At 38.2% G+C, this 72089-nt stretch overlaps 3 protein-coding genes across 4 annotated transcripts in view; 2 read left to right on the top strand and 1 right to left on the bottom strand.

The window, feature by feature from the left end:
- Window positions 1-4813, top strand: part of LOC121414522 (tubulin alpha-1A chain-like) — an 11811-nt gene extending 6998 nt beyond the window's left edge. Inside the window, exons 1-4 of one of the 2 annotated variants that reach the window (XM_041607729.1) lie at window positions 1-127; window positions 832-1054; window positions 1657-1805; window positions 2252-4813. The exon at window positions 1-127 is cut by the window's left edge and continues 84 nt beyond it. In XM_041607729.1, the coding sequence (XP_041463663.1) occupies window positions 86-127; window positions 832-1054; window positions 1657-1805; window positions 2252-3229 (1392 nt within the window). In that variant the 5' untranslated portion in view covers window positions 1-85 and the 3' untranslated portion in view covers window positions 3230-4813. The remainder of the gene's footprint in view (window positions 128-831; window positions 1055-1656; window positions 1806-2251) is intronic. The other variant, XM_041607730.1, reaches the window with a different exon arrangement.
- A 2557-nt stretch (window positions 4814-7370) lies between these two features.
- LOC121413157 (zinc finger protein 271-like) lies at window positions 7371-17162 on the top strand. The gene is made up of 5 exons (XM_041605919.1): window positions 7371-7742; window positions 9415-9471; window positions 10068-10151; window positions 13066-13164; window positions 14489-17162. The coding sequence occupies exons 1-5, from the start codon at window positions 7727-7729 to the stop codon at window positions 16750-16752; spliced, it is 2520 nt and encodes an 839-aa protein (XP_041461853.1). The 5' UTR covers window positions 7371-7726; the 3' UTR covers window positions 16753-17162.
- A 10396-nt stretch (window positions 17163-27558) lies between these two features.
- Window positions 27559-50160, bottom strand: LOC121414521 (sodium/myo-inositol cotransporter-like). Its single transcript, XM_041607728.1, has 15 exons — window positions 50071-50160; window positions 49009-49080; window positions 48398-48502; window positions 45998-46057; window positions 44203-44307; window positions 41565-41670; window positions 40282-40362; window positions 36753-36970; window positions 36347-36482; window positions 35280-35387; window positions 34260-34425; window positions 30167-30338; window positions 29084-29296; window positions 28635-28773; window positions 27559-28032 (listed from the first exon to the last, which is right to left on the bottom strand). The coding sequence occupies exons 1-15, from the start codon at window positions 50143-50145 to the stop codon at window positions 27785-27787; spliced, it is 2004 nt and encodes a 667-aa protein (XP_041463662.1). The 5' UTR covers window positions 50146-50160; the 3' UTR covers window positions 27559-27784.
- Between the last annotated feature and the right edge of the window lie 21929 nt (window positions 50161-72089).

Genomic DNA, 72089 nt, shown 5'->3' with positions numbered 1-72089 from the left:
AATTCTTAAGAGGATATTAGGATTTTTATGTCTGGCGGCCGATATTGAATATATGTATTATTGAGGAAACGTTGTTTTTTGTGCCATGGAGAAAATTACGAAACTTTACACAAAGCAGGCTCCACAGGTAAATGTATTACTATCATGCTCATCGCCTTTTTTCATTTTGGTCCAACCGTCTACTGTCTTTTCTTGCAACAAGTGAACGACTTCGCTCTCGACAACAACCAATTCCCGTTTGTGACCGTCAATTTTTCATGAATGCTATTTTATGAAGAGCGCCCCCATATGTAGTGAAATTTGCATAAATCTGTCAAACTTCCCGTTGTCCAGAGGGGAGAGGGAGAGAGAGAGAGAGAGAGAGAGAGGGGGGGGGGAAACAAAGGGGGGAGCATTAGCACTTTAGACTTCGTTGCAACTTTCGCAGCTCTAATGAAAACACGCCCATGTCTTTTTAAGTTTACAACATTTGTGTTGCTGACGACACTTCGATTATCCTAGCGTTATATGTCACAGAGCTGAAAATGGGAAACTTAAAAAAAAACTAAGACGATTTGGTTTAGTTAATTTCAAGAAAAAATTATCCGTACAGATTGCATGGTGTCCCTGAAACCATGGAAAACAATTGATATCATGCTGTATGCACCAAAAAGCTACCGGGTCGATCTTGCTAAAGAAAACGGCGATTATAAAAAAAAATGGATCATATTGACGTTGTCTGTACTTCTGGTGACGAGGATGCTGTAATGATAATCATTGGGTAATTATTTTAGGGAATTTAGTCGATTAACCATTTTTTTAACTTTCATTTCCTAATTTTGTTTACCACAGCGTGAATGTATCTCCATCCATGTTGGCCAAGCCGGAGTCCAGATGGGCAACTCCTGCTGGGAGTTGTACTGCCTTGAGCACGGCATCGAGCCCGATGGCATGATGCCTTCAGACACCTCTGTCGGCAAGGAGAATGATGCCTTCAACACTTTCTTCAGCGAGACTGGCTCCGGGAAGCACGTACCCCGTGCCGTCTTCGTGGATCTCGAACCGTCTGTCGTAGGTAAGATTCGTTACCACTTACATTATTTTACAAGCACTTGCTGCAGACACGGTGACATGGTATTTCAATGGGGGAGGGGTGCCAAGAGTCAAGACGATCTATCGTGACGTCATTTTTCAAGATGGAGTTAGATGACCTTGGCTAACTTTTCATTATCTTCTCCTTTAATACCTCCTTCTTTTCTTTCTTTCTAAGTTTCTACCATTTCTCTTCCTTTTTCTTGTACTACCAACAAAATAATATGGGCCAGAAAGTCGCCCACTCCGTTTAGCATCGCTCCCGACTTGGAGTCTAAGAAGTAAGCTGAGGGAGTATGGGGAAGGACGAAACGATTTTAAGGGCATGAAGAGTGGAACAATGAAATGCGAACAAGGGTATAACCATTCCCCTTTCATCCCACAATATGTCTGATAACATGACGAGAAAGTCAAGGATTAAGACTTCTATACGAAAGGAATAAATGCCTATAAAATACTTATAAGTAAGATACCAAAGAGAGGTGATAACCAATGAGGAGGCGGAAAATAACTTTGTGTTAAATCGCCGACATACATACATCTAAAAGAGTGAGATGGCTCATGTTCTACCTACTTTCATTTCAGACGAGGTTCGAACCGGTACCTACCGTCAGCTCTTCCACCCTGAGCAGCTGATCACCGGCAAGGAGGATGCTGCCAACAACTACGCCCGTGGTCATTACACCATTGGTCGGGAACACATCGACAATGTCATGGACAGAATTAGGCGATTGGTGAGTCATTTGTTTAAGATCAATAATATTTATCTCTGTTGCTAGCACGTAAGAGGCAAATTGACAGGATTGATAATAATTTGGTATTGAATGGTTTATGGCTATATCACTCCATTTGGTGTACGGCCATTGCACCCCAACACGTTGGCGTACACAGTTGCATTTCTTTTAGGTTAATAAAGGCTTAGATAAATGCAATATGATACAAATTCAATCAATATTAATTTCAATAAAATTTCTTGATATGGATATGTGTGGACCTGATTTAAAACTGGTCTCTTTATAGAAAACACATCCGGCAGGCTATCAAATTCTACCAGACTAACTCTAAAATCATAGTAAAGATAATGAGTTCTTGAAAAACGCATGTTTAGTGTATCGATAGTCTCGGAAATGTGTCACACGGGAAAAGTAATTATCATCTCCTTGTTACTTTCTCATTACAGGCTGACAATTGCAGTGGTCTTCAGGGCTTCCTGATCTTTCACAGCTTCGGAGGCGGAACTGGATCCGGGCTAAACGCTCTCCTTATGGAGCGTCTCTCTGTCGACTTTGGCAAGAAGTCCAAGTTGGAGTTTGCCATTTACCCGGCACCTCAAGTTTCTACTGCTGTTGTCGAGCCCTACAACTCAATCCTCACTACCCACACCACCCTCGAGCATTCCGACTGTGCCTTCATGGTCGACAACGAGGCGATCTACGATATCTGCAGACGCAACCTCGACATCGAGCGGCCGTCGTACCAGAATCTCAATCGCCTGATCGGCCAGATTGTGTCTTCCATCACCGCTTCTCTGCGTTTCGATGGCGCCCTCAACGTCGACCTGACGGAGTTCCAGACTAACTTGGTGCCCTACCCCCGTATCCATTTCCCCCTTGTTACCTACGCCCCAGTCATCTCTGCTGAGAAGGCTTTCCATGAGCAGCTCAGTGTTTCTGAGATCACCACTTCCTGCTTCGAGCCTCAGAACCAGATGGTGAAGTGTGACCCTCGACACGGCAAGTACATGGCCTGCTGTCTCCTGTACCGTGGTGACGTCGTCCCCAAGGATGTCAACGCCGCCATCGCTACCATCAAAACTAAGCGTACCATCCAGTTCGTCGACTGGTGCCCAACTGGCTTCAAGGTCGGTATCAACTACCAGCCACCCACCGTCGTCCCCGGTGGTGACCTTGCCAAGGTGCAGCGTGCCGTCTGCATGTTGAGCAACACCACCGCCATCGCCGAGGCTTGGGGTCGTTTGAATCACAAGTTCGATCTGATGTACGCCAAGCGTGCTTTTGTCCATTGGTACGTCGGAGAGGGTATGGAGGAAGGAGAGTTCGCCGAGGCTCGCGAAGATTTGGCTGCTCTCGAGAAGGACTACGAAGAAGTCGGTATCGACTCTCTCGAAGGAGGAGAAGATGAAGAGGAAGACTATTAGATATCCAGACGGTCGGGACTATGTTTCCTGAAATTTATTATAAAAAAGCAATAAAAATAAATACAAATTTGATATCAACCAATCAAATGCTATTATTTCATCAGCCTTTAATAGCTATCTTATCAAATATCAGGTTTTACAATTTTGTGAAACAAGACCCGATTGAAGTTCCATATTTCATTACTACTGCCTCGTCATGACATTCTCTCAACAAAATACTTTAAACTTTCTATTACCTGTCAATATACGTACACCAGAATTTATTCTTGGGAAAGGGGGGAGGTATGATTGTTGAAATGTATGGATCAAAATGAAAGAGAGGGAGAAAAGCGGCCGAGCTGATAATGGATGCAAGGGGGGGGGGGTAAATCAAATTAAATTAAAGACATTATGCGTACTTTGGGTAAATAATATGTTTGTGAACTCACCACAAAGACTTCTATTCCCAAATGATATCTTAAGCAATTTTAAGAAAAATCAGGAGATATTTTTGTTTTCTATATGAATATTGTTATGATAAATGAGTCCAAATATTTGATATTTCTGTGATTATGTTCTACTTAAATTATATGATCATACTATCTTTCTATCGATGATGATTGTGTGATGTATAATCCTCTTGCTATGTTTCTTGCCAATGTCTTTCTTTGAGATTCTCTGGTTTAATTTGCTCTTTGCAAGCCTCGACTCTTAACACACCAAAAACGTCAACCTGCGCTTCAGGGTCCCGTTTTACAATGAGTTACAATTGATCCGATCAATCGTAACTCTATCGAAATCCATCAGTGTCGTAAATTTTCTTTTTCTACACTTAATTTGAACAATGTACTTTGTGAAGAACAAGATGCCGGGCAAGAAACACACTGAATTTTATAGGAAACAATGGATGTATGAATATACATCATATCTAGAAAACATTTTGTATTTTTAGATGTCGAAGTTGCTGGCTTTCCGTCGTTGTGGTTGATAGGATCAATCGTATCTCTATGTAAGACGGGGCTCTGGTGTCCACAACACACAGCTTCGCAATCATCGTAGAAGAATATCTTTACGAGTGATTTCATTGACTACAATGAATAATCAATTGTTACAATCAAGCGTACGTTTAATTGCTAATGTTTGTGTTACGTGACCCCGCTATCACATTCACACCCCAACGAAGCCGATTCCAAACTAGTTTGTCTTTAAAAATAACGTTAAATCTTTGATCGGTTTGACGTCTGTATGGTTTGTGTGACTGCCACAGAAGAGCTGTGAACTCCTATGGAGTCTTACACCCTCTCTTGAAAATGGTGAATTTGGTGAATGTGAATCCACCGAAAACAATTGTCAAAATCATTGTTTAGAATGTCCCAACATTTGGGCTGATTTTTTTTTCAATTTCATTTTTATGTCGGATATACATTCCCCAATATATTTTGACCATTTCAAGAGTAATTTCTTTGCCATGTCATGAGTTAGGCTGCTTCATAGAGTGAAAAACCGAGACTCAATGAGGCTTATTTCGAATATATTCTATTGATTTATTGTTGCCATGTCTGTGTCAATGTCTGAATATCAAATAAAGTTGAGAAAAGAACTGTATTTCGAAGTGCATTAGTTTTTATTGCAAGTTTTCTGTAGGTGCCGACTCATCGATTGTGAAAATAAAAACGATTTACGACTGAAATCGACTGTGGATTAGGAGGTGCCGTGGCCGAGTGGTCATAAATAAATAAAAAAGTGGTCATAAATAAAACCCTGGTTTAATGTTGTGGTTTAAATGTGGAGAGCACTGGCGTAAATCCGTGTTGATGGGTGGGGGGATGACTGAAATACTTTTTTGGCTTTTTTTGCAATCATGTTTTTAGATATGCAAGGTATTGTCATTGATATGTCCACAGTGGCGTGCCGTGGGTCACCAGCAAAATTTTTAAATCACTGAGTGAGCGCGCGAAGCGCGCTCAGTTGCCAGTTATACTGACCTAATAGAGACATTTTAAGGACAATGTCATTAAACGGATATGTATCTCACTGATCAAATAATGCGAGCGCGAAGCGGGAGCTGAATTTTTTTTATATTCACACCTAAAAAGGGACATTATAATCAAATTTGTGTAATCATGATAGGTACCTGTCTCGCTAAACAATGCGAGCGCGAAGCGCGAGCTGAAATTTTTGTATATTTTGACCCCAAACAGCGAGATTTTAAGGAATATATTTTAGGAATCCATTAAGAGTATGCATTTCTCACCGTAAGCATCTAATGCGAGTTCCATGCGCTTGCTGATTTTATTAGAATTACATCTGAACACATGAAACATTTTTGTAGTCATTGCAATCATGATTATCATATGCATCTCACTAATCAAATATTGCGAGCGCGAAGCGCGAGCTGAAAATTTAGATAATTCAGACCTGAAGTGGGGCATTCTAAGGTTTCTTGGTAGGAATTAACTAGGACCAGACGTATTTCATTAACCAAATGATGCGAGCGCGAAGCGCGAGCTGAAAATTTTTGATATTCAGATCAGAAGGGACATTTTAAGGACTGATTTTAGGAATTCATGAAGAGCAGACATATTTCACCAATCCACTAATGCGAACGTTATCATGGACAGGAAATGTTTCATACATACGAAGACCTTAACATGGGGCTTCACTTTTTGATTCATGTAAAAGAAGCATACGCCACTACATAAAACAATGATAATTCAAGTGCTAGGAAATATATTTGGTTTATATTGACTTAAAAAGGGGATGTTTTAGTACAACAGGTTTATATATCTCTTTAAACAGACAATGCGAGCACCAGAACATTGAAGACGTAGGCCCTGGGCAAATTATGTTTCATAAAGTTATGATAAAAATGTTTCTTATGTAATGTAACATAACAGAATAAAAACATAAAATTATATAACATTATAATGAATAATATTTTCTTATGATGTGGAAGAGGTTCATCGTGGTGAAGGATTGAGTAGAAGAAATAACCAGTTAACCATTATAATGAATAATATTTTCTTATGATGTGGAAGAGGTTCATCGTGGTGAAGGATTGAGTAGAAGAAATAACCAGTTGTCTCACGACTACGTTTGCTACATCGTGAGACAACTGGTTATTTCTTCTACTCAATATTTTCTTATTTCCCACTACGTTTCTCTTCCTTTCTCCCTATTTTCTCCTTTTCCCCCTTTTCCCCGTCGTTTGTTTGGGGGGGGGATGTGCCCCACGCCCCCCCGTAGTTACCCCACTGTATGTCCATATGGCAAATACCCCTCCAATATATTATCTTTTTTTCCCCATGATGGTTAAATGGTTTTATTAGAGATTACATTAAAAATTGTTTCACCTTCCATCTTAATCCCTTCCCAAAGACCCCAACATTGATGAATTGGAAGAAACGGGGTTTCTTTTCAATGTTATAATAAGGACATAAATATTTCGTTTGGAAATGGTGAACTGGCTCTCTATTTGCATTTTATGATTCAATAATATTGTTTTATTTGTTAAGCGGGATTTTAGGAAGAATTTTCACCAATAAAACAATTATCTTGTGATTTTTTTTCATTTCTTTCGTAAAAAGTGGGGGGATGTTTGTACAGGCCATCCCCCCTCCTCGAAAACTGGGGGGATATATCCCCCATCCCCCCCCCCCGGGATTTACGCCAGTGGTGGAGAGCCAATTGGGGCACGTATCCCTATTCAGTAAACATTCAATTTAATAACTCAATATATGACACCCAAATTTCTCATAATTGTCTGGGAATGATAACTGTATTTTTCTTCGTTATGAATACAAAATGAAACAAAATAGTTAGCATAAGTAATAAACAATATATTTTCTTTTGGAATTTCTGGATTCCCCATAATAAGCTTAGACCGTGGTCTAAGTTAAAACTGACTTCGGAATACGGGCCACTGTGGTACACACGGGGTACTCACTGTGGGGCATTGTGTACTTTACAGTAGGTCTCTTCGGTCCTAAGTCTAAGAGGTTGTCCTGATGTAGGCATACGATCTAGAGAAACGTAATGCTAGGACTATGATTTTTTCATGAAGAATTTCCACAATTTTTGGATTAAAAAAAAGATCTAATATCACAGTGTGACGTTATAGAGAGAGCCCCCGGAGAGAGCCTTGTATCTGCTTATCATGCCAAACTTTGTCATACGAAAGTGGAGATGTTTATCAATCCTTCATGTGTATGTTCTTCCGGAGTCACGTCACCGGATCGGCCATGCATATCTCGGATATCCACGCTCTTAGCTATGACCCCCGACCCCGACCCGTCTTGCAGGAAAACACCATTCATTCATCAATAAAAAAATCTCTAATATAGCGGGGAGTTGTTTGTTCGTGTATCATAATGATTATATATAACGGTATTTAATTCTTCTGCTGTCGATGGTCTTCATCGGAACTCACTGGCAAAAACACTGCAGTTTTCGAAGAAGAGATCGTGCAAGACTGCAGAGCAGTGCAAGCCTTTCTCTGTGCGAGTCTGCCCAGTCAAAATGACTACGGAACAAGGTGAGTGAGTCGCCCGGACTTCCCCCGGCCGCGCCCAAGGACAAGGCTGGTGCGCGGAGCGCAGCACGTCACATCACAGAGGCCTCCAAAAATAATGCCTGCGCATATATTAATGGGGGACCTAGACCCTAGTAACGTTAAAGCTACGCACTTTGTTTTCAAACGATAAAAGCTACGCCAATTTCAATATTTGAACAAATTACAAATTATCTTTTACCAATGGCAATGCAATGTGTGGCAAATATTCTAAAGATCATTAGCCTAACCAGAAGAAAATAACGCAAAACTCACGTAATAATTAATAAGAAAATCCTGCAGTGTTTTCCGAACCCCTCTTTGCCGCCCTATATAGAAGGGGTCTTAAAGATACGCACTCGATTTATCAAGCAAAAAAATAGTATTTCCTGTGCCTCAACTTCTAAAATATGTTAACACAGTAGAGGCGCACTGCCAATATGGGAGACTCTCTCCAAGCAATAGGGGAGACAATCTCCCACATTGGAGACTTGCTTTGCAAAAGGACAAAAGAAACAACACCAACAAAAGCATGATTTTCCCACCCAAAATTTTGTCTCACTGAGGTCAGAAGCCCATTTGTTTTGTGTGTGATTGACAACAAAAATCCTTATCAAAACAAAAGTAGACGGTGAAAATGGGTAATTTTTCATGAGGAATCTGCTTATCACATTTTCATTTGCCGCCAAGGTAATCCTTTTGCAGCAAATGTAGACAATTGGTCTCCAAAACTGGAGACTGTCTCTGAAATTGGATATCCAAAATCTTTACAAAAGTCTCTGATATTGGAGATAATCTCTCACATTGGAGACAGTCTCCAATATTGGCCGTGCGCCTCTACTGTAACATGCACATTAATTATTATTATAAATAACTTAGAATAGATCTAGGCCTATATGAAAATAAAGTGAATATAACTCCGAAATTCCAAACAGTTTTTGGTTTTCTCTGCATTTAGAGATTTATTGCAGCCTCTGTTGAAAAAAAATGAATAGGAATTGTTCATCACTCTGCAGTCACAGTTCCACACACAGAGTGCGCATTTGCCATTGAAAACTGCATGTGCGATGAGTGGTGCGTAGCTTTAGGTCTAGGACCAGTCGTAGTTTTAGGACCCCCTACCATAAAAACAATTGAAATTTGACTGAAGATCGAGCAAAAAAATTTTGTGAAGTACACCAAATGTTAAATGAAATTCCTTGTATTCTAAAAAAAAAATGTGTGCCAAAATTGGCAAAAAATGAGGCCTTCGCCTTGAGGGCAAAAATAATGCATTCTAGTTTCTACACATATATAATCTATAAACATATGGCTAAAACCCAGGGAGCCCAGGAGTCGACCATGCAAAACGAGGGAGACACGGGACTGGGGTAGATTGGGGTCTCAATAGTAAGCAGCTTGAAATGAAATAATTGCTTATGAAAATGGTGAACTATCTTATTAGAAGGTCTGATATTATATTGATGTGTTCCATTACCCTAGTATAGATACTCAATCCAATACAAGGAAAGGTGGAATATGATGAACTCTTATCAATTTAGCAACTTAGGTTCAAAAGTATTAAGACCAAGATTGGGTTTAATTTTGATATTATGCACATGATCAATGTTATGTCACCAACTTACAATCCATTTTTTTTTGTCTTCTTTTACACCAGTTTCAATTGCTTCTGTTGCTATCGAGCAGAAACTTCAAGAAGATGTTTTCCAACAAGGTAAGAGATCATCATTTAGCCAACAATTAACAAAAGTAGTCCATCATCAAGCATTTATGATTAAGTGAAATTTAGTCTCACACTACAGTATTTGCTTATAACTTCAATAAAAAAAACCCAGCTAAAGTTGATACGATAACATGTGAACTGAAGAATATCTTAAATTTAAAAACACCTGGACCTATGGCAATATTATTTGTTGATACATAAATGAATTCATTCTGCATGTGTCATAATCAACCAAGTACATTATTGCATATAAATTTATGATTTTAGGGCAGTGATTGATGGGTAGAAATCATAAATGAATGCCTTTTCATAAAGCTCAAAGTGTGCATTTGCCTCTCCGGCAACTTGAATAAATAATTTCCATCATATTTATATTTTGGATAGGAGGGCAAATACAAAATTGCATTATGCTTTGAAAACAGGAATGAATGCATCTACGCTTTGAAAATTAGGGGGGGGGGTCCTTCCTCACCCCCAGAAAAAAAAAGAAAAATGAGGGCTGACCCACAAAGGGATCATTTTAATTTGCATGAATTTGTTTTGCTGCTTTAATATAATAATCCTATCATGTTCATGATTCATTTCAGAAATTGGTCAAGACAAGACTCAAGATGAGGTATTAAATGAAATAGATTCTGATGTGAATACCAGTTCTCAAGCAACAACAGAAGGTATGTAAAATGTAAATGTAGTTTTTGAAATCAACTTCCACTACTAATCTGCCACGTCCCTGGGAATGATTTTTTTTTTACCAGGGATGCTGGTTATTGTACTCGGGGGTTCTTACATTTTGCTGAATTGGTTATTTTTTTAAGGCTGGGTCACCAAAAGTGGGAAATTTCTTTAGTGTGATTTTTTTCAACCTTCAATAATGCCAAAAATTGTAATGTTCTTGTAAAGAAAGATCCTTCAAGGTGGGTATTTTTCTCAAAGTCATTGTTATGAGTCTGTCATTATTCTTACTTCATCTATGATCTTATTATGATGGAACTTGTATTATTATTGTAGGAAAAGCAATATTGATTCTACAAGCAAATGAAAGTGCTGTTTTGTGTAAGAATGCAATATGTGTTAAACAGTCATTATAATCCCATTTGTTGTGAATAAAAAAAAATCCTGTCAATTGAATAACAGAAATGAAAATCACAAATGTTAAGAAGTGGTATTTTCTTTGATTTTCTGTCTTGTCAAGAGTGAGGAGAGTATCCAGCTTCATTGTGAAAAATTGCAGAATAATTTGAGTGGATGTTAGGCTGCTTATCAATTAAAAGAGATGATTGTGAAAGATGGAAGAAGATATAGACAAAGTAAAGAGGGGAAAAGAAAGTGTGCTAAAGAGGGGGGGGGGGGGGGGGTGGGGAATGATTGATCATTGAGTGAGAGAAGCGGGGAAGAAATTACATGGAGCTTTGGGTGAATTCTCCCCTGAAAAAAATTGCCCCCAAAATGCTCAAAAGAGTCAGGAACTCAAGAAGGAGCACTGGAAAATTCAACAGTAAAAACTGTACGTACTGTACTGAAAAATTGATACAAGTTAATATCATTAATTATCATTTGTTTGGCGTCACCTGTGCCTGGGAGGTGAAAAGCGAACTGAATCACTATGACCCGCAAGTTTCTCATCCTGATAACTGATTGGGGGAGTGCAGGTGGACCACTACATCGGGGTTTCCCTCTACTCTTATACGAATAGTGTAGTGGGTTCTTATCGTGCAAAGGATGTGACTCTCTTGTACAAGGGGCCTCCATTTAACGTCCTATCCGAGGGACGGAGTGTTTTACATTGTGACATAGCCTGCATCTATGAAACATGGGAGAGACGTTTTATACGCACAACGCACTGGCTTCAGTCATCCGCCCGGGGTGGACTCGAACCCACGATGTTTGGTTCATATGATTCTGTAAAAGAAAGTAAAGTTCAAAACGAAGATAGGATTTGTGACTGTCGGCAGCATGATAGTATTTTTTTTTTGTGGGGGGGGGGTGCGCTTCAGCAGCACCAGTACCGTACAGTATTACTGACTGTAAATAGTATGGGTAAATACCAGTGTTGTAGGGTTGAATCAACCCCTGCGACCATTTCTGTGACAATTCCCCTGCACGTACATGTAATGTTTCAACCTCGCCACTCACATACATTTTTGATGAATTCTTACGCATCTTTTGAGACCAAATTCATGATGCCCTGGAATGCGGTTGAAAAATGAAAAATTATGCAACAATTCGTGGCTGCATGTCAGACCTAAAATTGCTAAACGTGATTTCGTGTACAAATTCCACATACATTGAGTTTTCTCATCTTATTCATGAGATATTATTTTTACTTTCATCAGCTGGAATTGATTGCATATATATGCTTAACAAAATGTGGCAAAGAAATTAATAGAACAATAAAATACATAGGAAATTCATTTTATACAAACCAGAATTTTTCATTAATTGTTCGCGATGGTATAAAGAATATTAACACAAAATAATTAGCATTCTAGGAGCTTTTTTCAGTGAATTACAGCAAAAAGTATGATTTACACATAAATTAGCACAATAAATTCATATAAAAAAAGATCTGATAATTTCAGAAAGATTTACCATACAGCCTATAGATCACATCCCATGCTATTATCATGCCAGTTTTCATGGCGTTCGCGTGATCAGTGGCCAAGATCTCACCAAAAAAAGCCCAGCCTGGAATAGGGTTAAGCTGGGTAGAAGTATGCTGCTCTTAGAAACATTTTTAAAGTGTATGTAAATGCTGCATTTTAGTATTAGTAATATGTCAATTTTCATTCCTGTGGTCAGACAGAGGGGCGTTTAAGTCAGGCATGCACTGGACATTTCTTGTTGATTGTGCTTGAGATACCACCCTAATACCAACTGCGGGACAATTGAAAAACGTCACACACAACACAAGTAACCTACCAGACTTCTGCCAGCTAGGCGACGCTATGATCAATTAGAATGGGATTCAATATTTTAGGCCAAAGTGGAATTAAAATGAGCTAGATTATGCCATGTTATGTTTTAATATGTATCCTTTATATAAGGCTTGAGTTTGAGTTTGTCTTTGTTTTTGTTATTAACAGTATTCATTTAAAAAAAAAAATTCTTCTACAAGTTGCCATCCCACTTTCCTCAAGACAGGTGAATATGCATTATCATATTCAGAGCTGCCAAGTAGTGTTGATTTTCTGTATTTAGTACTGAAAAATGAGAAGAATACTGATGGTTTCATGCAAAATACTTATTTCTAAAGTTTCAGTTTATGTTTTGTCCTATGCTATTTCCTTGGAAATACTGATTTCCTCACCAAAATACTGATTTTCAGCTTTAGAAATACTGAAATGTTCTTGTTCAGGTTGGTAGCTCTGCATATTTTTCTTCCCCTCCTTTTTACTTCTCGTTATTCCTTTTCTCATCTCCCTCATTTTCTTCCTCTTTTTCTTTATCTTCTTCCCCCAGCTCCCTCTCGTCTCCCCCTCTTCTTTCTTCTCCCTATTCTCATCATCACCATCCAATTGGTAATGTTCATTTTGTGTTGAGCACACCAGATTGACTGACACTTTGTCAACATGTGTTTATTTTCAGTGATTGGTCGTAGCCAGAATCATGGAGAGATTTCTTTACAGGAAGATTCAGCACTCACAAATTCAGAAGAGCTTACTTCATCACAGACCACAGCAGAAGGTAAATACATGTACATGTAACTTACCAATCATCATCTGAAGATGCTTTTTTTACAAGTACAGACAGTTGCAGCATTATAATGCTACATTCTGTCAGGCCAAGTGCTTTCCTAAAACCAGTTCTTTGCATGCTTACTTGATTCCAAGGAAATGGTAGTGCCAATTGCTATTTTGTATTTTTGTTAAATCTGGCTTTCCTTATTGCATCATTGATACTAGTACCGTAAATGGTATTTTCGCAGAATTATTTTTTCTCGCTTGGCGGCTCCAAAAACATATTCACATTTTTTTCATTCACGTTGCACACTCCATAATCACAAAGCCACTTCCTTTTTCCCCATCTTTGAATGGTTTTAACATTTCAGCGGCAAAATTGTATTTTCTGATCACAATTCTAACTCTAAAGCTGCGTAATTCAGCATTGTTTTGATCCAATCATGAGCTTTTGGGACATTAAGCGCAACTCCTCTTTGCGTGGCGGACATCGGGGAAGGCTAAATGGACGCGCTGCTGGCCTGGTATGGACGGCCGAGAACAGGGGGGGGGGATTACGAATATTCAAAGTGCATGGGATCAATCAACAAACCTGTGCAATCGACCCAACGTCTTCTTAAAAACTGAAACAGATCCAAACACTTCCCAATCAAACAGCAAAAGCAATTCATATTTCAACCAAAATCATAATTTGAATACCGATCTGCGACTGTTTAGAAAATGATTGCATTGCTTTGGAACAAATTCTCGGGATGCATAAGATTTTAGAGCTCAAGCTTGCTTGTTTAAATGTTGCCCTCTACAGGTCAAATTATGCAATCTCTTTGCCAAAACGATACACGCAATTGAAATGCGGTTCAAATCTTGCATTAAAATAGATGCTCATAAATTTGTGTGTTTTTAAATTCGCGCTCGCATATCTTGCTGTGAAATCCACAAAAATTTCTACTTTTACAGTATGGTACAGTACTTGTTTAAAGCAATACAGCTGTTTAATAGATCCTCTGTTGCAAATATGGCCTATAATCTGGGCATAGACTACAGCTTTTGTCTGATACTGTTCGCGTATGTGAGCAATACGTGCGCTGGGGAGACTACGCACCTGGTTGCGTAGCAGCCACTGGCTATACAGTCGGGTCTTACTTTAGTACTTTTTTATTGACTAAGATTTGCTGCAGGTTTTTTCTTTATGAAAAACTGCATTTGGATATTTGTTGATTAATTCATCTACATGTATTATTCAAATCAGTTTGATCAGTGCTACCTTGAAGTGTGTTTCAATATACATTTCTAAAACACCTTGTCTCTTCTGTCTTTTTTTTTCTTTCCAGAAATGTGCAATATTGAGCCACAAGGTGGCATATCTGGAGAACAAGCTTCAACACTCGCAAGTTCAGAAGAACAACTCACACCAAAAGTATTACCAGCAGGCACCTCAGCTATCGCGATGGAAGCAGCATCTAGCTCTCCATGTCATGGAGAATGTAGTGAGGAAACCAGAGAACAGTTGGACTCAGCTATCGCAATGGAAGCAGCATCTTGCTCTCCTAGTCATGAAGAATGCAGCGAGGAATCCAGAGAACAGTTGGACTCAGATACCATAATGGAAGCAGCATCTAGCTCTCCAAGTCATGAAGAACTCTGTGAGGAAACCAGAGAACTGTTGCATTCTGAATTGGATGCAACTAGTTCTGACCAGGTTGAGAAAGTAACAATTACGAATAGTCATACCTCGCACTTGAGAATAAAACTCAGAGACAGATCTCCAGCTTGCCCAACAGTGGATGAGAACCTGCAGGGGAAGCCACCACCCCGTGGACGTGGACGGCCTCCCGGAAGGGGACGTTCCCCCGGCGGTGGACGTCCCCGTGGACGGCCTCCGGGAACTGGGCGTCCCAGAGGACGCCCTCGCAAGCCGGTGGAAGAAAACGAGAACCTTCAATGTAGTGTGTGCCAGAAGGATTTTTCTAATAGACATAATCTGAGGAATCACATGAGGATTCATATCATGGATAAACCCTTGCAGTGCCCGGTGTGCGGGAAGGGTTTCTGCTTCAAGTCAGACTTCGAGCGTCATATGAGAATCCACAGCGGGGAGAAGCCGCACCGGTGTGAAGAATGTGGGAAGGAATTTACCCAAAGAAGCCACCTCTCGGATCATATGCGGATTCACACGGGGGTGAAGGAGCATCAGTGTCCTGTCTGCAAGCAATTCTACGCCCGGAAAACCCATCTCAAGACTCACATGCGGATCCACACTGGCGAGAAGCCTTACGCATGCACTCTCTGCGAAAAGGCATATTCCCGAAGGAACGATCTCAAGAAGCACATGCGTTCCCACACGGGAGAGAAAGCCCCCCACGTGTGCTCCGTGTGTGAGAAGGGGTTCTCACACAAGAGCCATCTGACTCACCACATGAAATGCCACACTGGATCCGAACCGTTCCGTTGCTCCGTCTGCAACAAGGGTTTCCTCTTCAGATCTGATCTGATAAGACATGAGAGGATCCACAGCGGTGAGAAACCACACAGCTGCAAGATCTGTGGCAAGGTTTTCGGCCAGCGATGTCATCTAACTGATCATATGCGCACCCACACCGGCGAAAGACCACATAGATGCTTGTTGTGCGGTAAGGGGTTTTTCCGTAAAAATCAGCTTACCGCTCATATGAAACATCATGCGGGTGAAATGCTACCTGTAAACTGTGCTCTCTGCGGTAAGGAAGTCCCCATTGAGAATATAGAACACATACCGGAATATTGCGTTGACTGTTGTAAGAAACTCCTGTCGCAGGGCGATGCCACGCAGGGGGCCAGAGTGCAAGAAGGCCCATTCCCATTTAACTGCCTCGAGTGTGACAAGAAGTTTTTATTGCATTCCCAACTTCTGGAACATGTGAAGTCACACACAGACATGAAGCTGTTCCACTGTCCAGACTGTGATCACCAATTTGATAAGGCATCGGATTTTATAGATCATATGGAATTGCATGACAGTGGAAAGTCTTTCCAGTGTCTAGACTGCTTCCAGAAATTTCCTTTGCGTTCCGAACTCATGAGCCACAGGCAAACGCACAAAAAAGATAAGTTGTTCAATTGTTCTAAGTGCACGGAGAAGTTTCACATAGAATCCGATCTGACCACCCATGAGAAGTCGCATCAGGATGAAATGCCTTTCCCACCTACCCAATGCAACGACAAATCTAATGTCGAAGCTGATCTTCGGACGCACAACAAGTCACATCTGGAAGAAAAGCCGCTCCATTGTTCAGAGTGCAAAAAGCCATTCGAAGTCGAGTCCGATCTTCTTGTCCATGAGAAATCCCACCTCAAGGAAAATCTGTTCAGTTGCCCCGAGTGTGATACGAAGTTTCCCGTACAGGAGAACCTCATGGTTCATATGAAAATGCACAAAGGTGAAAAGCCTTTCCATTGTCTTGAGTGCAACCAGAAATTCCTCTTGCAGCGTGATCTGTTGGACCATGTGAAAACTCATCCAGGAGAAACCTCATATTATTGCTTAGAATGTGATAAAGGGTTCAGTACAGAATGGGATCTGATGAGCCATGTCAGTATACACACTGGAGAAAACTAGTGAACAATTTTCCCTACTGCTTGTATATTCTACAGTAGAGGGCAGTACTGCTGCATATTACATAGGTTATATCGATTCGAATCAGTGTTAGGTCAATACGCTGTGATCATTACTGTAAGGATCGCATTTGTTATATTATTTCTAGGTTTTGACGTCACCTCGATGGATATAACTGCCTTGTAGTGTAAATGGTAGCAATATATTCACTGAGGTGACATCACTCATTGCTTATAAGCCAAGTAATCGGATATATCACTTTATATAATCACTTGTACATGTATGTATGTACATGTGCGAGCTGTGTTTTTCTATCATTCCATAGACTGATCAGGGCCTTGTCTTAATACAAAGAGTTATGATTGATCCAATCAATCATAACTCTATGGAAATCCATCAGTGTCAAAAGTTGTTCTTAGGGGACTCACATAATAGCGTTTACTTGGAAAGAATACCTTACAAATGAAGATTCATGCACGACACTTGCAAACAAAACTTGATGGTAGCAAGATGTTCGTAAGACCTAGTTACAAAATAATTGCAACTGTAAAGTAAATCTTACAAGTGACTCGAGAGTGCCTTGTTGCACATACAACCATTTTGCAACAACAGAAGTTCTAGGATGGCCATAAGTCTTACAAAAGAATAGCTAAAAGCGTTGTCACCAAAAACGTATGGATTCTAGCTTTAGGGGTCATTGTATAAATGAATATTATTTCATTTCTAAAGAAGGGTTTACATTGTAAGTTGTTCTTAACAAAAACATCAACTCTAAACTTGAAATCACACATTGTTTTGGGGCACAACCCATTTTACATTCACTGTAAAGTATACATGTTTATAATGAGTATCGTGTTATCTAGTGTAAAAGAGACGCTTCTATCTCCTTTATTGTTCACTTGCATGTATAATATTATAAAGCACTCAAAAGTGTAGCTCACAATCTATCCAATACAAAGAAATAGAATATTTGCACTACTTGTGTGTACTGCAGAATTGGGGGGTACCTTCTTCTTTGTGACTAGCCACTCCCTAACCATCAATTACATGTAATCAGGGGCTGCGGAAAGATTTTTACATTTTTGCATGGTCAGCCCCCCCATCTTTAAAAACCGTTCTGCAGCCCCCGTTTGTCGCCAGGAATGGTTCTCTGTGAATAGTCCAAATTGTATTTTTTTTCATCAGAAATTAGAAAATTAGCTTACCCGAAAGAGTGATTCTTCATGCTGTCACAATTTGAAGCTGTAAAATTAAAGATAGTCCACCTTAGAAAAATGTTGATTTCAATCAATACAGGAAATCAATACAGCATATTGCTGAAAATTTCATCAAAATTGGATGTGAAATAAGAAAGTTATGATATTTTCTATAAAGTTTTGCTTTATAGAAAATTTGGGATATGCAAATGAGAGAGTCAATGACATTTCTCACTATTTCTTTTGTTTTTTATTGTTTGAATTGTACAATGTTTTATTTTTTACAGATTAGACAATAATGACCAACCTGACGGAACCATAAATTGATAGAACAGTGGCAATTCCATATGTTCTGGAAGGGATGAAACTTTGTTTCACATGCTAAATGAGGAGAAAATACAAATATTTCATGTGGGTTGATGATGTCATCAGTCCCCTCATTTGCATACTAACCAGGATGTGCATACAACTGTTTTGAGAAATAATGCAAAACTTTAAAATGTCATAACTCTCTTATTTGGCATCTGATTTTGATGAAATTTTCACTGTTACACTTATTTGATTTTTTCTCTTTTTATTCAAATCAACTGTTTGTTTGGTGGACTTGTCCTTCAAATAACACACCTCTTTTCTAGACTGCTTGAAAGTTTCACTGAGATTGTGCAGAGTTTGCACATCCTATATATGAGTTAATATTAAAGGTAAATGCCAGTTTTGGTAACGATATCAAAATGAGTTCGTACAGAATCCAATGAAGTGACCACCAAAGTGTCTGTTTGTATAAATAAAGATTATGTGCCAAAAGATTCTGGAAGAAATCGTGTCGTGTAATTGCTGAGAAATTAGCAAGTAAGCACAGGATTCGGGTCAAGCGTCGGGCACGACATTCAAAGCAAGAATAATACACTGTCCCACGTGCGCTTACATGTATCTGTGTTGATGATCTTCAGTGTGAATATTTTTCAGCGTAGATTTCAAGATTTCACAAAGTTTAGTTTATGTGACTGTACCAGATCTAGATCCTCGATGATATACTGACAATTAAGCCTGGTTTTACAGACTTTCTCATGCAATCAGTGTTAACTGCAACTACTGGCATTTCTCTTAACCTTCGAACCTCAAACCATTCTTGAAGCTTGCCCTGAATCTAGTCTGTAGCTTTCTCATTCTCAGATGGCTTATTTTTATAAAAATGAATATAAAAACATAACCATGAGAGGGCACCAGACACCAACTTTGTATGCTAACAGCTGAAAAAACAGGCAATGATTACTACATGCTTGTAATATTGGATTCCTGATGATACTGATATTACTGAGCCTGTGCAGGTATTTGAAAAATAAGCTCCATTCATATGGGAACATAACAAAAACATGTTGGCACTGTAATTGTTAATGATGTCTCTGAAAAACCATCATGTAAAGACAACTTTTCGAGTATTAAACCTTGCCAAATAAAAAATGTTGTTGTAGGACGGATTGGTGTTTATGAATTGTTTTCTGTTTATGAAGACATGCTTGTATTTATTACTATTATTATACATTGTAACATGTTTAAACATATTCTAAGTGATTATAACAACTACACATGCACCTTTTCATGATCATGTGTGTTTTTGACTATTTGAAGATGCTGCCTTCATTGTACATGTATTCTGTGTGAGGAAGTGATGTCATTCTCAGTGTGAACGAATTGAGAGATTTGTCACTGTGGAACAGAAACTGATGCATCAGATTATAACAGTAAATAAACAATGTTCAGCTACATGTATCAATGCACAAAGACAACTCAGTCTGATGCCAATATTTTAACACTTTATTTTTACTTGACTATACTTGCCTTCAGTTTTTCATTATGTAAAATTTATGCTTTGTCTAAAGATTGATGACCTCTCAGTTGCCAACAGAAACATCTAAAACTTTAGATGAAATAAACCCAAAGTGATAAGTGATTAATAATACAGATATAGGTCCGGGGGGGGGGGGGGGGCCACTTACATTGACTAGTGCATACCATGCGCGACCAAAAAAAACACGTAAAAAGGATGTCTTTTTCACAATAGGGCACGTTACGTACGTAACGTGATAAGGGTGTCAAAAACACAAAAATAATGAAAAAAAAGGGTATCTATTTCGCTCGGAAAATTACGTGTTTAGGGTCGAATTTGCGGGAATGATAAAAGAAAATTATTATTTTTTATAAAGGATGTCCTTTTTGCCCCAACACTCGTGTTAAGAGTCCGATTTGCGCGAGGTGTAGAAGATGGGGTTGTACTAAACCAAATAAGGTAAAGCCGACGACCGAAGGACCCGTAACAATAAAACATTCCTGTACATGTTTAGGGGTTCATTTCAGGGAATATTTGCCAAGAGTATCATTTTGTTTCCAATACTTGTTAAGGGTAGGGTTTCACACGCCAATACTTGTTAAGGGGTGCATTTTCAGAATATGGAAATTACGTGTTTAGGGTGCTTTTCGAGACCCCATGGTCGCGCATGGTATCCACTCGTGAATGGAAGTGCCCCCCCCCCCCCCCCCGGGATATAGGTACATGTACAGTGGTGCTAAGAAGTTAGTGAGCCCTATCAGAAAATGAAAGTTCTGCCATGTTAGAGACATTTGATTGTGAATCCAGGTGATAAAATATTACATTCAATTAACTTTGTTGCTCTTGGCAAGCCCAACACTGTTGTGTTGGTGTCTGCATTCAACACTCCGCACGAAGGGTGCATTTTATGGTCGGGCTCACTCTAACTTTCTACTATAAATGTATTTTTCATGCAGTTCAGTGTCATTTAATGAGGTATTGATCTTATTTCTGCAAAGCTTTTGAAGCTTTGAAAATATTGAATGTCATAATTTGATTTCAGTGTTAGCGTCCTACGTGGTACCTGTTTAAAACTTGTGTAGAGAGTAGCAAACATAGATAAATGCCTTGCCAAGTGGTGTATCGTGCTGCAGTGGGATTTGAACCCTGGAACTTGTGGTTCAAAGTGCAGTATCCACTCACATCAATACATGTACCTTATAACCAAATAATGAAATAATGGAGTATTTTAGAACATATTATTTTTACATTCATTTGGACTAAGGAATTTCTGTGATAATTCCTTTAATTGTGTGCATGCTTACATATATATTCGGGGGATTTTGTGCATATTTAGACAAAGAAACCCATGGTTTGTGCAACATTATGAAAATTCTATTAGTTTTTTATATTCCATCATGATACATGTAGTCTAGGAATAATCTTGTATAGACCTTGTAAAACTTTGATAGCGGGGAGGGGGGCGGGGGGGGGGGGGTATGAGCAAATTATTATAACTACCTGTACGCTATTCTACATGTAGTATTGTGAATCAGACTACAACGTCTCTTACACAAGACCAATGTCAGTCAATTGTTTGTATGGAGGGGCAAGGTTTTTGAGAAGTCTATAATTTTGATCAAGTCAAATTTATTAAAGAAATATTGAAATACATGGAAATAAAATTAAAAGCCACTTGTTTCTCAGATCATAAGAATGGCATGGAAGTTGTATTATTGAAGTTGAAATCTTGTATGATGAGGCCTGTCTTGTAATTTTGGAAAAATAAGAGTTTATTACAGCTGTTGAAAGAGAAAGCACAATGCATTTTGTCTATTCTCAATTTAGTCTAATTTGCCATTTGGTCTACACTTTATTTGGTCTAATACCTATTTTAGTCTTATTCAAATGCCAAGGTGGTCTGATTTTCACTTTGATTTCTTTTTTTTTACTTTGTCAATTGAAAATTTGGGTTATAGTCTGTTCATTTAAGCATGCAGGCCTGAATTCTGAAGTCAGGTTTAACTTAGACCACGCTCTATCTGTCTGCAAAAATTATGGGGAGCCAAAAATTCAAAATTTTGTTTACATTGTTTATTTCTTATGTTACTATTTTGTCTCCTTTTGCTTTCATAATGAAGAAAAACAGTTATCATTCACAGGCAATTATGAAAAATTTTGATCTCATATTATTTGATAAATTGAATGTGTACTGTCAGAAATTTGTGGTCCAATTAAATCTTCATACTAGATAACCACAATTTTTAAGACATTGGCTAAAAAAATCTGAGCTGCGAGGTCCCACTTGTCATCTGTGTCTGTACAGAAAAATGAAGCCCAGAAAAAATTTGGTGCTTCAAAAGTGAAACAGAAAGTGGCCAGAAACACTTTTTTTTGGGGGGGGGGTTGATAGAAAGGAATCTATGAACTTTTTTATATCTCTTTTGTTTTTGCTTTTTAATTACATTCTTTAACGTTAACTTACGCCTTTAATTCAGGGTTTAATTTTAACCTGGGATCGGAGTACGGGCCATACAGGGGCAGCGGAACAGTTTTCAAGGTGGGGGAATGACCCTGCAAAAAATCACAATCATATGGTCATTTTTATGTTTTTGTACACCGTTTGGGAAAAAAAGTGTTGGGGCTGAAGCCCCCCAGGGCCCCCATGCTTCTGCGGCCCCTGCCATAGACTAAGCGGTGTTAGACCAAGTGGATATTATACAAAATTGGTAAAGCCGCAGTAGAAATTTTCCAGCATTTCAGGGAGGAAGTGATAGGTTTCTGTGTCATCAGTTTGGTGTATTGTACATGTATTACAGGTGACACGCCATTAGCTCCTGGGACAATTGCTCTAGGCTTCAATTCGTCTGAGATGTCGGGTTGTGATAGGGTTTCATGTTAGGTTAAGGGTTGGGTTTAGAGTGGGGTATAGTGTTAAACCCGGGGTTGAAGTTGATCATTCGATTAGTGTGTGGAATTCAGACTGGTGCAATTTGCCGCCGAGGCAAATGTCATGGAAGTGTATTACAAAGATGTACTCAATTTTGTTTCAATGTTATCAATATAACATTATTTCCGTGCTCTGTAGTCGTGCATTATAAATTTTGAATGATTAAATGTAAAACCTTACATACAAACATGTATATAAAAGTTTCATTACTTTGGGCGTGTGATTTCGTTATGAGTTCTCATTCTTAGCGTGCAGGTTTACGGTTCACCATGTGTAATGTGAAGAATGGAAGGAAATACAGGCAGAAAAATTGAAGTGGAAAAACAACAAAGGATGAAAAGAGGAAATTAGGAGTATTCTTTTCTTGAAAGTGAGTGAAGTCCTAAAAATGACTGTAAACCAGATGAGATGAGCAGAATCTGGCTTGAGTAGCGATGGTTTGAGTAGTAGCAGGATGAAGTAAAGAGAGGTTACTCAACGTTTCAGGCAGGTTGACTGTCCATCTTCATTCTTGTTGGATCCAGGGGGTGGTCTTATAAAGGTTGATTTATTCAGTGATATGTACCCTATTCAAGGGTTTGAGCTCGGCTTGAAGTTTTCTGTTTAAAGGTCAGATTAGTTTTTTTTATTGTTATTATACTTAATTTAAATTATTTGTTTAGTGATATACCTATTCTGTTCATGAATTCAATTCGTGCCTGAAATGCCCCCGTTTTATAGGTCAATATATATTTTAACAAATCAGCTAGTATATTTTTATATCTTTTATAAGTTGCTCGCTCTACTCTACACAAAATTAGTAAATTTGTCTGTGGAGACTTGCACATAATCAGTGAGTGAGGAATGTAAGTTTATACAGTATCTTTGTATCAGTCCTCCTTGCCCAGACACATTATACCTGGTAGGATTATGGACATGTACTATGACAACAAAAATCTACTGTCATTATTTGAAACAGCGGGGGGGGGGGGGGGGGGCTAGGCGGATTTCATCAGGAAAAATGAAAGGAGAAGAGGAAAGAAAAGAAAGGGAACCAAACACATGTATGACCAGACATATAAGAAATAAACACATTCAGGATTGGGATTTTATTATATATACCATATTATAAATCATGGCTGTAACTTTAGAACGGTGCCTAAACATCAAATCCTTAACTACAATAACTTAAAAAGTAAGCCCCTAATTTAAAGCATCTATAATTTCTGTAGCCAGGGATCTACACGCTAAACTTAGGAAGAGAAAAACAATTCTGACATATTAAAAGCCTCCCCCCTCCCCCCCAAAAAGTATTTATCTATGAAACTTAAATAACTTTAAATTGCTGACATCTCTGCAACTTGGTCATTCTTAAGTAAATGCCCAGATGTAGCACACATTTCAACATCCCATTTGAAGATATCTGCATGGGGGCGATTCCATACGTGTCGTACAGGAATAATAATAATGATGTATTCATTTTTATCAATGATAAAGCTATAGTGGATAGTCATGTGAAAAACTAATGACCAACACAAAAAATTGATTATGGGTAAATTATAGGTGAAAATGTTGTGTGTCGTACAGGACGCAGAAATGTCCCGTACGAAGCAACATTTTAAGCTCTAATTCACCTCTGGAGAACATATTTTTGTTGGTTGTCAGTTTTTTGCATGTCTACCCAGTAGTTCTTTAATATTACCACAAAGAAAATTGAAGTTCTTCGTTCGTTTGGACCACAGGTTGAAAAAAATTGTGAAAATGGCAGATTTTTCTAGAATGGAATCGCCCATGGAATTAAAGGTTTCCTTGACTACCATGACTACCATGACTACCACTCTTGAAAAGAATCCGATGATAAGTAACTTGATGTGGCTTGGTTTTATTTACCATTTAAAAACTGATCAAAACAAAGTAAAGTGTGTACCTATGAGGAGTAACTTATTATTTAAATGAACTTTCAAAGATACGGATGGATCACTCTATTCAGATCCATTTATACAATGGCTCTGTTCTTCATAGAGGTCCAATAAGCTTGTGAATACGTTTACAAGTTTTCACAAGAGGGCAAAGTTACCCTTCTTACCCTTGAATTTTGATAAATATAATCTCATCACCAATTCAGTATCGATAAATCTGAATTGTCATCCCTTCCATTTCAATGAATTTAAACTCGTCACCCCTTCAGTTTTTATTAGCATAAACTCGCCTTTCCTTCAATTGTTATCAATACAGACTCGTCACCCCTTCATTTTTTACAATTGTAATCTCGCACCCCCTCAATTTTTAGAGATCTTGTCACCCCTTTAATTGGTATAGATATGATCTCGTCACCCTTCCGATTTTGATCAATATGATTTGGTCACGCCTTCAAGTTTGATAGATATGATCTCGTTACCCCTTCAATTTGTAGGAATATGAACTCATCACCCCTTCCGATTTCGTCCCCCCTTCCGATTTCGTCCCCCCTTCAATTTGTATAAATCTAATCTCGTTACCCCTTCGATTTTTATAAAGCTAATCTCGTCACCCCTTCAATTTGTATAAATATATCGTCACCCCTTCAATTTTTATAAATATATCGTCAACACTTCAATTTGTAACGTGATCTTGTCACCCCTTTAATTTATATGAATATGAACTCGTCACCCCTTCAATTTTTATAAATCTTATCTCGTCACCCCTTCAATTTATATGAATATATCGTCACCCCTTCAAGTTGTATGAATATGATCTCGTCACCCCTTCAATATGTATAAATATGATCTCGTCACCCCTTCAAATTTATAAATCTACTCTCGTCACCCGTTCAATTTGTACAAATATGATCTCGTCAACCCTTCATTTTGTATAAATGTGATCTCGTCACCCCTTTAATTTATATGAATATGACTCATCACCCCTTCAATTTTATAAATCTTATCTCACCACCCCTTCAACTTTTATGAATATGATCTCGTCACCCCTTTAATTTATATATGATCTCGTCACCCCTTCAATTTGTACAAATATGATCTCGTCACCCCGTCAATTTGTATGAATATGAGCTCATCACCCTTTCAATTTTTATAAATAATCGTCACCCCTTCATCTTGTATAAATATGATCTCGTCACCCTTTCAATTCTGATAAGATTTTATCACCCCTTGAATTTTTATAAATCTAATCTCGTCACCCCTTTAATTTATATGGATATGAACTCATCACCCCTTCAATTTAATAAATCTTATCTCATCACCCTTCAATTTTCATAGAGCTAATCTCGTCACCCCTTCAATTTTCATCAATCTTATCTCGTTACCCATTTAATTGGTATAAATATGATCTCGTCAACCCTTCATTTTGTATGAATATGAACTCATCTCCCCTTTAATTTATATGAATATGACTCATCACCCCTCCAATTTAATAAATCTTATCTCATCACCCCTTCAATTTTTATAGAGCTTATCTCGTCACCCCTTCAATTTTCATCAATCTTATCTCGTTACCCATTTAATTGGTATAAATATGATCTCGTCACCCTTTCAATTTGTATGAATATGAACTCATCACCCCTTCAATTTTTATGAATATGAACTCATCACCCCTTCCGAGTTTTATAACTATGATTTCGTCACCCCTTCAATTCCTATTAATCTAATCTCGTCACCCCTTCAATTTGTAAAAATATGATCTCGTCACCCCTTCAAATTTATAAATCTACTCTCATCACCCGTTCAATTTGTACAAATATGATTTCGTCAACCCTTCATTTTGTATAAATGTGATCACGTCACCCCTTTAATTTATATGAATATGACTCATCACCCCTTCAATTTTATAAATCTTATCTCACCACCCCTTCAATTTTTATGAATATGATCTCGTCACCCCTTTAATTTATATGAATATGATCTCGTCACCCTTCAATTTGTACAAATATGATCTCGTCACCCCGTCAATTTGTATGAATATGAGCTCATCACCCTTTCAATTTTTATAAATAATCGTCACCCCCTTCATCTTGTATAAATATGATCTCGTCACCCTTTCAATTCTGATAAGATTTTGTCACCCCTTAAATATTTATCGAGCTAATCTCGTTACCCCTTCAATTTTTATAAATCTAATCTCGTCACCCTTTCAATTTGTACAAATAAACCCCTTAAAAAAATTGGAAATCTGTGTTTGGCCATTAATTTATCCCAACTCCCAAGCTTACACAATGCATAATTGTGATATGCGCTATACAAGAACTGTTTATTATTATTATTATTATCATTAAGATTGACAAATATAAACCAACACCCTTTCAATATCACAAAATCTGTACTCCTCACCCTTCAAGTTTGATTAATTCAAATTCTCCACTCTTTCAACTTCTTCAAGTATGAAATCTAAGTTCGTCATCCCTTCAATATTGATTATTTGACACCCAGCACCCTTTCATTTTTTTTTGTTATAAAAGCTTCAACCTCGATTAGGGGTTCAAAATTATTCATTCACCAACATCTATTTTTAATTGTTTAGACCTTAAGGATATGTATCTCGTAGGAGGGTTATCATTTATTGGGGACATGGTAGCTATATATGTATAGAAGCCTTTTGGAGATCATGGACTTCTTGTGGATGCCAAAGAATCATAGAGGGATATTCACATTCCCAAATTTATACAAGGGTAATTATGTGAAACAATTCGACACTGTAAAATTTGAAAACATCCCACCTTGATTCATCATGCTTAAGTAAACAGCCATAAGTAGCCCACCATTTCAACATACCATTTAACGATATCTGCATGGAATTATAGGTTTCATTAACTACTATGACTACCGCACGTCAAAAGCATCTGATGATAAGTAACCTTTTATTGGAATTCGCCTTGGAATTTTGCCGTTTACAAAATAATGTACAGTCTATACAAATGAAAGGTAGCTGAATATTAACATGAACTTTCAAAGATACGGATGGATCACTCTATTCATATCCTTTTTATATAATGGCTCCTTTCTTCACAGAGGTCCAATACGCTTATAGATACGTTTACAAGTTTTTATAAGAGGCCTACATAAAACAGGTATGATTTACGACTCCTTGACTATCCTGAACACCAATAAGAACCTAGATCCAGTCGACAGAAAAGAATACATACAAAAATACAGACAATCCTATGAGAATGACCATATTGAGATAGATGAAGATCTTGGCGCGCGGATCCTGCTCGATTGACTTGATATGGCGGATTCTCCTCTCTTCTTCCCGCGCTTTTCGCTGACTCTCTGTACTCTCCATTCCATAGCCACAGAACCATCCAACAAGACGGTTGCAGCCATTCATCCGTCGCTGCCCCACAGTGCGGATGTCGGAAGCTGTGTAGATACAATATAAAAGATGTCAATATAAGTGATTATTCACAATATGATGCGAATTTTGTTATACTGAATTATGATGACGAATCAATAGATCCAATTTCGCCTTATTTTGTTTTTAAATTTTAATTATCCTGATATACATATTTTGTTTTCTGCATTGTAAAGCGCACAGAAAACTACACAAACTATTTTGTAGTCAATATAGGGAATCCTTTTGTATATGCTCAATAAGTATATACTTTTATTGTTGTTATCATCATTATCATTTGTAGTAGTAGTAGTAGCAGTAGTATTATTATATAGTCATTATTATTATTATTATCAATATTATTATTGTCATTATTGATTTATTTTATTGAAATTTATTAATTTATTCGCATTCACTTATGAATTAATTTTATTCAGCAATGAAAGAATACATCGTGTTGCGTTATTACACACTTTATTTTATTACTGACTTACTACTGAGAACAAAAATAATTTATATTTAACATAATGTTTGACTTCCAAACCCATGCGTACAATTTTATCCCCCCCAAAAAAAAAAAATGCTTCCTTGAGGATGACATGAAAATAGTGACTACGATGTTGTGACTAACCATGATTGTCTGGTTTGGCGTTTTCGGCTGATCCCATCATCATCATCCCTGCTTCATCGGCTTCATCGTGGTCATCGTCGTCGTCTTCATCCTTTCTCTTCTGCTTACTGAACCGGGTGCGGAATGTAGTACGAATTAACTGATCAGTGAAATAGATATTTTAAGAAAAGGGTTTAATACATCTAAACATTTCAGCCATCGTATGCCGGCAGCTTAGTGTCGTTTTAAATTGTTTATTCAACGTGATTTATGTCATTGTAATTTTTCAAACAATAAGTGCATAAAGATTAAGCAATGAAATATGTTTTTATGCAACTGAATGATTTATTTCGGGAGGTGGGGGATGCTTACTTATCATTGTTATTAATCATCATTAATATCAATATACGCGCCTATTGAGAAACGCAACTCTTTTTTGCACCTTGCATCAGAGGTGACTATATCCTTACCATTTCTTTCGGGGGTGGTTCGGTGAGGAGACTGACGACGATGTCAACCAGTAGCACAACGGAGAAGAGAATCAGGTTGAAATAGAAGTAGTGTATTCGGATCACCTTTGGCCGGGTGTCCTCTTCCCAGCAAACTGGTTCCGGCCAGATGAAGTCGAACGCTAATCGGATAAACCCGGTGATGGCTCCGCTCATCAGTCCCCAAAATGCTCCCTAGATAAATTTCAATTTGATATCAAGAAGCTCATTACAAAAACACATCGGTAGAGTCTTTAATTCAGCGTCTCATCTTTCCTTTATTTTATTGGCAATGATACAATTTACATTTACGTTTTTATTTGCATATATAACTGTATATTAAAATTAAATTTAGATGACATATTTTTGGGAAATATTAAGTAAAATGAATACCTTTTAAGTGTTTTGCCTCACCATTGACTTATTTACCTCATTTTAGTTTTTGTTTCATTATATTGATATTTTTTGTAACATAATTGTAATTTCAATTATAATTTCTACATTCATTTTTTGAATATCATCATTGTTGTTACTTCTATTCTTTTTTATTCATTCATTTATTTGTTTATTTATTTATTTGTTTGTTTGCTTATTTACTCATAAATTTATGTATTTGTTTACTTATACAAAGAATGGGGAGTCATGACATCAATAGATACGTCATTTGAAAGGGTAAACATTGAACTTTCATTTCATCTTCTTAATTTCTCGGTATCTCTACAATTCCTTGGGTTATTTACTCTTTGAAATATTCATGAAATCATAATTTTCTAGGTTTTACTTATTGAAAAAAACGATGTAAAATATTTCATCTTTTCTCAATTTTTCCAAACGCAAATTTGGAAGGTCATAACATGATCATAAAGTCCATGAACCATGCATCATTTCATGTGTAGAAGTTTTCATTATACAACGTACGGGTAAAGAGTTATTACCGTTTTAAAATCAGTCTTTGCTTAAGTTTCGGTCAATTTAGGATTCCTCGAATATCCCTGGCACTAGAGGGGTATTGGACCTGGCATAGTAAGAGTTAAGGACAAAAGTACCATGTATCTACGCTTATACCTGTTCATTAGCTCGAGGCCAGAGCAATGCCAGGAGATAGACGGCACACACAGCTGGAGTAATGCGACCCTTGATCTGAACAAAGTAACGTAACAAACCATCTCCTCCTTGAAGTAACTCAATAGCTGGAATCCACAAGATACTCAGGGCAGTGATAACCACTACACATACCCTGATAAAATAATAATACAATCAAATGACATAATTAAATTATTTTACTTGCGAGGTGCATAATTATTCTTCTGTGAATAAGGGCGTTGTAAAATACAAGTTTGACAAATGTAAACTTGGCAATCCTGGGACAAAGGCTAAACATTACAATACTTCAAATTTTGAAAATTCTATACTCGTTATCGTTTTAAATTCAGCATATCTATACATATTACTTATTTGATTTTAATTAATCTAAACCCCTTAAAATTTCGATCAATCAAACTTGTTATCCACCCTCCGATATCGATAAATCTAAATTTGTCATTACATCAACTTTGACATATCTAAAATCGCCAATTCTAGTTAGATGAACTTGTCACCCCTTCAACTTAACAATTTTGAACCCATCACCTATTCAACTTCAACAAATCCAATTTAGTCACTTCTCCAACTTTAAAGAAGTTTTCTTTACTCCCTTTAATTTTGATCAATCTCAACTCGTCACTCCTTCGTTTTCGATATATCTGAACTCGTCATCCCTTTCATTTCGATTAATATAAACCCGCCACCCTTCAATTTTCTATAAATATAAACTCGTCACCCCTTCAATTTTTCATAAATATAAACTTGTCACCCATTCAATTGTCGTAAATACAAAATTCGTCAGCCCTTTAGTTTCGATAAACTAAACTCGTCATCCCTCCAACTTTAATAAATCTGAACTCGTAATTCCTTTGATTTTGATAAACCTAAACTTCACCTCCGTAAATTTAGATAAATCTTTACTCTTTAACTTCGACATATCTAAACTCTCCGTTGTTATTAATGTTTAGATCAACGCGGAACTTTGTCACTTCAACAAATATTCTCGAAAACCTCAATTTTTCGCAACACAAAATTTGACCCATTTCAACTTAGGGAAATCTATACTATTCGTACGTGCAACGTTAAGGGATTTAAACTCGTCACCCCTTCAATGTTGTTAAATATAAAATCTTCATCCCTTGAATTTTGATAAATCTAAACTCGTCACTCCTTCAACTTTAACAAATATAACTCAAAGCTATTCCATTTTTGACAACTCAAAATTCGGCACCCTTTCAACTTCGGAAAATCTTAACTCATCCCCTTTCGATATAGATATACATGAACCCTTCGCCCCTTGTATTTTGCTAAATTTAAACTCATCAGCCTTTTAATTTTTTTCAAACTGAACTCGTCACCCTCCAACCTCGATAAATCTAAACTCTTCATCCCGTCAATCTAGATAAACTAGTAACTTTTCCCACTTGAACAGAACAATGGCTCGGAAAGTAACCTTTTTGACAACTCAAAATTCAACTTTGATATATCTGAATTCGTTGTCCCTTTAAGTTTAATCTACACTTACCTCTATTTCAACTTTGGGAAATATAAACTTGCTCCCTATTAAAATATGTATAGCTACACTCGTCACCCCTTCAGTTCTGATGTATTCAAGCTCGTCACTATTACGATTTTGACGAATTGAAACTCGTCATCCCGGCCTTCCATTTTTACAAATGTAAACTCGTCACCTTCTCCGTTGATAAATCTATACTCGCCAACTATAAATTTTTATAGGTATAGACTCGTCACCCCTTTCATTATGATAGATATAAACTCGTTACCCCCTTAAATTTCAACTATTCTAAACTCGTCATTCTCTTAATATCAATTACATTTTCATCATGCGGTCAATTCGACTAATCCAAACTCACCCTTTTGTTTTTTTCTAACTTCGTCATCCCTTCAACTCTGAACACATCACCACTTTAATTTTGATAAATATAAACTCGTCATCTTATAATTGTAATAAGTATTAACTCGTCACCTCTTCAACTCCACTAATTCTAGACTCGTCACCCCTTCAATTTATATAAATATAATCTCGTCACCCATTCTGCTTGATAGATATAAACTAGTCACATATTTAATTTTTGAAAATATAATGTCGTCACTCTTTCAAATAGGATAAATATAAATTCGTCACCCTTCAATTGTGATAAACATAGTCTCGTCACCCCTTCAATTTGATAAATATAAATATGTCACCCATTCAAATCTAATGAATATAATCTCGTCACTCCTTCATTTGTTTCATAAATCTAAACTCGTCACCCATTCAATTTTTATAGATATGAACTCGTCACCCCTTCGAATTTTTATAAATCTGAACTCGTCGACAATGGCGGATCCAGGGGAGCACACATCCTGCTCTTGTCCCCCCCCCTGGAGAGACATATTCAAAATTCAAATTTGTAATGTAATTTTGCCGTTCTAACACAAGTGTGCCCCCTTTGGAAGCCCTTTTTTGCTTGCCTCCCCCTGGCAAATCCTGGATCCGCCCCTACTCATCACTCCCTTATTTCTTTATGAATTTAATCTCGTCACCCCTTCGATTTTTTACAAATACAAGCTACTCACCCTCAACTTTAATAAATATAAACTCGTCACCCCTTCAACTTTCATAAATATAATCCCGCCATCCCTTCAATTTTCATAGATTTAAACTCGTCAGCCATTCAACTTTGATAAATAAACACTCGTCACAAATTCGATTTTTTTTTTATAATAAATATGATCTCGTCACCCCTTATTATCGCTAAATCTGAACTTGTCTGCTAAATTTTAAGCTCACTGGGGACATGGCTAGCAGCAACTATCTGCACAGATTAAAGATAATCTCTAAGAAGCATTTTCTCTGGCTCATAAACGAAATCATAACACTCCATACCATTCATGGCTGTTGGCGGGGACAGCGCCAAGGATTTTTAATAGGCAAATTGAAAGTGACTAAATTGATTAGCAGAGATAAAAAATATTACATGATCCAGATCAAGTAATTATAGTCTTCTATCTTCCCTCTGCTTCATTTATATTTTTTCTCTTATGTGTTTCATTACTTGAAAAAAAACTTAGCAGGGTCCTGTCCACGGAGGATTATTTTAATATTATCGGGGTTGTTAAGCATTGTCACAGCACCCCCAGTAAACAATAGATAATCCTCCGTGGTCAGTTCCGTGAACTATAGGGGCGGTTGTTCCCTTACACCCCTTGTATTACCAATACCGAGTCATGATACATGTAAATATAAACCCCTCAAAAAAAGTTTTGCAACTCAGTTTTGGGGGATGATATCTTTTTGGTAAATGAAGTATAAAAGATGAAACTGGTATCATTGGAAAGCTGAATTATTCTTCTTTACAATGACATGCCATTTGCTGTGATTATGTAATCATGGAATATGCAATCACCCTGAACATCGAGAAAAGTCAGAAGTGAAATGTTGCAAAATGCATTGATTTCTAACAAGAGTCTCCATTTCTATAGAATTTCTACCATGCAGGCGACAGTGAATGCACTCGGTCAATCCTCGAAACAATTGGAAATTCGCTATTGCAAACGACGCATTTTGCAACATTTCATGTCTAACATAGCTGAGTATTATCATGTCTGTGTATTTCATGATAACACTAGCATTACAAATAACACATGATTGTAAAGAAGAATAATCATGCTTTCTAAAGATATCACTTTTACACATGATGATGGCACATTAAGAAATTTATTAGCACTCAAACTTGCAGTTTGAGTTGCAGAACTCAAACATGACATGGCAACGAATTTTGCAACATTTCATTTTTGACATTGCTGCATATTTATCATGTCTGTGTATTTCATGAAAACACTAGCATTACAAATGACACATGACCGTAAAGAGGAATAATCATACTTTCCAATGATACCACTTTCACATATGATGATGGCACACTAAGAAATTTTTATTAGCACTCAAACTTGAGTTGCAGAACTTATTTTGAGGGGTTTATATTGGAAAAAGACGTTCATGCGTCACATTTTACCGAGAGTCATATATGCTATGTGAAGGGAATGGGGGGGGGGGGGAAGATACAGTTACCTGCCAACAATCATCATCTCCCGAACTGAAGGGACTTTCTTCGAGAATTTGATTCGGAAGAAAGACCATACATCCACTGTAAACAGAGTACTGACGCTGTTAAAGAATGATGTCAAGCTACTCACAACAGCCGATAACATCACAGCTAACATCACCCCACGGTAGCCTTTCCATGTAAAGGTAAAAAAGGAAAAAAATATATATAAAGGAAATGCTATTCTATTACGTGATATTTCATATTGCTTATACGGAAGTATTGTTAACCACAAGAGTCATTCATCGTATTCAAGCACCAGAAATGGGTCATCTATTAAAAAACGTGAGGAAATATTCTCTGATCATAGACTGTTTGATGATTTTTTCGTAATTTGTTTTATTTTCTCTTAGATTATTTGACGTTTGGAATGTTTTGGCATGTATTTCAGTTTTGTTTTTACTATTTTATTTATTCATTTATCTATTTAATTTATCTATTTACCCAATTTCATAAGATATTTATGTATTCACTTATTCATATATCTATATATTCATTACTTTGCTTTTGTGGGTGCACCTTTTAAGGAACACACTCAGTAGTTAGCTAGTGTTGTCTTTTAAAACGTATATCATATGATATAGCATACTAATCGTATTTGAATATGCAGTATCCCTACTGAATTCCAAAGCTATTCATAACCGCATCCATAAAGTTTGATGTTTTATGCAGGTATGAAATTTCATGACAACCTGTTTTATCCGACAGTTACCAATGTAACAGACTGCTTCTCAGTCAATAGAAACAAAGGAAAGTTGTCAGATGTGACAATTTTCTTGTCGGATACGTTGATGAGACGCTCCCGAGTAGTCGGTTTCGGTTCGGTAGGTTTCGGTTTCGCTGTGACCGTAGGAAAATTTCACAGTGCCACCGGTTTAACCGATTCAAAACTAACCGAAAGTACACCATAAGACATACTGCACAAGGTGTGATCGGGTTTGGAATTGGTTTATGTGTGTGAGTGCGGCATGAGAATTGGCACATACCTGAAGGTAAGAGGTTCAATACCAGGGAAGGAAAGGCGTAGTTGGCACACCCTTTCTCATTGCCGCAGGCTGCCAGACAGGCCTCGGGCGATGCACATGCCACCAAATCTGAATTACGAGAAAGGAAAATAAGATATGAGGTAGCTATTCTATTTCATTTTGTTTATTCTCGTAATTCTAAGGGTTATACACCACAACATTGTTAAAATGAGCTGTAGTCCATGAGCTCATTTAAATAAATTGTTGTAATAACATATTTACAATTTGGGTCGTGTGGCCCAGTGGTTAGAGCTCTGACCTCATAATTGCATAGTTGTGAGTTCGAATTCCTACTCTGCCATTGTCTTTACTTTGATAAAAAAAGTCCCGAAAGTAATATCTGTCGTCTATAAGGTCAGCCACTATGACTGATTAACCTAGACGTAAAATGTTTCCTAGATAATTGCTTATATACGGGCTTGGCGTTTACCAGCAAAACGCTGTCCTGTCGAGTTCCTATGTGAGCTACCATAAATAGAAACAATAACAGTGTTTTTGCATGGTGGCATAAACAATCGCGGCAGTAGCTTATTGTACACCATGTGTAGAGTCTTGGAAGGACTAAGCGAAAGTGGAGAGAGGTAGAAGTTGCAATTTGTATCAAATTATGAACGTTCAGACAAAAGATCCTTTTCAAGAATTAATTTTCATTTAGAACCGCGCCTTTTGTATTGTTTGTAACCAATTTATTAGAGAGGTGTTGTGGCTCAGTGGATACACCTCCGTACTGTGAACCACAAGGTCCGGGGTTTAAATCCCACTGCAGGACTAGCGTCCTTTGGCAAGGCGTTTATCTACATTTGCCACTCTCGACCCAGGTGTAGGAAATGGGTACCCGGTAGGGAGGAATTCCTTGAATGCTCGATGCGCCCGATCAGGGTAGCCGTGCTAAAGGCGGGGTAATAGTATGCAGCGCTTTGAAACATTTGTATTAAGCGCTATATAAATATTGCATATTATTATTATTATTAATATTATTAATATTATTATTATAAAATAAAAAAGGCATGACGATGATTTTGATTGACCTGTGAAGAGGATTCTAGCGACCATTCCTGGGATGACAATCATGAAAAGTGGCAGGATCTTGGCATATCCAGCGAAGACGCATCCACCTTGGGCGTGAGACAGGCTCTTCGCTGCTAATGTCCGCTGGACCATGACCTTCAAGAAAAGACGAAAATGATTTAATAAACATTCAATATTTTGTTTATGTCCAAAGAATGGCTTTTGCGCGTTAAAGAATACCCCTAATCACTATCTCTCTCTTTCAATTGCTCTCCTCCTTCTCCTTCTCCTCCTTCTTCTTCTTCTTCTTCTTCCTCTTCTTCTTCTTCTTCTTCCTCTTCTTCTTCTTCTTCCTCTTCTTCTTCTTCTTCCTCTTCTTCTCTCTCTCTCTCTTTCTCTCTGTCCCATATGTCTCATGATCCTTACCTGTTCGGCGCAAAAGTAAGTTATTGACGCGGTTGTCTGCCCAAGGAGAAATCCTATCCAAGGAAAATCCGAATTGTACGGATCGGCACTCCGGAGCATTTGGAATGCGTGCGGATTCGGATATCCGCAAGAATAATTCGGCCTATGAAGGGTGTCGTTGGGAACGGCCTGAAAATACCTCACTTTCAGCTCTTCAAAACTCCCGATTTGTTTGTAACCTTGAAATATGAAAAAAAAAACATACAAAATGGAGACCATTGTCACAACTAACAATAAATGTCAGACAGACCACAAATTTTACTTAAAATCTTTAAATGCAAAAGAGCCACTTATCGCACTCGTCAACATGGTCAAGGGGTGATACTAGGGACCCATCCTTTTGGAGTGAAGTGTACAACCTTACAGAGAGCATTGTAACTCCTTCTGGATTAAACTGTGCATATGTTTAGACATTTTCATTCCAAAAAGGAGAAAATATGCTCTTAAAATGATGAAAACCTCACTAAAAAAAATAGCCCCGAGGGGTGTGATTATTAGACCAAATTAACTCTTTTTCATGGTTTGTCTGGCGGGATTTGGTTCAAGGACTATAATACGATAATGAACTGTTCATAATCTTTGAGGCACATTTAGAGGTGAATATAAATGTGACCACCTTTTTGAAATCTATATGCCAAAGATATGCTCGACGATAATGGGGCGTGAATGCGGGTATACTCATGGTTGAATTTATTCTATGGCGTAGGTCTAATCTTTTCGCAAAGTTCACTATTATAAACTGCATAACCTGGGCATTTGACTAAATAAGAATTTAGACTAAGTTAGTATCAGACCAAGTGCAGTGCAGAACAGGATCCAGGATTTTTCAAGGGAGGGGGGGGGGCACATTTACCCGAGGAAAAATTTGACAAGCAAAAAAGAAAAATCCTCACTTATTGTAACCATGTTGTTATTTTTTATTATTTTTATTGTTATTACTATTATCATTTATTCTAATTTGGTTCACTCTTTCGTTGTTACCTTCGATATTTTGTATAGCCTCCTTTTAAACTGTCTTCCGTCTCTCCTTTATACTATAGTTTTGTAATATACGTATTGAAACTAAGTTACGGGGGCTTGCCTCCCATACAAGCTTCGCTTTTCTTGGCAAGCCCCTCCGTTCTGTTTTATATAGTTATTATAGTCAAAGTTACTTTAGTTTGCATTAATTCTCATTGTTTATACCTTATTTCGATTGATGTTGTACTTTAAATTTGACTATGTATTGTTTGATTTTGTTGTGCTTTGTGAACGGAAAATGAATAAAATCTAAATCTAAATCTAGCGGGTTGGGCACATTTCTGCTACAAATTTTCATTGTGCATCTTCGGGAGGAGGCGCGATAGCTCAGTCGGTATAGAGCGGGGGGTTTCGGATTCCGGTGACCGGGTTCGATTCCCACACGGTCCGCGAGTGCCCTTTGGTTTGGCATTAATCCTCATTATTAACTCCCTCGGAGAGGACCTCAAGCCGTCGGTCCTCTGGTTGATTGCCTACAAATATTCATGATTTCTCAGCAATCAGGTAAAACAAAAATCACCACCAAAAATCACCCCCCTCCCTGGATCCGTCAGTGGTATACTCATGAGGCATTTGAAGAGTAGATCAAATGTAGACCAAGTCAATATATCTCCTCCTCTCCCCATATCCAATCCGACCTGCCCCCCCTCCCCCTCCTGCCGAGAGTGATAGTATTTTACCCGGTTTGGTATTTACACAATATTTATGTTATTTGCTGACAAACGGACTTGTTCATAAACAAAGTTGATGGCCGTTTGTCACAAGGTATAAAACGAATTCATATTATGTTTATGACCTATACAGTGCGTATCAAAAAAAAGTTTACACTTTGAAAACGCCCTGGGAATTTAGAAATATGCAACATGTGGGTAATTTTTTCACATATAATTATGCGTTTGGGTCTCATCTATCAAATGAAAGTAAAAGTTTTGACAGAATGTTACACTTGAGTGAGCACTGTCCATTTTTGTAAAGCTCGCAGAAATCTGTTTGCGCAGAAATGCTTGTTTTCACGCTGTGTCAAGGGGAAAGGGCGAAATCAAACTGACCCTGCGAAGCATTTCTCATAAATTTCCCTAGCACTTTTAGCCAATTGAAATAAAACAGATACATTCAAGCATTTTGTAACAATTTTGCCGCCCAAATTTGAAATTTTAACACTTAGTAAGCACAACCTCTACCCTTTTTGTGACAGCTGGATCTGAGGACATACCTGAATCTGAACAAAAGTTTATATCAGCCATCTCCAGCACTTTTCACTAAGTTTTTATCATTTAAAGTGGCTTTACATTTCATTTTTCATTTAATACTTGTTTCTCCACACTTTTCCCAAGCTTGGCAATGATTAACAATATGAAAATCAAGCCTAAGCCATTTCATGTAAATCACAGCTCAGTGTAAAGCAAATATCGTCACGATGGACTCGGTGTGTGGGGGAGTGGGGTGGGGCGCAATGCACTCTTCGAAGTGTTTTGGGCAAGGAAACAAGTTTAAAAAGGTAAAAGATATCTTCAAATCAATTTTAATAGCTAAATTCCACGTGTTCTTCATGATTAAGGTCTACTTTTATTCGCATAACTATTTCAAAGTTCTGCGCAAATCATTTTTCACCAACTTTTCAAAAGTAAGTGGTGCTCACTCAAGCGGAAATATTTTTCGACAGTTATATCGTCATTTGCTTAACTGGATCTGTACCACTGCTAAAATGTGGAAAAATCATTAGGATATTACAAATATATAATTTTACAGGATTTTTTCTAAGTGTAAACTTTTTTTTTGATACGCACTGTATATTACTGATCATGCACAGGACTCGTGGAATTATCGTAAAGATCTGTATGGGCGGATTAGGAAAGAAGAATTATCATTAAAAATGTAAAATGATTACTTTTCTCTAGGTAAATTGGTAGTGACGGGATAATTCCCATAGACTATTATATCATTTAGTTTTCCAATTATTATTATTTTTATCATTATCAGTTATAATTGTTATTAGCATTAATATTATCATTATTGTTATCATTAATATTAGCATTATTTATGTTGTTATCATCATCATCATCATTATTATTCAAATACAATTTGATATTTGAAATAAAGTTTACAAAAAAAATTATGAAAAGCACGGAAAAGTGATGTCTTCCAAAATATGTTTAGATAAATAAATGGATTAATGAATGATTGAATAGAAGATAAATAGATAAAATATATCCACATACATACACCATATACACGTAAATACAAACGTACATAATACAAGAATGAATGAATGGATGAACGAATGAATGAATGGATGGATGGATGAACGAATGAATGAATGAATGGATGAACGAATGAATGAAGGAATGAATGAATGAAAGATTTATTAATTGAATGAATGAAGGAAGGAATGAATGAATGAAAGATTGATTGATTGAATGAATGAATTAATTAATTAATATCATCAATAAAAAGTAATTATCAAACTTACTCTTGACCATTAAGATGAGTCCACCAAAAATCATAATGAAAACTTGCACTGTATCTGTGTACATCACAGCTGAGAGACCCCCTATACGCAAAAACATATAACGTTATATGACTATATCGATATATACTTGCAATATCTTTCCGATATTTAAGACTGAAGTTTGCTACAGCGCAAAAAGTTGACGTTTGTGACCAAGCGGAAGAAATCGAGATGAAAATATGAAGGTAAAGATGATGCCAGATGATGTCATCTCACGTAGAGAAGAAAATAGAATGAGATGCATCATGTTTCAAATGGAAACAATTTAGTATGCATCTTTGATACAGATGTGAGAATTTTATTCATAGACCACTGTGGTGGAACAAAGCGACGAATTGATTTTGCGTTTTAAAGCGAAGAGAGGGGAGCGTTCCAACTGTTGCTGTTACTTTCATCAAAGGGGTAATGTAATAATTTATAATTTTCTATTTAAATCATGAATTTATTCTTGTCATGGATAAAAGTTTCTTTGATGATTACAAATAATGAGTCAATTCGAAATTAATCAAATGTAGCCATTAATAATCTTATCAAAGTTCCCCAACCATAAAAACCCCGAATAAATTCAGATTTGATTTGATCTTTATAGGTTGGTTTATCAATATATGTTGTCTGACCAAGGGTCTATAACACAAAGCTTAATAGCAATCATCGTAGAACGATTGATTGCATAGCTTATGATGTACAAATCATCGCAAAAATCAAGAGTACGATTAATGAGTAACATATGTGTTACGGAGTCCAGTAACTTTACTTAATTTTGATTGGCTAATAAGCGCACGTTACTATGGTAACTGTCGGGTTGCAACAAATGTCATGAAAGGGCACATACCTTTAAACTGTAAAAAAAATATTGGGTAAAATTTCAACCGGCATGAGGGTAAATATGTGTCCAACCAATTTTGGGCGGTATTTTACCCAAAGCGGGAAGAATATTGTCCAGTTAGGATAAAAAATAAGCAGCAATTACTTTAGAAATGGGCAAAGTTTTCATTACACTGGATAAATGAAAAGGCCCAAAAGAAATGTCCCATGTTGGTTGGACACATAACTGCACTCATGGAGTACGTTTACCCAATATTTATGTAGAGTGTAAAATGCGTAGAAACTGATAGCTTTATACCTTAATCACATTTGCTCTATGTTACGGAGGCCGTACGGCGAGTCGAAAACAGCCGTTTTATTAATTTCGATGCAAACCGCCTATATTTTAAAACGTAGAGCAAATGTGACCGAGGTATTACCTGTGACTGTGAAGAAACAGACGAGTGCTAATATCAGCAAAATAGAGTAATACCGGTTCCATCCCAATGCCTGTTGCAGAAACAGTGAACCAGCATATAGATCCACCTGTAAGCATCATGGATATGAAAGAAAATATACTTACTTTACTTGGATTTTGAGACGTAAAGCAATATGCTTATGTGCCCCTTGTTCATTTTCTTATCTTTGGCAAGGTCTGCACTTCAGAGGATGGTTATGCCAAACAATGTCAGTCCTTATCTTATAAAATGTTCAACTTTATAAGATAATCATATATTGTAAGATACATTAAAAATATTGTGTTGAATCAATTTACAATATACTGTGTGTAATGTATGATACTATTGTTTAAACTAAAAAAATATATATATATCCAAAATGAAATAGGCTTCACATCGTTCAATATTTTTTTTGCATTAAAACATTTCAGTACATGTATCCACGAGGAGTACATTCGAACAACAATTGGCTAAAATCAAATGCAATCTCGAGACAGAAGAGAGAAAAAAGATGAACCTTTCTGAAGTGTTAGTTTACATTGTGCATGGAACTGAATCGATAATTATGACAAAACCTAACCTATTCCTAAACCCCAAGAAAATACTTACAACCGATTTCAGATACTCGATATACCTATATTAGATCGTGGACAATTAGATTACTAGATAGATATACAGATAGATAGATAGATAGATAGATAGATAAGATAGGTAGGTAGGTAGGTAGGTAAGTAGATAGATAGATAGATATATAGATAGATAGATAAACAGATATATTGATGGATGGATAGATAGATAAATAGATATATTGATGGATGGATAGATAGATAGGTAGATAGATAAAGAGATATATAGATAGAGAGAGAGAAAGAGGGAGAACGAAAGAAAGAAAGAAAGGGGCATGTTCCGAATGTAGAATCTGGCAGCATGATCAGATGAAATGCAGCAGAGTTGCGGTGATTAATGTATAAATCATTTCAATTTTAATTCTTTCATTTCAATCCTCAGAAAGTATTACCATCAAATGCCGGAAACATATGAGACAAGGATCAGCCGCTGCTATTAATTTCAAGCAAAGAAAATAAATGAGGGGAGAATAGAAAGTGGGGAAGTAAAAGAAAGAAAGTTTGAAAGCAAGGAAATGTTTATTCCTAAACCTACTGTTCTCCTTTTATTCGAGGAACGCCACTCTCGATCGTTTTCCTTATTAAATGCTATACAAACTAACGCTTTCTAAAACATTGAAAATCTATTGAAAAGGCCCGTCGAATTACAATGAACAGATTAGAGGTTAATGTCGAAAGTTGGCGGACCGGGACAGCACATTGCCTTGAAATTCGGACCGGACGAAAAAAATGCAAATAAGATTATGTCGTTTTCCAGAGTCCATGCTGTACGACACTGCTATTTTGATTCACCCATTTTCGACAAAGGCTGTTTTGTTATGAAGGGATTTTGACAAAGATTCTCTGTGTTATAGAAAGTCCCTGCGTAGTGATTGCGAAAATGCCCCGATACCCATGCATCCTAACGTAACAAACAATCGCATATTTTCCTACATTATCAGTTTATGGGTCAGTGATTTTTGTATGGAACAGTTTTATCTTATTCACGGATCCATGGTCAAACTATTCCCTACGAATATCAAATGAAAGACAGCGATTGAAACAGCATAAAAAACATGAATACATATTTCTGTTTGCGGCAATCTCTTTTATGAGTTCTGTGACGATTGAATGGCCTTTTTTGTGTCAACAAAAGTTCAGGAAAGCATTGCAGCGGAATCAATGTATTCTATACTCTGTTTAGTTCACTGAGTTCATAATAAATGAGAATTTCGATAGATATTATATTCCGCAAATCTTTGAAAAGAATGATAGTTAAGCATGCAGTTCGTAGTGGATATAAATGGCATACTAACAAGTCAATTTGCTACACAGGCTTCTACCTTAACCATTATCGTAATACAGTAAAGTTTGTGGGTTCTCTAAAACGCGTAAGTCATATTCTGCCTACCATGACGCTCGGAGACGAATCGTATATTTTTGTTTTGTAGTGATCTTTATTATTCATTCAAAATAAATTTCGAACATACATAATCAAGAAAATATAGAACAAGATAATAATTGCAGCAGTGCAATACACAAATTAAATAACAGTGTAATAAACATAACAGGCAAATTGTTTCAGAACAGAGACATAATCCGAACTCATATAAAAATATGAAGGTCGTATGATGATCGTAACATATCGTAAGATGATCGTAAGACACATATCGCGTGTCTTATGGAAATGTCTAGGCACCTCCATGATTTTCGTAAGACCAAAAATATCGTACAATATCAAACGATTTAGGAATAGAGGTTGAAGATATCGTCCTGCGGAATATCTACACGGCCTCTGTATAACATAGGATCAGTGGAATAAATCGCAAGATGTTCAACTATCTACGTCGCCCCAATCGTGGGTAAAATTATCGGACATCGCCAATCGTACGAAGAAGAAAAAGGTAAATTCCCATGATTTAAAACGTGCATTGATCACGAAGAAGCAAATTATCCACCCCAAAATAGATTAAAACGAAAATGAAATGAGTAAAATATCGATTAGTGTGACCTACCGACACTCTAGCGATCACGTAGACAGTAATCGACAGACAAGCCAGGTATACCCGAATCCTTTGACCACCAAACCTCTTCATCATAAATTCGGGTAGGGTACATACCTGTATCAAAGCAAAGTTAGAGGCCATTACCTTGGTAACTCGGGCTGATAACAAATTTCATAATGCATTGGCCATTTATTAATTCACTTTTAAGTTTTTATCAGCAATAATTCAGGAAAGCTGTATTTTAAAGATTTAAGATTAGTCATCTTAATTACAACACGTATGATAAAAATATCGAGGAGAAAGTATCATATGATTGAAAATAAATAGCACAATACGTGTGTGTGTGGGAGTATGTCTGTCGTCTGTGTGTGGTATAGTAACATTATTTTTTCACTGTTGTTTTTATTTCAAAAAAAGCAAAGGCTAGAGTATTATTAGGCTAAATTCATTTCCATATATTTTGGATCTATATTTCAACAAATCGATAATTTCAGACAATCACAACCGTATACATGGTATATTGACTCCAATAAAATATTTGGTTAAAGGCCAAGATTATTTAGAGTCTTTGAGTAAAGAAAATATGAAAATTCCCATGAGCTATAAAATTATTTAACAGATCGATAAAAAGGATCAAAAGTCCATTTATGTAAATAACAAAAAATGTTAGTACACTCGATTATAGATCAATTTTCTTTAGATGCTGTTATTATGGTAATTTTATAACAGTATAGGGGACTTTACGTATACTTAAAGACTCTAAAGATAATTCACGACGTAACAACCAAATTACCTGGCTCATTGCATGAATGTGCCATTTATTCTTCTGTAGAAACACCCATCCCCAAGTTTTGTGGCCTCAACTGTACCCTGGAGTAATAATTAGAGAGTTTTCGCAAACACAACGCGGCCGCTCCCTAACAATTCACCGATTCCTTTTTAAAATACAAGTCAAATAACAATTGATAGCTGAGAGGCTTTTGTCGAAAGTTGGTTGACCGGGACAGCAGGTCATCCGAAGATTTCGACCGGACGAACAATTGCAAATATGTCGTTGTCCAGAGTCAAGAGATTCAGATGCTGTCCAGGGTCCCGTCTTACTAAGAATAGTGACTGATCCGATCAATCGTAACTATGGACGGCCAGCAACGTCTACATCTAAAATGCATGAATGTTCAAACGTAGGTTAATAAATTAAAGGCCTGGTCACACCGCCCGAGCGTCGTTGGAGCGGTCGTGGAGCGGAGAGAAAAAAAAATCATCACCGCTCGCTACCGTTCACCATTTTCGATTTCGATTTTTTTTATGTTTTCGATTTTTCTTCTCGATTTTCCCCCCAATTTTGAATGCGAAATTCGACCCTCTTTCCCTACCGTTCCACGACCGCTCCAACGACGCTCGGGCGGTGTGACCAGGCCTTAATTTTTTCTTGACAATTTGGTGTGTTCGCATTTGTTTTTTGAAGGATATTTTGAAAATTTCATGTAGAAAAAAATATGAAACTGATGGATTTCCATAGAGTTACGATTGATTGGATCAATCGTGACTCTTTGTAAGACGGGGCCCAGGTCTACCAACTTTCGACGAAAGCCTGTCAGCTCTCCATTGTGATTTGACTTGCATTTTTAAAGAAATCGTTGCGTTGTCGACAGTTTCCCCGTAGTGAATGCGAAAACTCCCTATTATCAACATCCAACACTCCTTTAACCCGTTGGCTACTGAGTCCTGTGATTCCTATAGACCTTGTACAGGGATGACCAGGTTCACATAAGCAATGGGTTTAAAAGGAACACAGTCGACTTACCCCTGATGCAATGAAGACTGGGATGAAGAGATATCCCATTAGCTGCAACAAGCTGAGGGCCTGTGTTTCATAGGTTGAGAGAAAAGGACAAAGCAGAAAAATAATCGTTTTATAACATTATATGTGAGACATGAAATCAACTTGACACGCCTTCAAAACAGATTCTCTACTTTACTGGTAGTATCAGTCTGTTCATTTTGTATATTGAATATTAATTTTGTAGTTGTATATCTATATTTTGTTTATTCGTAATCGTAAGCGCATAGAGAACTATACTAGTCGGTTTGCGCTTAATAAGTATCCTCTATTATTTCGAGGATTGTGCATATACAAAAAAAAAAGATAAGCTCATCAAAGACATTGACGACATTAAAAGTACATTCAAACATGTTATCAAAGGTATGACTGGCATAATGCATTGGTAAAATCAAAGTGGTAAGAGTAGTATAGGGGACGTGAAACCAGGGGCTGAAACCACCCTATTTTTTCATTTACAAAAACGTAAAAATGACGGCTTGTGTTTTTTTCGTCAGTCTCTACTTTCAAAACCAGTTCCACCCCCCACTCCAAAGTAAATGAATCAGAAATGAGACAGAAAGCAAAGAAACTTCTTGATATTTTTTTTTATTTTCAGCGAATTCCAAAATACCCCCAACATGCCCCCCCCCCAAAAAAAAAAAAATCGATGTTGTTGCCGGTCAGGAAAGAAATTTAATACAATTGTAATGTTTCAATTGAGTTCAAACATGTGCTTAGCATTTATTATTTGAATGTTTCAATTGATGTTTCGATGTACATATGTTTTGAATGTTTCAAAAGCAAGCGTTGGAAACGTTTTATACCCCCTATAGTACAAAATCAGGTGGATGCCATATTTTGTTTAAAATATTTTGTTAGAAATATTTCGTACTGCTAAGCATCTTCATACAGGTGTCGTAAATAGTTAATACTGTGCTTTAGCATGGATGAATATAGGTATACAAATGTAGTTGTACAGATACACAGGAAGTGTCTTTTATTAATAAGAATGTGTTGCTTTATGCACTCATCTGGTATTAAAATTCTTTGGATTACTTTATAGAAATTGTATAGTTATTCCTAGTAACGGTAGGGTATATTAGGTGGTCAATTTTAGTAATTCAGGGAGAACCACCTAAGCCAGAATAGACTACAGATGTTCGTGTAGGCAGTCTAAGTTAAAACTGAGGGACTACGTCGGTGACGAGATAACGACCCCAGCTGCCGCCGGTTCTCCACCGACATGACTGGTCAAAATTCATGTCATCATTGGGGGCTCGATCTCGTCCACTAATTCGTTGAAGCCACATCTCTCTTATCTGGGGGCTACTCATCGAGGGGTAACACAGTCTGCGGAGGCCGAGTGGAAGAGACATCGCAACCTGCGGAGGCCAGGAACTGGACCGACCACCAGGGCCGAGTGGGGCATGTCAGACCAGATAGGATGATGGGGGCTCACATCAACGATTACCGTTAAGTTAAGTTATATTTTGTTATCCATAATCCACATCTATGTATATTTTCTTGTACAATCATTGTCAAAGAAATCAAAAGAAATATTGAAAAGGTTTGATTAAATCTTTCATAACTGTAATCCTCAGTTTTTACGTATTCCTTATTTGGTGTCAAGCAGCAGTAGATAAATAATTAAAAAAAAGTCATTCCCACGTGACATTGCCGCAGTCAGACTGGCAAAATCAACTCCAGACCAACCAGATCTATTACATTATTACCAATGACAAACCATCGGTCGGTTTGAAGCCGGGGGGGGGGGGGCCACTTACATTGACGAGTGGATACCATGCGCGACCAAAAAAACACGTAAAAAGGATGTCCTTTTCACGATAGGGCACGTTACGTACGTAACGTGATAAGGGTGTCAAAGACACAAAAATAATTTAAAAAGGGTATCTATTTCGCTAGGAAAATTACGTGTTTTGGGTCGAATTTGCGGGATGATAAAACAAAATTAAAATGTTTTATAAAGGATGTCCTTTTTGCCCCCACACTACGTGTTTAGAGTCCTATTTGCGCGAGGTGTAGGAGGGGTCGTACTAAACCAAATAAGGTAAAGCCGACGACCGAAGGACCCGTAATTCCTGTACTTCTTTAGGGGTTCATTTCAGGAAATATTTGCCAAGAGTATCGTTATGTTTCCAATACTTGTTAAGGGTAGGGTTTCACACGCCAATACTTGTTAAGGGGTGCATTTTCAGAATATGGAAATTACGTGTTTAGGGTGCTTTTCGAGACCCCATGGTCGCGCACGGTATCCACTCGTGAATGGAAGTGGCCCCCCCGGGGTTTGAAGTCTGTTTTGTTGGTGTGATTGTAGTGGTGATTTATGAAATAAAAAAATAGTAAGAGACTTGAATGACTTACATTTAATTCAAAAGCAGCGGGAGATATGCCACTTTTGGCTGCATCGGCAGCTAGACCAACGAAATGTTGACTGCCAATGTTGCTGCCGAAGAGAGATGCTCCAACCTTTGAAAAAACAGAAGTGCAGTATAATGAGATTAGATTCTGATTCCTTAAATTAATGACAAAAATAACATCCTCGCAATCAAGATGATAAAAAGGATGATTTAATGTTGCATTCGAAACTCATTCGAATTCTTTTCTTTTCTTTAAAGTAATCTGGGTAATCATATCCACTATCGTTATATGAAACTTTAATAGTTTGTAAATGTTCATATACAGCATGTACCGTGGCGATTTTTTCCACATTTCTTCAAATTTGGATACACTGCTTTGGTCAAAGCTATGATTAAAGTTTTCGTGTGAACAAGAATGAAGAAACTTATGAATTTTTTAATCATCGATGATCGTAAGGTATTATCGTACTGTGTAGTTTGTAGTGATGAGTCATGAGGCTTGTGCCTTAATCATTTTTGGGCTGAAGGGGTCGTCAAATTAAAATGACTATATTACATTTTTACGACATTATTAAATTCATCTCGTTTCACATACTGCATTTATGATATACTCACCGGGATCCACGTCATGAATCTTCCCGCCAAAAAGTATCCGTTGACGGTACTCCTGTTGGTTACCCATAGTGCCTATCACGTGACCAACAGAAAGGAAACAGAGAGATAGAGACGGACAGACAGAGGGGCAAACAAACAAACAGAAAGAGGGAAAAGGACATGGAGAATGTAATTATATGGTAATTTTACAAATCCAATGCTTTATTTAGATAATTATTGATGTTGAGGGTTCAAAAACTCTCCGTATAAGTGACCATAATTCAATGCTCATTTTCTATGATAAAAGGACCTAATAAATAGAAGATGTTTTTGCAGAAGGGGTACAGTTGTCCTCTTATCTCGCGAAGTACATAGTTTTGATTAAAAGGGGCCGTAAAAATCTGTGAATTGGTATGATTTAAAAAGAATGGTTTTAGCTTGAATTTATTTTCCGACAGTGGCATTCCTGCATCTTTGAAATCAGGAGATAAGTTGTTGAAAAGGAAGAAAGTTTTATTCAGCTCCCGAGCAACCGATAAAGTTTGATTTCAAATTCTCGCGAAACGAATTCCATCCAGGGAATTAGTGAAGTTTGATTTTGGGGTCCAACCCTAACACTTCATCATCCTTGTTTTTGCTTTTGACCCGTCAATAAAGGAAGATGCGTATAGATTCCTCAAGTCCTTGTAAAGCATTTTCATATATATCCTGGTTTCATGACACATCAGTAGCTGGATCACCGAAGAAAGGAAACTTTTAAGCTCGGAAGTTAGAAGTACCGATAATTGTATAGGTAGATTTTAACTTCCGAGTTTGAAAGTTTCCTTTCTCCGGTGATCCATCAAATTCAATGTCTTGTTCGGCATTCTAACTGCTTCAGTTTGCGATAATTTATTGATTATTCTGACATATCGTTGAAGAAAAACATTCACGTTTTCTAGCTTTTGGCAAGTGCCCTGACCTCATGCGGTCGATTTAAAAAGTCATATCTAAAAGGAAAAATCGAGCGAAAAAAGGTTTGCTCGGCAAACCAGTAACAGTCCTTCGACTGTTATTGTGTCGTCAAAGTGTTGGAATACATACCACGAAAGCAGCGCACAATACGACGGCAAAATAACAGATGATGACGATAATATCCAGGGTGGTCAGAGATGACATCGTTTGGTGAAGATTGGTTCTAAAAGACAAGGAAATATCAAAACTTCAAAATTCGTGTTTATTCATCCATATCGGAAATTTGTTTCTTTCACAACTTCGAGTCAATAAACATCAAAATACCAAATAAAACATCTAAAACAATATCACATAAAAATATTGCACACAGTGAAATGTGAATACACCTTTACAAAATGGCTACACACAGGTAAAGTTCGATCCACTTGAACTAATATAACGTATAATCAGTCAGTGGAATACCTGGCATATTTCCTCGGGGGGGGGGGCAACTTCACAGTTTTTACTTTTCGAGCGAGCGAACATTTTTTTCAATTATTATTTAGCCTTTTTACATGTTGTGAGACGTGCAGAAGTTATACATTCGGTCATAAAAATAACCAATACACGAGGATATTTGGGTACCTCGCAGGCCTCATTGCCCTGCATCTTGCAGCCCCCCCCCCATAGACGTTTAAATTTGTAGGTCTGGAAGTGGCACTGAAGGTGGGAAAGATTACCCAGGGTGTACTAAATGAAGCATTTGGGATCTTACTACTAATGATATTTGCCATAGGGTGATTGGTGATTGCACTTTTTTGTCGAAATAAATTCTTTTTTTGGTATATCATTCCAGAAATGAAATGTATTGGATCGTGATCGATATATTTCTAATCGAGTGGTAATTGCAATGTTTATATCATGATACTTATTTTATCTAGTCTTTGAAGGTGTTTACATTATATTCCCTATTCTGCTCATTTCGAGACGTTATAAAAGAGGTATTTGACATTGAACTCAGTTGTATTAATGTATAGATTTGCATTCGTTTTATTTCCATAAACACAGTTAAAACAAAAATAAATGTATCATTCACTCATAAAAACTAAATGATTGCTTTTTTTAACTTCTTTATTTTTTGCTTCTGCTTTTAATTTGATGTCCTTTTTTCTACTAGTCTATTAATTTGGAATGATCTTGAGATCTTTGTTTTTCAATCTCAAAAGTTGATTGGAAGATCCTGTTTTGTTTCCTTATCAGTTATGAATGTAAAAAGGGAGTAGCCTAGATAGGCCAATGGCTTTTTGTTACTCCCTCACATCCCATTCATATACTTTATATTTTATGTTTGTCTTCAGTTGTCAATTTTGTCTAAATAATGTACAACTGTCAATGTTGTGTTTACTCAATTAGATTAACTCACTATTACATTGTACCCTGTTTTTTAAGAGATGTGAAATAAATGAATTTGAATTTGAATAAAATGTGAATGTGAAAATGTATGCGACTGTAACCATGGGAACATGATATATCACTAGATATGGGGAAAATCACTCACTCACTGGCAGGGATGTCAGAAGGTTGAGGGAATTCAAATCTGAGAAAGATAGGCGGACGAAGGCATCGGGTACGTAGGATAGAAAGGGGACGGTAATAACCAGAGGAATGTGTAAGCAGGGGTATAGCTAGGCCTTTTCCAGGGGGGGGGGGGGGTAGAGGACCTTGATCACTGACAGATATCAGTACCGATAACCGACGTCCGACGACCAATACTCATCTATATCAGGGGCAGATCCAGGATTTTCAAGGGGGACATTTTTGTTTACACACATTTTGACAAGCCCCACCACCCCCCCCCCTCCAAAAAAAAAGTTTACACTTTTCACTGGCACGTGCCTTACAATTTACACTGAAATAATATGAAAGTAATAATTGCGAGCGCGAGCGAAGTGCGAGCTGATTTTTTTTCTTAAAATTTAGATCTAAAACGATACATTTTGTGCACTTAATTATGAATAGGATGGGTATCTTCCTAAATAAATTATGCGAGCGCAGAGTGCGAGCTAAAAATTTTGATATTCCTAACTGGACACATTCTAAGCAGTTTTTCAGGATGGGTATCTAAACACTCGAGCGGGCGCGAAGAGCGAGCTAAAACTTTCGATATTCCGTCCTAAGAACTGGATATTCTAAGAACTTTTCATAACCATGAACAAATTGGTTTCTAAATTAATAATTAATTTAAGAGGGGGCTGAAAATTTTTGATATTTCGACCTGAAAACTTTACATTCTCAGCACTTCATATAATTATGAACAGGATGAAATTTTATGCGAGTGCGAAGCTCGAGCTAAAATTTCTGATATTCCAACCTAAGAATTTGATATTTTAAGCAATTTCTGTAACCGTGAACAAATTGGTTTCTAAAGATATATATTTATATTTTTTATTTTTTTTATATTCCGACCTGAAAACCGGACATTCTAAGCACTTCATTGTGTTAGAAGGTCCATGATTTAACTATGAACAAGATGGATATAACTAAACAGTTACATGTGAGCACGAAGCGCAAGCTGAAATTTTGGATATTCCGGCCTAAGAAATTGATAGTTTAAGCACTTTTTGTAACCTTGAAGAAATTGGTTTCTAACATATCAATTGCCGCGAGCGCCGACAGTTTGCACTGTACAGTTTTTGTTTTCCCTTTCTCTTAAACTCTTTCTTCTCCCCCCTATTCTCTCTTTCCCTTTTCCTTTTTATCTTTTTTGTTTCCTTTTTTTGCTTCCTTATTTTGCTTGTGACTTGTGGAGGGGGGGGGGGCAGTCTGCCCCCTGCCCCCCCATAGGTACGCTAGTGTGTAATACATTCTTTAGAATGTAGCTTGCTCGCTTGAGCATGTGGACTTAGATAAAATAGAAAAGGTGATTGGTCTTAATTTTGTCTTTGCCTCAAAGGCGTTAGATTTGAAACAAATTTATACAAAACTGAGAAATTGGAGGGGACGCAATCCCAACCGCGTAAAAGTCGAGCCTGGGCCAGTCGCGCCGTTTTCACTTAACATCTAAATTATATACACGAATCTCCAACAAGATCTAGCTTCAACCAGTTAATATCCAATATTATTCACCAGTATCCTCAACACAAAACAAATGTATGTATATATATATATCGAAATATTAAATATAGCACTAATACGAATCAATTAGAAAACAGAAAAATGACTGAATTTAAAAAAAATATACCTGCTTATGATGAGAGTTGAGTACTTGAGTCATATGCAGCACGACCTCCGGAACACGGTGTGAGCGTCGTCTATAACACCCTCTTTATAGCTTTCGATATTCCATGTCTAATTTTCATTCACGATGCCCGGGTCACTCTTTTCTGCGACATTATTCAAGTTTCTCTATTCTTTGCTCGAGGTTCAAACAGGGGCCAAAATCTCTCCCAAAAGGTAGGGGGGACAAAGGTCATTTATACGAAAATAAATTTGACAAGCAAAAAAAAGGTTATCATCCCAAAAAGTAAGGTCTTTTCGTCCTAAGATATACTTCTTACCATCATAAAAGCCCGGGCTTAAAAGACTAAAAATAGTAGGGGGACATTTGATATTGTGTCCCCCTACTATTTTGAGTAGGGGGACATGTCCCCCTGTTCCCCCCCCCTGGGATTTCCGCCCATGGGTTCAAAGATCAACAATAGACCTATGCAGCATCCATTCGATAGTTTTGAATGCATTCTTTGCTTCTTTAGTTGTTCATGCTTCTTTAGTGACTTCATGGAGGTAAAAGGGGTGGAGTGACAGCAATATGCAAATAGCTACCAATTTCCAAAGAATTTCAAAAGAAGTACACAGGTGAAATGTAGCCTTTGGTGTCGACCTGTGATGCCGCCAGTTTCATGGAAAAAACTGAAAAAGGATTTGTGGCGAAAAAAAGATAACTGGGATATTTCCATTTTTATTTGAGCACAAACATAGATATTGAACACATGACAAAATATATATCGAAGGCGTAATGTGTCCTGGGGGTGTTTCATGAAGCTGTCCGTAAGATACGAATGACTTTACGAACGACTTTCGTTGCTGTAAAGGTGAGCAATGTGTCTGCTCATATGGGCCCGTTTCATAAGTAGCGTAAAGTATTACAGAAGCATGTTTCCTTTCGCTTGCAAGTCTGTAGTTAGGCAGGAATCTTTTGTCTACAATGTGCAAGAAATATGCAATGAAACACATGTGTAGCACATTTTATCATTGCGGCATCAAACTGGCTATAGAGGGAACGTAGTGTTGGTTCTCCATGTCTGAAAACTCCTTGGTTAATTTAGATGCTTTTTCACTTCAGTGATATGTTTGCTGTATCTGTGGCGGTGAATAGATGAAAAAACAACGCAAGGGGCTAGGGTTACAATTACTTTTAAAGGCACTGCCCCACAACACTTGCGGATGCAAAGCGGATGTAAAACGGAAAAATCTTGCCATCCGTTGGAATACGCATATGCATCCGTTGCAAAGAGTACACAACGGATACATAACGTTTTCCAACGGGTGACAAGATTCTTTTCCGTTTTACAACCTCTCTGCATCCGTAAGTGCAGTGGGACCGAGCCTTAACCTGCGTTGCCAGTGTAAAATTCTTTGGTTGTTTCATGCTTTTATCATTGTTTGCTGTATCTCCATTGGTTTATTAGACAAAAAAAAACGGCGCCAGGAACAAGGTCGATTTTCCTTTACCATTCTTTCCTGTAATGCCAGGGTAAGCCTTCTTTATTTCGTTCATGTTTTTTTCATGCAACTAAAATTAGCGTCATTCATTTATCATGACTTTGTAACTGTTGCGTTGTTATAGGTAAAAAATATAATAAACAGCGCCAGGGGGCTAGGTTGAAAATTTGCCACCACCATTCTTTCTCGTATTGTCAGTACAAGGCAAAGGCTTTTTTTTATTATTAGCTTCATGCTTTCATCATTTATGTTTGGTGTATTTGTAGTGGTTAATAGGACAAACAGTTATATATCAAAACCAGCGCCTGGGGCTAGGGTCATATTTACTGCGACAATTCTTACTTGTAAATAATGCTAGTGTAAGGCTTCTCGAGTGGTTTCAAACTCTAATCATTGTGTTTGCTGTATCGATAGCGGTGTATAGGTAAAAAAAATTACGTATAAAAAGTGCCATTGACTATAATAAAGGCCAACTTTGATGCGTCCCTTCTTATTTGCAATGTTAGTGAAAAGCTCCTTTAATTACTCCATGCTTTCATTATTTATGTTTCCTGTATATCTGCAGGGGTGTAAAGGTCAAACAATTACACTGTACACTGTAAAAAATGAAGTGCTAATTTAGCACTTTCAGTGCTTGAATAATGACTGCACTACGAGTGCTAATTTTCTGGTTCAAACATATGTACAACACTCCGCATGAAGGAGTACATTTTGTGTACATTTTCGGTGGGGTTCACTCACTTTTGAGCACAAGTGTATATACAAAACCCTAAAAAAAAGTTTGGAAATCTGAGTTTGGCCATCAATTCCTCCCAACTAGGAACTTTACACAATGCAAATTGGATATCATTCAAAGATCGTTTAATTTTCTTTAATATGATACCATACTTGGTATGATCATGCCATCACGAAAAGAGCAGGATTCAAAAGTGTTGGATGGGATCTAAATTGAAAAGCTTCAAAACGAGCAGAAGTGGTAATGAAGGGTCAATGAAGGACAAGATTATTTTGCCTGTGTGAAATTCCATTCAAATCAAGCCCCTGCTTCTTCATTTCTGATGTTTTGTTGTGGCTTATGCAGTGATGGTTCTGTGAGATAACATAGTTTGAGTCGTGGTTTGAAATACCCATGCATGTTTGTTTGTTTGTTATATGTTTAGTTGTGAAGAGATGTGTTTGATTCCATGTTAATGCTGATGATAAGGTGCATGAAAACACAAGAAACCGCTGAGAAACTCGCTCATCACCACGGAAAAAAAAGAACAGTGATGTGTTTTTTGCAACTTTTTTATTTCGACCTTGCCCCAAATTTCAAGGCACCTCCATGTGAACCATAATCATATCATGTAGGGTATCATTTTAAAGATAAATATATTATCTACTTATTGGTATCAATTACACATTTATATTTACTAAAGCCGAGGAGGTATAATCGATCAAAGTCAGATTTCCAAACATTTTTGAAGAGTTTATATATATTGTAACAGAAATGGATGAAGAGAACAATGGTAGGCGTAGCTTAAATCAAGGTTCCCCAGAGCTATCTACCCTTTGGAAAAATTGGTGATGCCGAAAAAATGTCTCTGCCGGGAATCGAACCCGGGCCCCCAGCTTTGAACGCCGGTGCCTTAACCACTAGACCACAGAGACGGGTTAGTGGCTAGGGCGACCCCGATCCGATTGACCGTCAGATAGACAGATTTTCGACACTATGCCAATTCTAAGGGCCTTTGTCGGGTGCAGGTGGGTTTTGAACAATGACAAGCCGCCATTGTTCAAAACCCACCTACACCTACATCCATTTCTGTCACAAAATATTTAAATAAAAGAGTTCCCAAAGCTGTTGTACATGTATAACTACACACACACACACACCCAGACACACACACACACACACACACACACACCCTATCAGACATTTTTTTTTCAATGTTGTTAACAAGTTAGTTAGCCCTCACATTTTCACATGACACATCTATATCTCCTATATTTCTTTTAGGAAAATTTCTTTTCAGTATCTGTAAAACGAAATATCTACACTGAACTTAGGGTTTCCCCATGCCAAAAAACGCAGTATCTACAGTTCGCACAAGTTGAGTTATTAAGAATTTTTATTTTATTCCTTCAAAGCCGCTCGAAACTATTTCATTTCTCAAGTATTCCTTTATAATAGAATTGTACATTATGTGTCTGCCTATTTCAGGCCCAAAACCCCAAACAAATGTTGTTGTTTTTTTGTATTTTTAGATAAAGTTGATGTATAATTGTAGATTGAAAGGGAATGTTCAGTTTCCCCATGGAAAAATCTCCAGGTGAAGAAAATATTAATTAAATTCATTTTCATCATAACGATATTGCTTCATTTCCAATAAATAATGTATCAATGTGTAATTCTAGAGCAAATGAATTCTCAGAAACTTGATGGACACCCTCTACAACCAATGCCCTCTGTGATAAAGACCAAATCTTCACGAAAATTGTCTCATGACAGTTGAAATTTTCCGGGCACCATAGTTTGTAGAGGTTGCCCCAGTGTTTTAAGGCTAGATAAAAATCTAAGTACAATCTCAGAGTTGAAATAAACAAACACAACAACTAAGGAGTATTGTTAATTAAAAACTTGACAAGAATGTTTCGAGTAATTTTTGATCATTTTGAGGGACTTTGTCGTTGATAGAGGGCGCCCTCTATGTTTCTAAGCTACTATTCTTCCTGGAATAACACATTGATCTTCTATGGTAATGGTGCAATATAGAATGATTAAGAGAGTATAAAACTGAATGAAGTTCTCTTTCCTCAGTAGATACTGCGTTTTTCTATGGGGGAACCGAGCATTTGCTTTGACTTTCCCCAAAACATCTACATTTTCTTCTTTTTAAAACAACAAGAATATTTGTTATTGGGCCTGAACTAGGCACAAATTTACTTTACAATATGATAATAAAAGTATACTGAGAAATAAAATACTTTTGCGCATCTTTGAAAAAAAAACCATGAAATGCTTAATATCTCAACTTGTGCAAAATGTAGATATTGTGTTTTACACGGGGAGGTAGATTGCTTCACTGCTAATTTTTATGTGGAACGCATTGACACTTGAAATGATACATTGTGGAAATGAAACGTGTTTTTTATAATTTTATTGGAACTTGAGACGATATCTGTCGACATAATATTTTTAGTGATTATAGTAGAAATAGTAGTAATCCTAATTCAAATGCTTCATCAATACTTCGTCAATACTTCATCAATACTTCATCAATACTTCATGAATACTTCGTCAATACTTCATCAATACTTCATCAATACTTCATGAATACTTCGTCAATACTTCATCAATACTTCATCAATACTTGATCAATAATTGATTAATAATCTATCGAATTTCTTTAGAGGTAGTTCTAGATGATCCGGGTTTGCTTGTTAGAATGAGTGTGTAATATGTGGAGAGACTGCTTGCGCCGGGGTCTCAGAAATTTAACCAAGTCTACCTTATTTTTGTCGACAGTGTGATTTAGTTATACCAATATATGTTTTTTTGTGTGTGTTTTTGGTTGATATTGAAGAGATTCCCTGTTTTTCTTAAGCCACTGGTTCGTCGTATTAATGAATAGATAGAATTTCAATAAAACGTAAGTTAATTTCTCACTCATTCCCTTCGTGGGATTAAAGTCAATTCAATATCAATATAAAATGTTCTATACTTCATAATTAAAACCTATGAGATGGTCATAGCTTTCCTTCTGGAGTCATGATTTCATTTGTGAGTACTGAGGTGCACTCTGCACTGAAATTCGAAGCAATATTCCTGTAGATTATCAGCCACTTCGTTATGTTATTTGTTTCAATTTCTTGGTGAATCTTCTTAACTACGGAATCCTTATGGGTGACATATGGTTGAGCAGGTGACGATTGGCAGTTCCAAAGTTATTCCTCTACTACAAAGGGATGCGAGTAAGCTAATTTGTCTGTTACTTGACGTGCTTACTTAAGAAGTCGGGGAAAGTGGATAGCAAGAATGAGAAAAGCAGCAGATGATGAGAAGTGTGTGATGGAGAGGAAAGAGTCTATCCATGACGACGCCGACTTGGTTGCTTGTGGTGTTGTTGTCAGCAGAGCCACTCTGGTGACGTAGTAGTGTTGCCACTGATGCAGTTGTGGCAGACATTGTGACGTCAAGTTCTCAGGGTGCAATGGAGACCGTTGCAGGTTTACAGCGGGTGTTGAGCACTGGTGTTAGGTGGAGTACACGTGTTGCTGTAGCTGCCGGGTGCTGCCATGATAGTGACACCATGGTTTTATGGTGCTCTTCCCCAGAGTGGTCTGATATGATGACCTTGTGACGTCTCCACCTGATGTAGTCGTGGACGCTATCAGGGTTAACAATGGTGTCAGTTCCCAAGGTGTTATGACCACTGATGGAACAATGCAATGGGTGTTGAACACTGGTGTTATGAAGTGTTACACGCATTCTTCCATCTGATGTAACAGTGAGTGGGACACCATGGTGTTAAAGTGCTTATCTCCAACTGGTATTACTGAGGAGATAACTCCCTGGTAGGACTACCAAGAATTTCTTTCCTGTACTGAGCAGAGACATAGGTGATGTTAGCAAGGACACGATCTTTTCTCTGATTCCCGAGGCATGTGCTTAGAATTCCCGATCAATTTGAACCCAACCCCAACAGAAATTTTTCGCCCCAACCCAATTTTTTTTAATGAAAAACTCGGCCCTTATTGCAGTACACCAAAATAAGTTGACCAAAAGATGTGTAAATTTTACTGAGCTGCAGCGGACTGCAAAAACTGTGAGTTAGAAATTGCAAGACGAAGTATGGATCCATTAAATTTGGTTTTATCATTTTTTAATCATCAAGTTCAGGTTGATCTACCTTCTAAACATGATTGTAAAAGTCGTCAATCTTAATGAAAGTTGACGCTGTAAGTTTAGGGATTTCGATACCTTTATTAAAGCCTTGATTGCTTGTAACACCCGTTTTATGATTTGATTTTTTAAAGGGTATCTTAAAAAAAACAATTTGCCTATTAGAAGTGAAATACATATCGTTAAAAGTATTATCGAATTTTGTTAGGGATAGACAAATTTTCTCATTTGTCGTATTTGCTGTCCTTTATAGTCTACCGTAGTTGTAGGCTTTATAGTCAGACGGCCACTGTTATATTGTTAGGTTTTTTTAAGTTACGATTTGTTATTACAGTTTCTTTGAAATTATGATTTGCAAAAAATTGTTTTGTTTATCCGATGTTGTCTAGGCGATGCATCAGATGATATGTTCACAAAATTATATGGTCCAAATTAACACTATTTATTTATTTATTCTTTTTTTTTTTTTGGGGGGGGTCAATTGAATACCATATCGTTTGAAGGTGGACGATACCATATGAATATTTGAAAGTAGACAAAACAACAAGACAATAACGCAGAACAATACTCAGGGACATAAAGACATATTCAAACGTACAGAGTCGTTGAGAATTTCAGGTTGTGTTAATTGTATTCATGAAGAATTTATTTATCGGTTGCCATTAAATAAGTTGGTTTTTAATTTAATGATTATTGAATACTTAAAAATGCTAGTATGAAAACTTTCCCAGTATTTCTTTGTTTCCTTATTTTTTAATCGAGCAGAGAATCCCGTCATCCATTTAGTCAAAAAACTTAAAAGAATATGGAAGATATAATTCCACGTTATCATTCAATATAGCAATGTTAGCTATTATCGAATTATTTAAGCTTATTGTGCTGGACTATTAGTATGTCCACTGATGGAATGATTGACCTCATTGAGGTGGACTATAGTAGGTCCACGGGTGGACTAATGGTATGTCCAGTGATGGAATGATTGACCTCACTGAGGTGGACTGATAGTATGTCCAGTGATAGAATGACTTAGGTCATTGAGGTGGACTGATAGTATATCCATTGATGAAATGATTGACCTCACTGAGATGGACTGATAGTGTGTCCAGTGATGGAATGATTAAGCTCATTGACGTGGACTAATAGTATGTCCAGTGGTGGAATGATTTAGCTCACAGGGTGGACTGATAGTACAATATGTCCAGTGATGGAATGATTGACCTCACTGAGATGGACTAATAGTATATCCAGAGATGGAATGATTGACCTCACTGAGATGGACTGATAGTATGTCCAGTGATGGAATAATTTAGCTCATTGGAAGGACTGATAGTATTGTCCAGTGATAGAATGATTTAGCCAATTGAGGTGGACTGATAGTATGTCCACTGATGGAATGATTGGCCTCATTTAGGCAAGTGATGGAATAATTGACCTCACTGAGATGGACTGATAGTATTGTCCAGTGATAGAATGATTTAGCCAATTGAGGTGGACTGATAGTATGTCCACTGATGGAATGATTGACCTCACTGAGATGGACTGATAGTATGTCAGTGATAGAATGATTTAGCTCATTGAGGTGGACTGATAGTATGTCCAGAGGTGAAATGAAAAGCCAATTGAGGTGGACTAATAGTATGTCAAGTGCTAGAATTATTTAGCTTTTTGGGGTGGACTGATAGTATGTCCAGTGATGGAGTGATTTAGCCATTTTAGGTGGACTGATAGTATGTCCAGTGCTAGAATAACTATTTAGCATTTTGGGGTGAACTGATAGCATGTCCAGTGATGGAATGATTTAGCCAATTGAGGTGGACTGATAGTATGTCCAGTGCTAGAATTATTCAGCTTTTTGGGGTGAAGTGATAGTATGTCCAGTGATGGAATAATTTAGCCAATTGAGGTGGACTGATAGTATGTCCAGTGCTAGAATAACTATTTTGCTTTTTGGGGTGGACTGACAGAATGTCCAGTGATGGAATGATTTAGCAAATTGAGGTGGACTGATAGTATGTCCAGTGGTGGAATAATTTAGCTCAATGGAGTGGACTGAGAGTACTCCAGTGATGGAATGATTTACCCAATTGAGGTGGACTGATAGTATGTCCAGTGCTAGAATTATTTAACTTTTTGGGGTGAAGTGATAGTATGTCCAGTGATGGAATAATTTAGCCAATTGAGGTGGACTGATAGTATGTCCAGTGCTAGAATTATTTAGCTTTTGGGGGTGGACTGATAGTATGCCCAGTGATGGAATGATTTAGCCCATTGAGGTGGACTGATAGTATGTCCAGGGAGTGAATTATTTGACTCAATTGCTTGTGGACTGGTATTTTGTCCACTGTGGGAGCACAGCTCTTTACGATAGCCGGATGCACTGTGGACTGGTGTTATGTCCACTGTTGGAACGCAGCTCATTAGGATGGACTGATGCACTGTGGACTGGTATTATGTCCACTGTTGGAACGCAGCTCATTAGGATGGACTGATTGCCCTGTGGACTGGTATTATGTCCACTGTCAAAGCGCAGCTCATCAGGATGGACTGATGCCCTGTGGACTGGTATTATGTCCACTGTTGGAACGCAGCTCATTAGGATGGACTGATGCACTGTGGACTGGTTTTATGCCCACTGTTGGAACGCAGCTCATTAGGATGGACTGATGCCCTGTGGACTGGTTTTATGTCCACTGTTGGAACGCAGCTCATTAGGATGGACTGATGCACTGTGGACTGGTTTTATGCCCACTGTTGGAACGCAGCTCATTAGGATGGACTGATGCCCTGTGGACTGGTATTATGTCCACTGTTGGAACGCAGCTCATTAGGATGGACTGATGCACTGTGGACTGGTTTTATGCCCACTGTTGGAACGCAGCTCATTAGGATGGACTGATGCCCTGTGGACTGGTATTATGCCCACTGTTGGAACGCAGCTCATTAGGATGGACTGATGCACTGTGGACTGGTTTTATGCCCACTGTTGGAACGCAGCTCATTAGGATGGACTGATTGCCCTGTGGACTGGTTTTATGTCCACTGTTGGAACGCAGCTCATTAGGATGGACTGATGCACTGTGGACTGGTTTTATGCCCACTGTTGGAACGCAGCTCATTAGGATGGACTGATGCACTGTGGACTGGTATTATGCCCACTGTTGGAACGCAGCTCATTAGGATGGACTGATGCACTGTGGACTGGTTTTATGCCCACTGTTGGAACGCAGCTCATTAGGATGGACTGATGCCCTGTGGACTGGTATTATGTCCACTGTCAAAGCGCAGCTCATTATGATGTACTGAGGCACTGTGGACTGGTTTTATGTCCACTGTTGGAACGCAGCTCATTAGGATTGACTGATGCACTGTGGACTGGTTTTATGTCCACTGTGGGAGCGCAGCTCATTAGGATGGACTGATGCCCTGTGGACTGGTATTATGTCCACTGTGGGAGTGCAGCTCATTAGGATGGACTGATGCCCTGTGGACTGGTATTATGTCCACTGTGGGAGTGCAGCTCATTAGGATGGACTGATGCCCTGTGGACTGGTATTATGTCCACTTTCAAAGCGCAGCTCATTATGATGTACTGAGGCACTGTGGACTGGTTTTATGTCCACTGTTGGAACGCAGCTCATTAGGATTGACTGATGCACTGTGGACTGGTTTTATGTCCACTGTGGGAGTGCAGCTCATTAGGATGGACTGATGCCCTGTGGACTGGTATTATGTCCACTGTTGGAACGCAGCTCATTAGGATGGACTGATGCCCTGTGGACTGGTATTATGTCCACTGTTGGAACGCAGCTCATTAAGATGGACTGATGCCCTGTGGACTGGTTTTATGTCCACTGTTGGAACGCAGCTCATTAGGATGGACTGATGCACTGTGGACTGGTATTATGTCCACTGTTGGAACGCAGCTCATTAGGATGGACTGATACACTGTGGACTGGTTTTATGTCCACTGTTGGAACGCAGCTCATTAGGATGTACTGATGCCCTGTGGACTGGTATTATGTCCACTTTCAAAGCGCAGCTTACTGGGATTGACTGATGCCCTGTGGACTGGTATTATGTCCACTGTGGGAACGCAGCTCATTAGGATGGACTGATGCACTGTGGACTGGTATTATGTCCACTGTTGGAACGCAGCTCATTAGGATGGACTGATGCACTGTGGACTAATATTATGTCCACTGTGGGAGCGCAGCTCATTAGGATGGACTGAGGCACTGTGGACTAATATTATGTCCACTGTTGGAACGCAGCTCATTAGGATGGACTGATGCACTGTGGACTGGTATTATGTCCACTGTTGGAACGCAGCTCATTAGGATGGACTGATGCACTGTGGACTGGTATTATGTCCACTGTGGGAACGCAGCTCATTAGGATGGACTGATGCACTGTGGACTGGTATTATGTCCACTGTTGGAACGCAGCTCATTAGGATGGACTGATGCACTGTGGACTGGTATTATGTCCACTGTGGGAATGCAGCTCATTAGGATGGACTGATGCCCTGTGGACTGGTATTATGTCCACTTTCAAAGCGCAGCTCATTAGGATGGACTGATTGCCCTGTGGACTGGTATTATGTCCACTGTCAAAGCGCAGCTCATTAGGATGGACTGATGCCCTGTGGACTGGTATTATGTCCACTGTCAAAGCGCAACTCATTTTGATGGACTGATACACTGTGGATTGGTATTATTTCCACTGTGGGAATGCAGCTCATTAGCATAAACTGAAGCATCAGTCCATGCTAATGAGCTCCATTTTGATGGACTGATTCACTGTGGACTGGTGTTATTTCCACTGTGGGAATGCAGGTCATTAGGATGGACTGATGCACTGTGGACTGGTTTTATGTCCACTGTTGGAACGCAACTCATTAGGATGGACTGATATACTGTAGACTGGTTTTATGTCCACTATATTTTGGAACGCAGCTCATTAGGATGGACTGATGCCCTGTGGACTGGTATTATGTCCACTGTGGGAGTGCAGCTCATTAGGATGGACTGATACACTGTGGACTGGTATTATGTCCACTGTGGGAGTGCAGCTCATTAGGATGGACTGATGCCCTGTGGACTGGTATTATGTCCACTGTGGGAATGCAGCTCACTAGGATGGACTGATGCCCTGTGGACTGGTTTTATGTCCACTGTTGGAACGCAGCTCATTAGGATGTACTGATGCCCTGTGGACTGGTATTATGTCCACTGTTGGAACGCAGCTCATTAGGATGGACTGATGCCCTGTGGACTGGTATTATGTCCACTGTTGGAACGCAGCTCATTAGGATGGACTGATGCACTGTGGACTGGTTTTATGTCCACTGTTGGAACGCAGCTCATTAGGATGTACTGATGCCCTGTGGACTGGTATTATGTCCACTGTGGGAGCGCAGCTCATTAGGATGGACTGATACACTGTGGACAGGTTTTATGTCCACTGTGGGAGCGCAGCTCATTAGGATGGACTGATGCACTGTGGACTGGTATTATGTCCACTTTCAAAGCGCAGCTCATTAGGATGGACTGATGCACTGTGGACTGGTATTATGTCCACTGTCAAAGCGCAGCTCATTAGGATGGACTGATGCCCTGTGGACTGGTATTATGTCCACTGTCAAAGCGCAACTCATTTTGATGGACTGATACACTGTGGACTGGTGTTATTTCCACTGTGGGAATGCAGGTCATTAGGATGGACTGATGCAATGTGGACTTGTTTATGTCCACTGTTTGAATGCAGTCTACAGGATGGACTGATGTTATGTGGGTGGTGTTATATTCGTTGTTGAAATAGAATCATCGACTGTGTTGACGTGACATCGACCAGGCTGCAATTGACCTCTTTGCTGTCAACGATATTGTCCTACAATTTAAGTTAGGCAAATAACATCTAAGTACTGAACAAATGCAAGATCAACTTCCTCCTCCACTACCGAGACAACCAACTTGCCTCGGAGAAGACAAAGTTCGTCCTCTAGGTAGTGAAATGGCAAGCAGTTCTTGTAAATGTTCAGCGCTCTTTCGTTCTCTGCTTCACGTAACTTGCAGGCCAATGTCATCGACATTAAAACAGTCAACTGTAGCCGGGATGAAATGATCTTTGTTCAAGTTAACCAAATCGAAAACACCATGATGGCAGAAGGTTTGCTTGATGGTTTAGCAACAAAGGGCAATGTTTAGGATGGACTGATGTTCGTCCATTCGTAAGGGGTATCCATACGCGTCGTTAGACTGAAAGATGGTATTATATCTTACAACGATGTAAAAGAAACCCCAATTCAAGAGTGCCTGCTGTACCCTTCGGGACGATGAAAAAACCGATAGTTGACCCTAAAACATTCCCTCGGTAGGCAACCATTATTCCCTCTTCATGAGCTCATAGCTACTCTCGCATGTTGACTGGTCAACCTCGACGAAATGTCGACATACAAAGTAAGTGGAGCTTTGACCAGGTGTCAGAACAGCTCCACCGTCTACTACCTTGAGGTCGACGCAAATACGACTACCCAATTGCAGTTGGCAGTTGAGTTGTTCTCACACTTGGCCAGAGCTCCACTTCCTTTATGTGTCGACATTGCGTCGAGGTTGACCAGTCAACGTGCGAGAGTACCTATGAGCTCTCGAAGTTAGATAAAGCGGTTTTCCACTAAAGGAAAGATCCAGGTTTTTAACTGATGTTGTTTCCTCTATAAGGATGGTTTACCGAATGAGGCTAGACTGACATGTGGCCCATTATGAAATGCCTAATGCGAACCGAGATCGTCGATTCCGATGAGAGAACCACATGCACTGTTGGACTGACAGACAGTATTTCATCCTGTGATGATGCATTTAGGAACCCGAGTCAAGCATGACTCTTGAGTGGGAAACAGTAAGAGCATTATCAGTGTACTCAAAAACATTTCCAGAGTGGACAATCTAACAGTGTGCCTTCATGAGTTCACAAGAATGCAAAGCTTGCATGTCTAGTTGTCACCATCAACACTATATCAGTTCGCAAAATAGGTAAGGCATGGTCCATCCATGAGAACTGCTAAGCTGTTGACTGCTTTAAAGGATTACCCCCAAAGGCAGTCAACAGCTAAGCAGTTCTTATGCATGGAACTCATCCTGCCCATTCTGTGAGCTGGTATTGTGCGTATAGATGACAACTTGACAAACAAACTAAGCATTCCAATAGACTCATGAAGGCAAACTGGTGGGTTACCCTCCCGAGGAATGAATCAGAATAGAATGATGGTGCTCCCACTATTTTCCGCTCAGAGTCATCCTTGACTCGCGTTCCTATGTTCACCCCAATGATGAAAAACTATCTGTCAGTCCAACGATACATGTGGGTCTCTCATCAGAATTGGAGAACTAAGTTCCCCTTGGGCGTTTCAATTATTGGCAAATCATCAATCTGGCCTCATCCGGCAACCCTTTGTATGATGAGAAAGTTTAAGGGTAAGGTGATGGGATGCTTTATCCCATGTGGTTGGGACGATGGTTTACCCATTGCGATTATGCTTAAGGTGGACTTGTTGTTAGTCCATTCCAACAAGATTCCCATACACACTACAGGACTGACAGGTGATATTTTGTCCTATGAGTGTGTATATGAGACCCCGGGTCAAAGGTCATCCAACTTAGGGGTGGGCAGGAGGAGAGATTGCACTCTTTCATCGCACCTGATTGAAAGATGGGCCTCGAGTGAGGAGGGAATGGATGAAAACAGACACCGCCGACACAAACACACATCTTTCACACCACTCGAACTGAGAAGGCGCTTCCCAGTTCCCTCCAGGTAACGTCAAGAACGACTCCTGTAAATGGGGAAGGTGAGCTCAGTGACAGGATAGAGAGTTGCGTGAACAAGGTGACAGAGTGACTGATGGTAACTGGGTGATCTGGACCCCTCCGTCCGCCAGTATGTACAGCACTTCTTGATACATGTGATGTAGTCTTTCCTTGTCTTCTGTATATGAATATGTCCTCTGCGGCAAGGGCTGCCATGGACACTAGGTGCACTTTGAAAACGAAAAGATGAAATTCTGTGTCAATGATGCCCGGTGAAGAATGTGTGCTGCTTGCTGAAAGTACGGAAGAAATCCACCTTTAAAACATGGTGTTAAGTGTATTGTAATGAAGGGTACAAGGAGTGATGGAGTAGGTGATTAATCAAAGGTCTTGGCAACCAAGACTTGCACTCAACCGCCTGTCATTATGGAGAAAGGAATACTGACAGACAAGATGAAGCTCCAAGTTCCAATGTCCTTTTAGACCTACCTGTTCAAAGGAGTGTAATGAAATTTGAAAATATTAGCATGTACATGTAACATTAAAGGTACAGTCACATCAACGAAACCGGTTATACTGACCAATCGTGAGGCATTGGAAACAACTTAATAGGTTTGGTCTGTCAGGAGTTAGTCTCGTTGGTGTGACTATAACTTCATAAGGGTGTTGCCACATGGAAACGCGTGCGATGATTTTCCTACACCTTTTCAAAATAATTTGTAAGAAAAGAGAAAAAGAGGATAAAAGGAAATATGGGATTCCGTGGTGTGAAACTGAAAAAATTCCCATTTATGAGGGGATATTTAGTTTACCACTCCCCCTTCATGAAAAACGCCCTGGCGCTGCCACTGAATGACAAAAGAATCACGCGAGGCAGAATTCTATTTTACCTCCCCCATCCCGCCTCAAACTCGCGTTTCCTTGGTGGCTTCCCTGGCTTTGTCCCCTCCCAACCAAAAAAAAAAGGAAAACGGGAAATGATGGAACAAGGTTAATCATAGAAATGAGCAAAATAATTCAGTATATATGTGAGGAATCTATGATTTCCGTGAAATGGACCTCATATCAAAACATACCAAACGATGGTATATAAGAATATTCCAAGCCTGAATAACATCTTGCTTTCTAATCTTTAAGATAGTCGTGTTATAATGTGCCATTGAACTAGCAATGCTTATAAATATTCCATCTTTTTCCGTCAACATTTTATGATCATCGTCAAATGCTGCTCGAACAACTCTTTTTTCCAAGTAAATGCATTCGTGTAAATGAATATCTTTTTTCATCATATTGGTTGTGTAATAATATTTCGTCTTGCAGATCAGGAATTGCAATGTCTAAATAGGGCCTCTACTAAGAGTAGGCTTATTGATAGAATAAGGACAAATGTAGTAACAGGATGAATGATCAATAATAAACTGTGTTGTTTTCCATCAAAAGTGACAGTTGTTGCAAGACAGCATTAAGTCTTAGGTGGCATCTGCCGCATTATCATATTTTATGAGAGCATCCTCCCCTTCCTCTGTTACTACAACACAAATCAATGCCCATCCTCATCCTGTCTGGAACTTTGGAAATGACCTTTCAAATCTGCTACCGGTAGCAAAGCTCTTCGCCATCTTCTTCATCGTCCTTAATTTTCTCCCTTTTCTTCTTCTTCCTATTGTTGTTTTCTTCTTCCTTTTCTTCTTTTCGTCTTCTCCCTCTTTTTCTTCCTATTCTTCCTTTTCTTCCTTTCGCCGTCTTCTACTTCGTAAATGTTTTGATTTTTGTTTTCGTCCAATTCTTCTTTTCCTGTTTCTTTTTTTCTTCATCTCTTTCTACTGCATTGCCTTAGTATTCATCTTTTTCTTATTGCTCTCATTCATTTTCTTCTGCTTTTTCCTTCCACTTCTTTTCTTCTTCTTATAGCTTTTTGTTTTGTTCTTCCTTTTCTTCTTCTTCTTCTTTTTCTTCTTCTTTCTCCTCTTCTATACTTTTTTCCCGCCTCCTTCTTCATCTTCTCTTAGTTCTTCTTTTTCTTCTTCTTATCTCCATATCCTGTATTTCTTATTCTTCTTCTTTTACTTTTAGTTCTTCTTCATATTAATGAGAACATACCTCCTATGGTATTAAAATACAGATCAATGCCCATCCTCTTCCTGTCGGGAACGTTGGAAATGACCTCTCAAGAATATCTACTGCCGGTAGCAAAGCGCAGTCAGGAATATAATGTCAAAGGGACAGGAGATCAACCATGGGTATTTCGAACGATAACCCCTCGCCGTTTACCATGTTTCAGTATAGTCGGAGTTGCCCCTCGTCAACCACGCACAGTATCGCCGTACTCCTAAGCTGGTATCAAAATGATGCTGATGTTTTCTAAAACGTTCTTGCCATCATCAATTGAAATAATGTAAAATACGCGGGCATAACTGCAAAAGAAGTAATTCTATGTTATTATCGGAGCTATTTGATGTTGATGATCAGACTGGAGGTTATCATCTCTTCTGTGAATTGAGGTCCGATGTTCAAATACGACTTAAGTCCTTTGCCTAATAACCTGACGTTAGGAGCTGCCAGCACCACCATGTAGTTGGTGTAGATTCTTCCCCCTTTTCCGATTCCTATCATCTTCTCCATATCATTATTGAAATTATTTCTTCTCAACCTGCTTATCCTTCTTTATTCTCCTTATATTCCTCCTTTTTGTAATCTTTTATTCATATTCTTCTTCGTCATCTTCATCGTCCTTAACTTTCTCCCTTTTCTTGTTCTTCTATTTCTTGTTCTTTTCTTTTCCTTTTCTTCATCTTCTTTTTCGTCTCCTTCCTCTTATTCTCCGTTTTCTTCTTTTCCCCCTTTTTCTTCCTCTTCGCCGTCTTCTACTCCGTAATTGATCTGATTTTTGTTTTCGACCAATTTTTCTTTTCCTTTTTGATTTTTTTTTATTATAATATACCACTTTTTGTTATTGTTTTCATTTATTTTCTTCTGCTTTTTCCTTCTTCTTCATTTCTTCTTCATCTTTTTAATCTTGTTCTTCCTTTTCTCTTTCTTCCTTCTCCTCCTCTGTCATGTCTGTTCTGCTTTTCCTTCTCCTTTTGCTTTTTTAATCTCCATATCCTTTATTATTTCTTCTTCTGATACTTATTTTAGTTCTTCTTTACATCGATATCTTGCATTTTTGCTGTTTGTTCGGTTCTTCTTCTTCTTGTCATTTCTTTGCTACTGTACTGTCGGAACATCACTCGGTAAACGTGATAAAGGGTGGTAATCAACTGCCATTCTGATGGAAGCATAGGTTTAAGTCATATATTACTTGATTATTGATCTTGGATCCTACTTTTGAAATAACAATTCAAGTTAGACTTGATCATTCCTTCATTGCAAGAATAAAAACAATGAAATCCATAGACTTCATCCAGAAATTTCCAGATATTACTCTACAAGATGCAAATTTGGAAAAGAATTGTCGAGTGCAAGTTCCTCGTCCTTCTTCTATAGACATTGAATAAGTCTGGAAAAAAAAAATGATGAGAGAGGAAAGAAAGTCATTGTTAATGTAAGAAGTTTTTAGTGAAACTGAAAGTATGAAAATTATTGAAGTGGAAAGGTGAATGTGATAGGTGAGGAGAATATAAAAGAAGAGATGAAAAGTAGGAAGCGGGATTTAATGCAAGTTGCACAGGATTCCATGCCTTCAAAATGTCATCGACTTCAAAAACTCAAGTGCCATCCGTCACAAAGCAATAACAGACACCATTTTGTTCTAAAGGTCAACTTCCACAGCACATCCGCAAGCAACAGGCATCCCGCGCCCGACATCATTGCCACAGAAAACACCTTCTCATTTTCAAAGCACACCCTATGTCCATGACAGTCCGCACTGCAGAGGGCATGTTCATATACGACAGACAAGAAAAGACACCATCACTTGCATCAAGAAATGCCGTTCACACTGGAAGACATCAGGACCTAGATCACCCAGTCATCACCAGTCACCCTGTCACCAAGCCACGCAACACCCTACCAGGCCACTATCACCCATCTCCTCCATCTATAAGAGACATCCCTGACGTAACCTGGAAGGAATTGAGAAACACGGACCCAGTCCTGTAGCAGGAAAGATGTATGCATGTACCTTTGGAATCTGCATCCACCCATTCTTTCCTCACCCTGGACCCATCTCTCAATCAGGTGGATTTAAGAGTGCAATCTGCCCACCTGCCCCTCCTCTAAGATGGATATCGCCTCTAAACCTCTGATGGAAAGCATTCTTAATGGTGTCAGTCTCCTTCATTAACAAGGCCCCAATCACCCTATCCCGTCCCCTTCCCATGTACACTCTAAATAAATCCCGGTTCAGATTATACCCAAAATGAGTCCGTTGGGCCACGCTCTGTGCCGGGTAAAAAAAAACTCAGAATAAGATCCGAGGTGACCATTTTTGGGCCACATCAGAACTTATTCCGAGTCACTTCCACCCGGAACGGAGTGTGAACTCAACAGACTGATTTGCCCCCCTCCCCCCCCCATTGCTCCCCTGAGCCGCCCCCCCCCCCCCCGAGCCGCTGTGGTCCCAAAGAGCTGATATCTCTCCCAAAAGCTGCTATTACTCCCAACTGCCCAAGAGCCACTATCGCTTCCAAGAGCCGCTATTGCTCCCATGAAGCCGCTATTGCTGCCAAGAGCCTCTATTACTCCCAAGAGCCACTATCTCCCTCAAGAACCGATATTGCTCCCAAGAGCTGCAATTGTTCCCATAACAGCCGTTA

The sequence above is a fragment of the Lytechinus variegatus genome, chromosome 4, assembly GCF_018143015.1.
Source record: "Lytechinus variegatus isolate NC3 chromosome 4, Lvar_3.0, whole genome shotgun sequence".
Lineage (NCBI taxonomy): Eukaryota > Metazoa > Echinodermata > Echinoidea > Temnopleuroida > Toxopneustidae > Lytechinus > Lytechinus variegatus.
The sequence above is the reverse complement of the archived record's forward strand: the minus strand, read 5'-3'. Positions and strand labels throughout refer to the sequence as shown.

Coding starts and splice junctions, on each gene's coding strand:
- LOC121413157 (XM_041605919.1), top strand. Junction 9,472..10,067: donor AGAAGATGTTTTCCAACAAG/GTAAGAGATCAT, acceptor GATTCATTTCAG/AAATTGGTCAAGACAAGACT. Junction 13,165..14,488: donor ATCACAGACCACAGCAGAAG/GTAAATACATGT, acceptor TTTTCTTTCCAG/AAATGTGCAATATTGAGCCA.
- LOC121414521 (XM_041607728.1), bottom strand. CDS start 50,145: ATGTCATCTCTGACCACCCTGGATATTATCGTCATCATCTGTTATTTT. Junction 40,363..41,564: donor CTGTTTCTTCACAGTCACAG/GTAATACCTCGG, acceptor TTTTGCGTATAG/GGGGTCTCTCAGCTGTGATG. Junction 28,033..28,634: donor CGCCAAACCAGACAATCATG/GTTAGTCACAAC, acceptor GTATCTACACAG/CTTCCGACATCCGCACTGTG.